The 67,101-nt window shown below is 39.0% G+C and overlaps 4 protein-coding genes, 1 long non-coding RNA gene and 5 other non-coding genes across 12 annotated transcripts in view; 2 read left to right on the plus strand and 8 right to left on the minus strand.

The window, feature by feature from the left end:
- Nucleotides 1-754, minus strand: part of arfgap3 (ADP-ribosylation factor GTPase activating protein 3) — a 7,661-nt gene extending 6,907 nt beyond the window's left edge. The window contains exon 1 of one of the 2 annotated variants that reach the window (XM_053344220.1): nt 583-754. In XM_053344220.1, the coding sequence (XP_053200195.1) occupies nt 583-651 (69 nt within the window). In that variant the 5' untranslated portion in view covers nt 652-754. The remainder of the gene's footprint in view (nt 1-582) is intronic. The other variant, XM_053344221.1, reaches the window with a different exon arrangement.
- A 1,442-nt stretch (nt 755-2,196) lies between these two features.
- pacsin2 (protein kinase C and casein kinase substrate in neurons 2) lies at nt 2,197-27,543 on the minus strand. Of its 2 annotated transcripts, XM_053344190.1 has the most exons (11): nt 27,418-27,543; nt 15,317-15,408; nt 14,963-15,119; nt 14,618-14,853; nt 12,488-12,643; nt 12,210-12,385; nt 11,947-12,067; nt 8,878-9,008; nt 5,611-5,754; nt 4,204-4,385; nt 2,197-4,106 (listed from the first exon to the last, which is right to left on the minus strand). In XM_053344190.1, exons 2-11 carry the CDS (start codon nt 15,371-15,373, stop codon nt 3,994-3,996), a joined length of 1,473 nt encoding a protein of 490 aa, XP_053200165.1. In that variant the 5' UTR covers nt 15,374-15,408; nt 27,418-27,543; the 3' UTR covers nt 2,197-3,993. The 2 variants fall into 2 exon arrangements, with proteins under 2 accessions (XP_053200165.1, XP_053200166.1); XM_053344191.1 differs by lacking the exon at nt 5,611-5,754 and having other exon boundaries at nt 2,365-4,106.
- A 3,898-nt stretch (nt 27,544-31,441) lies between these two features.
- ttll1 (tubulin tyrosine ligase-like family, member 1) lies at nt 31,442-40,662 on the minus strand. The gene is made up of 9 exons (XM_053313982.1): nt 40,550-40,662; nt 39,648-39,856; nt 39,311-39,491; nt 38,903-39,040; nt 38,693-38,801; nt 38,353-38,496; nt 37,772-37,858; nt 36,124-36,287; nt 31,442-31,724 (listed from the first exon to the last, which is right to left on the minus strand). Exons 1-9 carry the CDS (start codon nt 40,660-40,662, stop codon nt 31,595-31,597), a joined length of 1,275 nt encoding a protein of 424 aa, XP_053169957.1. The 3' UTR covers nt 31,442-31,594.
- On the plus strand, nt 31,987-32,073 carry trnay-gua (transfer RNA tyrosine (anticodon GUA)). Its single transcript is given in 2 exon segments — nt 31,987-32,023; nt 32,038-32,073. It is a non-coding gene; the product is annotated as a tRNA-Tyr (tRNA).
- On the minus strand, nt 33,194-33,280 carry trnay-gua (transfer RNA tyrosine (anticodon GUA)). Its single transcript is given in 2 exon segments — nt 33,194-33,229; nt 33,244-33,280. It is a non-coding gene; the product is annotated as a tRNA-Tyr (tRNA).
- Nucleotides 33,843-33,929, minus strand: trnay-gua (transfer RNA tyrosine (anticodon GUA)). The gene is given in 2 exon segments: nt 33,843-33,878; nt 33,893-33,929. It is a non-coding gene; the product is annotated as a tRNA-Tyr (tRNA).
- Nucleotides 35,144-35,230, minus strand: trnay-gua (transfer RNA tyrosine (anticodon GUA)). Its single transcript is given in 2 exon segments — nt 35,144-35,179; nt 35,194-35,230. It is a non-coding gene; the product is annotated as a tRNA-Tyr (tRNA).
- Nucleotides 35,886-35,972, minus strand: trnay-gua (transfer RNA tyrosine (anticodon GUA)). The gene is given in 2 exon segments: nt 35,886-35,921; nt 35,936-35,972. It is a non-coding gene; the product is annotated as a tRNA-Tyr (tRNA).
- A 3,515-nt stretch (nt 40,663-44,177) lies between the features above and the next one.
- On the plus strand, nt 44,178-45,694 carry LOC128353365 (uncharacterized). The gene is made up of 4 exons (XR_008320858.1): nt 44,178-44,189; nt 44,465-44,617; nt 44,703-44,808; nt 45,100-45,694. It is a non-coding gene; the product is annotated as an uncharacterized LOC128353365 (long non-coding RNA).
- A 42-nt stretch (nt 45,695-45,736) lies between these two features.
- Nucleotides 45,737-48,809, minus strand: mcat (malonyl CoA:ACP acyltransferase (mitochondrial)). The gene is made up of 5 exons (XM_053313993.1): nt 48,273-48,809; nt 47,489-47,576; nt 47,180-47,397; nt 46,804-46,941; nt 45,737-46,193 (listed from the first exon to the last, which is right to left on the minus strand). Exons 1-5 carry the CDS (start codon nt 48,678-48,680, stop codon nt 45,921-45,923), a joined length of 1,125 nt encoding a protein of 374 aa, XP_053169968.1. The 5' UTR covers nt 48,681-48,809; the 3' UTR covers nt 45,737-45,920.
- Between the last annotated feature and the right edge of the window lie 18,292 nt (nt 48,810-67,101).

A 67,101-nucleotide genomic window follows, 5' to 3' on the forward strand; every position in this document is an offset into this window, starting at 1 on the left:
ACATATAATGAAGTTTGATCTGGCAATACAAACAGAAAGGGCTAATTCATAAGTCCAAAGTCAATAAAAGAGACGTGGAAGTTGGTTAAGAGGAGGATATCAGTCCCATTATAATAACAGCTGTGAAACCGAGGGTCTAAAGTGCATGCTTCCAGTGAAACGCTAGCAGCTGGCTCAACTCAAACAGCTGTTGTTGAAATGTTTGACTTGTAAGATTAACTGATACAATGATGTCGAGCAGCTCCAGAAAATTTACACAAAACATTATTACTTATTACTTAAAAAAAAGCCTAAAACAAACAAAGCTAACATTAACATCAGCTGTCAAAATGAAGCTTGTTAGCTTGCCAGGCTGTCAGTTTTTAGTCTTTTTTGTTTGTCTTTTAAAAAGCTATAAAGGGAACATTTATCAGCCTCTGGAGAGAGTTTTTTCAATTTTACACGTTTCACATAATTTCATTAATCAAGCTCGTAAAGTTAAAGCTAGCCTTGACGTTTCTCAAAGTGCGACGTGTCATATGTTTACTTCAACGCACTTCCTCGTTAAAGAGTAGCTGTTTTCTCGTTTATTTAAACTCTCACCTTGTTAGTAGGAACGGAGCGTAGTCGCTTAAAAATGGCAGAAATATCTTGCTTATTGGGCTCTGACATTATTATTCCTGTTGCTGATACCTGTTAGACAAAGAAAGGTGATGAAAAGCGGCGCTGTGTTTGGTTTTTCCTCTGCCCACGACCTGAAATACGACACGTCAGTAGGCTAACATCATGGCCGGGCTCTGATTGGCTGCAACCGACCCGTGGTTGTGTTATTGTAGCGAGGTATTCTGGGTAATGTAGTTGACCGTGATATCTGTTGCTCCAGCTTAGTTTACATGTATTTTTGTGAAGAACAGAGTTGGGAAGGTTATTTTGGAAATGTAATAAGTTACAGATTACTAGTGATCCTATCTAAAATGTAATAAGTAATATAACTATTTCAATTACTTGATCAAAGTAATGTAGTTTATTACATTTTATTACATTTTATTACTTTTTGATTACTTTTCTAATTTTCTAACAAATGTTTTCAGCTGCTAGGGTAGGGTTAGGGTTAGTGTGGTAAGTGTACCCATTAAACTCACCAAAATCGAAGTCCAGGTGTTTTTTCATGGATACTGACATTATTTATAAGAGAGATAATTTCTTATAAAGTTAGATTTATCTCTAATTTGAAAATGTATTCATTACTTCATATAGATTTTGGAATATGAAATAAATATAATTTATGAAAAAAGTCAAAAGTCTGGCATGAGCTTAAGCCCATGTGTGTTTCAAATAAGGCCATGTCATGATTTACTTACAAAATATTGATTTCAAATAATAAAAACAGCAATATATATATAGTGAGTAACATGTTAAATATTTAAAAAATGAGGAAAAAAAACCTCCTGAACAAAATCTTAAAGGTCTGACTTCAGATGTAACCCCCTTTGTAATCATCAATATTTTCACAAGTAACTGAGCTTCACATATTTTGCATGCTTAGGTTTATCTGCAAGGAACTGACAACAACCATCAAATTATTATTAAAGGATAGGTTCACAATTTTTCAAGTCTGTCTTAAAACAAGAGTCAGGTGCCCATATGAACACTAAAAGAGGTTTTCCTTGCTGTAATCATTCCTCCTGTTCATACTGGCAATTAAAAGATCCTCTTCAAAGTTCATCTAAATCTTATATGAGGTTCCAGAAGTCTGAGTTGGTCATAACATTTAGTATTTTTAGCATCAAATGTCACTATTTGTTTTTCCTCTGGGTGTTTCTCTGTTGAGCTGCCATAGTAACAAAAAGAGGGACTTTGGCACAAAATAAGACAGTAACGTTGAACAATATGTACTTGATTTGACTCATTTGGACAGCTGAAGACTCACATTATCTTTGGCCCTCATCATCACAGAGGGGATTTTATAATGCCAGTATGAACATGAAGAAAGATTATGGAAAGAAAACACCAATTTAATGTTCATCTGGGCATCTGACTGTTGTTTATAAGAGAGACCTGAAAAGCTGTGAATGTGTCTGTTAAAATCTTAATAACTTTATTTAAAGATAGATTTTAAACTCTTATTCGAGCCAGTAAATGATAAATAATAAGAAAAGTTAAACATGTGAAGTGTAAGTACTCTATTCCTGTTACAGCAAAGACAAAGGCAAAACATTTTTCCAATAAATTCATTTATTATGTCGTGGGACAACATTTACAAACCTTACTGTGCAAGTACAGCCGTTGCTGTGTCCGATGACAGCGTGCCCTGAAAACATGACAAAACATCTCCTTTCTCACTATTAGAAGAGACAACTCAGTGAAGGCATCAAATAGCAGATCTTGTTTTGTTGATTTCATTGATAAACTATGCAATTAATTAATTTGGAGCTTGCACAAGTGCAAAGCCTGCAGTTCATCTCTCCAAACAGGCAAGCTGACAAAATACTTGATGATCAAATCACATGTAGAATCAGGTATAACGATTTATGGCAACATTTTTTTTTTTTATAGCAATTATTCACATAGTATTTGTTGATTAATTAAAATGTGTATGGCCTTCTGGAAAAGAGAAAAATAATCATATGTACAAATATAACAAAATAACAGATTCAAGGGATATTTGTCATAAAACATTCAATTTTTGTACAAACTGATTCTCAGTCACAGCATTCTAACAAGAGAAGAAGAAAAGCCCTTGTTGCATCATAAATTAACAATCATCAATTGTCCACCTAAAAATCATCTGCATCTCAACGCTTAATTTGTTCTTTATATGTTTAATCTTGGCTATTTACACGCATGTATAACAACACCATACTTGACTGTGAGTTTTATTGCTTGACTTGTAATAAACAAACACTAAAATACTCTCCCATCCCATAACTTGATGTATGAAAAACAAGCGAGAGACTTAAAAACACAGAGCTTCAAGTGAGAAAAGTTTTCTGAAAAATGTTCAGTGTTGCATGGAAAAAAAAAAAAGTATTACAATCTACAATCAACAGAGAGTAGAGATATTTTTATATAAGGCTTTGAGGACAGTTATTTGTGGGGGGGGGGGGGGGGGGGCAGGTCAGTGGTTGCAAAGATCCAACATCGGCACGAGTGAACAATTAATAAGTGAGAAAATACAATCAGTGAGTGTACATTCAATTGCAGTGACTAGAGGAAATCTGGCCCACTGTGAGCTAAATGAAGGCTACGTCAGGATAAGGCTCTACTGGTTTTAATCATTCCTTATTGAATAACCACAACAGTTATGAACTGAATGGAAAAAAACAACAAAAAAAAAAACAAAAAACAAAAAAAACAACCCTGAAAAGGAATGATTGAACAATATAGTTTAAAATCAAAGTTCAATCTGACTAATTTCATCCAGAGGATAAGCTGATAAACATTTATGGACTCAATTCTAACAGCTTCAGAAATAGTTTCAAACCTAAAATAGATAATTATGGTTATAAAGAGGGTAATCTCCCTTAATGAATCCATAGTGGCTTGCATGTTAAGGCTGCATGTAACAAGACAATTTGTCACTGTCATCCCAGTGTTTCTTTAAACTATATATAAATTCACACATACATTTTTAGTGAGTCTTATCTAATATATAGTTGATTATCTATTTTTGTAACAGCATAAATTGGACTGTAAGACGACTGTTGCTTTGAGTAACAAATCTTACACTGACAGCAATTTTTCTCTCACCTGGGATCATCTAGAAACTTTCAGTTCCACTTTTTGCACTTTAGTTTCTATGAGGGTCAAAATGTGTAGCAAGCAACAGTATCTCAAGTGGTCTTTTTTAATAGAATATACATCCGCTCTTATCTGTCCTTATCCCCCACTCAGTCCAGTCTTCACAAACAGGGAGAAAAAGGTAAGTAAGGCAGAGTCTTCTTGTTTCCAGCCACACTGTCATTTCTTAACACGCCACTTTCTTCTTCACATTCATTCATTCGTCATAATTTATTACTGCATATCTTCCACATAGTTAGCAGGATAGAGGCCTGTTTTTCCATCCTTGAGCCGGCCTTTGCACCAGCCCTGATCATCTTCTTCGCCAATTTTGGTGAACTCATCCCCTGGAGAAGCAAGAGGAAAAGGGTGAATATTTGGATCCCAGACATTTAAAAAGCTTTCCTCTCTTTTCTCTTTCATACTACTCCTGTATGTGTGTACCTGCTTTGAAGCTCAGCTCATCCTGCTCCTGTCCTTCGTAATCATAGAGGGCTTTGACAGCGACCGATACTACCGGAGAAGTTGGCTCGTCCTCGAATGGATTCCCGTCACCGTTGGCTGAGAAAGGGTTAGCGCCCGTGTCTTCGTCTGACCAGTCGGCAGTCTTCTCCATACTGCTAGCACTGGACGGACAGACAGAAAAAAAAGAGCCGTTTAGAGAACGCATTTTCATGTTAATCTCGGATCCTTCAGGAACATCAGCGGAGACAATCCAGCATGCCAGGCGAAAGCGAGAACAAAAGATCCAAGTTAGAAAAGCCAGAAAAATAAAAGTACAATCAAAACACACGAAAAGCATCTCCGAATCCACTGACGGCTTTGTGATTCATCCTGAAAAACATTCCCTCAAGCAGTTCAGTCTTAAGTGAGAAGGGAAACATGCTTACTTATTGCATCAATGCTACAAGCAAGAATGATAAATGAAGTTGCTTTGATGCCACTTTGAGCAAGAACTTTATGTTAAGAGTGCACAACGCTGCTGAGGGGGAAAAGCAATGCAACAAAAACGACATGACAACATATCCAAAAAGGGCACAGGAACAATACAGCGACAGGCAAGACAAAAAAAAAAAAAAAATCATTGTTGGGAATGCATGATTGGAGTTTTTAACCTCAATGGCCAACAGAGGGAGCCACCTAAACACCCAAGAAAACTCAAGACAGACACAAAGTTGAAAAACAGTGAATGCACACTGGCACGTATAAATGATTTACAGTCAGACCTGTTCAGTGGCTTTTGTTAATAATGTACTATTGAAACTGTAGTTCTCCTGCCTTTTTTTTTTCTTCAGCCCTTAAGTAAATATTTGAGTTGATTTAAGCCAACAATAAAAGTATTGAAAGGCTGATAACTTAATTACAACACTGTACTGAAAGCTACTACAAACATTATTCAGGGTTCTTTTGGAATTATACAACCAATTAATTGTCTGATAACTGCACTTAAACTAAAAAAAAGGACTAATTTATATGTTATACATGTGTATGAGTGTGTCAATATTCAGGTCTGACTGTAAGACAGAAACAGATGATGGATTTCCCAGAGCGGAGACATGCTCCCCCAAGCTCATGACGTGTGATGTTCTACCACTGTTAGGGAGTGGCACACGTTGGCTTTGTGTGCCATTGAGTGACCATGCAGAGCAACCTGCTACCTGAGGGAGTAGAGAAGGATGCAGAGAAGGAGGGGAGCAAAATAACTGACATCCAAGACAAAGGAAGGCGAGAGAGACCAGGCAACGAAGGCACGACGGGCGATCCATGAGACAAAAGACAAAAAAACAAAAAAAAAACAAAAGAAAAGAAAGAGGCGGAAAGTGCGCCGAACGTTATCTTCTGTTCACCAACGTTTTAACTTCCTCTTTTTTCACACTGATGTGGTTGACTGTGGTCTGCTGCTCCACTGCCGTCTCTTCCTCGTGCTCTTCCTCGTCTTCGTCGTCTTCGAAAGGGTTCGAGCCCACCGGCGCCGTATTAGTAGGCACAGTCAGGCTGATAATGTGGGACACAGTGAGAGATGGGTTGTTGACATGTACACACACACATACACACACACACATATATATATGATGACACAGCTGTGACATGAATGAGCTGCGGACAAATTGATGAAACCGAACAAAGGTTTTTTATATTTCATATTCTGACCTATTAAAAAAAGAATATACTCCGATGAAACACTCAATCAGCCATTTGCATAACTTCTCCCCAAACAGTGAGTGTCCAGTTATATCTTAGCAACCGTAACTAGGCATTGCAGGGCCCCTGAAATATTCATAACACTATAACACAAGAACAACGGTGTTTCTTTATTTCTGTCTTCAACAAGGTTTATCAGCTGATAAGGATGTTGACTTTATAGCTGGGTTGGTCTCAGTCTTTTAGCATTAGGTCATGTATGTAGCCATTAAGCTAGTACTTAAGACTTCTTGTTTTAACCCTCACATACTGTTCAGGGTCAAATTCGACCCATTTTTACATTTGAAAGCAGTAAATACACTCTAAATACTTCTTACTTTTAGCCTGAAATTTGATGACTCCTTAAAAACATTTGAGTGTTTTTGACCCATATTTATTAAACAAAAATATAGTTAATGTTTTTTCTCCATAAACGAAAAGTGTAAAAACTGACTAATAAACTCTCCCATGAAGGATTAATCTTGCTTATTATCTGTGACTGATGATGTATTTGTAAATAATTTGTTGTGAAGAAATTCGGTAGAGACTACGACTAATGAGGGGTACTGTAAAGAGTCTGAATATGAATAGTATGTAAGGGTTAAGACCAATCAGTTGGTGATGATGTGCAGTTTTCAGCACAGTCAACAGATGGAGTTAATGTTAAGCTAAATTAGTTGAGATACTACAACTGATAAAATCAACTAGTAATGGGAAGGTGTTTTTGTCTGTCTCTGTGTGAGATGAAGGTTACTGTTACTTAATACGTGGTAGGTTAACCTGCTGCCTTTATTTCTGTAAAATGCATGTGTGGAAACAGGAAGCTCGACAGGCACGGCAACAGTACGACCTGTTAATGACTGCTTTGTTACAAGTGATATATAAAACAACAGTGTTAATTCTTTTATTTCTCTGTACTAATAATGGCTGATAATGAGTTTCAACAAGTTATTACAATTAAGTAAAAAAAAAAAAACACAGTTAAAAGACACCATGACAACACGAACATCTGTTTTGCACATAGACGTTTGTAGTGAAACCCGCAGCTGTTGCACATCCTTATTACAACAAAGCTATGAAAACATGAAAGCATCACTCATCTAATAAACACATCAGACAGTTTATTGTCAGCGCTGGGTTGTGTGAACGCAGGCTATTGTTTTTAGTAAGTCACGTGAACCCTTTTTTTTTTTTTGTCGCTTTCCACATCAAGGAACAAAAACCTTGTGCTAGCCCTCCACCTGTACGGCAGGAAACACAAAGTTTCTACTCCCTGTTTACAGAATTATTGGACCACGAACAGCAAGTAGCTATCATGCGGCTCCTGGGAGTATGAAGCGAAAAGTAATGTGAACGCCTTTGTTTGAACAGTCATGCCACGCTCACAGAGTTAAGCCTGAGGAGTTATTACACCAAACACTCCTCTAATGGGAGTCTGGCAAAATGTAACTTTCGATGGTTTCAGATAAACAAATAAAACCCGACCTCCTAGGTATGAGTCTAGTCTTTTTCTTTTAAAGACTATTAACATCTTATCTGGCGTGTGTTCGATTAAGCTGCAGAAATATCAAAAAGGGCAAAGATAAGTTCATACGAATGAGCGCTACAAGCTACTGACACTATAATCAAGATAAGTCGTAAGCTTTTGGTGAGGTCAGTACTCTGTAACTACATAATGATACACATCTAAGCCCAAATTGCTTCGTAGTATTTACACACACTTTACACCAGTTACACCCACACATATAGGAAATGACAGGAAAACAATGTGCTGTAAATGGTGGCTTGCTGGTGTGTGTGTGTGGGGGGGGAGGCAGTCAGCTCTCGCTAGTTAAGAGGTCAAATGCTTCCCGTGCCTGACATTCCCTTTGTTGACTCCTCTACACACTCCTCTGGCGCTTTTGTGATTTCTGCATGCGCACGCACACACACACACACACACACACACGCGCGCGCACACAACTTTCTACTGATGTCTTGATATGAGCAGGCAGCAGGTGTTTGGACACTGAATTCAAGGAACTCCATTACCAAGCTGCAAAGGAATGTGAAGAGTTAAGGCTGAGTGTTTTTCCTCAATCACAGACAGAGAGACGAGGAAAATCACATGCATCTCCACTTAAATCCTCATAAATATAACACAAACAGACGCTCACATCTTTACATAATGTAATGATGATGATCTATGTGCGCTGAATGTATGGTGTCTTTCTACCGTGATGAGGTAATCATGAGTCCTCATCTTAATCAGCTGTTTGTTGTCGTTTCCATGAGCTACTGTTATTTCCTATTGCTGTTGCTACAACATCCATGACTGAAAGTTCCTATCTTATCTCAGTGTGAAAAGATTACACCATGTTATTAAAAACTTCCAATCAAACAGCTATAAACTTGGACAGAGTAGTTTTATTACATTACCTATCATTAGGAAGTTCAATTAGAGATTGTGTATCTAAGATCAATATTGGAAGTCTTCCAAGCTTTTTCTCTCTTGTCTATGAATCATATTCCTGTGCTTTAAAATGATTGAGAACTGGATAAAGTGCAGGTGTGTCATTTAAACACTAATCTGTCCTTCCTTTAACTTTCCAGCACCAATATTCATGCATTGAATGTCTCTGTGTGTGAGAGTAATATTTCCACATTACTTTTTTGGCACACGTTCAACTATGTACCAGTGGACTCAAGTCTCCTGAGAACGACTTCTTTCCCAACAGTCTGTAAGAAAATGTTTACTGTTGTTGGGGAAACAGCCGTACCACTACACGTCACACCCGGAGAATCCCTTATGCAACGCTTTACAAGCATTCCTTAAGGGGGAAGATGCCATGTGTGGTGCACTCGCTTATCCCTGATGCTTAAGTCTGATTAGGGAGAAAGAGTGTGTGTGTTTGTTAGAGACAGAAAAAGTGAGTCAGTGAGTGATCAAATATCTACCTGCTGCTGGTCTTGGCAGGCTGAACAGGCTGGTCTGACACAGTTTGACTGATGCCTGTCAGTGTGACACCCTCTGATGGCTTCTTCTTTTCTCGTCTGCTCAGGGTCCGGTTCAGGTCTACGGACCAGTCCTAGTGGACACACACATTCGTGTCAAATATTGCACCTCTGACTTGAGTCAGGCTTGCTTGCTTGCTGGAGTGGTTGAGCTTGGTTCAAAGCGTCACAGCCAGTAGTGAGAGAACATCTCATAGATATGCACACAGCAAAGAAAAACACACACTTCAACACAGTTTGAAATCAGTGAAACATTTTTCAGGCTGTGACACTGACTCTGGATTTTGAAACTATACATAGTTGTGGGGGGAAAAATCATTTCTCAGATGCGAACGTGAACAATTTTGCATCGATTCATAAATGTCAGAAATTGATTTTCTAAATGTTGGTTAATAACGTGAAATCGACAGAACGAAAAAAGGCTGAACTCAACTGTGAGGGCACTAACGCACTCAGACAGTCTACAGCATGCACTCACGAGAGTTATTTTATAGTTATACTTGTTTTGATTAAATGACTAAAGAATTACCTTTGTGAGACAAACTTGAAGTATATTGTGACTACTTTCTATGCCGTCAGTCAGAGACTAAAGTTAGCGGAGCAGCAGACTCGAGCAGTAACCAACCCACTGACCAACACACTGTGGTATTTCACGACTTTAACCAACTCTGAGGTGAAGAAAATAACTCAATCTGTTTCACCTCAGAAATCCTGCTCCTGCTAACCGTGTTGGTCAGCGATGGCTTTCCCCACAACTAACGGTGCAGCAGAGAGGCGGCTCTCCACTGCTGGAAACGTGACGTTAACAACACAGCAGACCACCTCAGTTTGTTATTCTCATACAGGCAGGAGACTGTAACATGCTTTTGGATGAATTAATACATTAATTACTGCAGTTAATCTGCAGTCTAGTTTGGTACACAGTATACTGGAGCAAAAGATTGAAAATTGTGCACCCCTTTTCTTTTAATTCAATTGGAAACAGATTGAATTGTGAGATTTCCATAGCTTTCCACCCTTACATGTGTGTTTATCCTCTACAATGCAAGTCTGTTAAAATGAACTCATGTACAGCATCCATCACCTGTTGAAAGAAACACAGCACCAGAAAACCTCCCCTCCACCAGAGGCTAACCAGGGACAGTAGAAAGATGGTCCCATCAAATGACAGCAACACTGTCATAGAAAAGGCCATTATTTTTGTCGATAATGGATATAGTGTAGCTATTTTCTTCCATTTCATTTTATAACCAGGCCTACATTTTTAATAATTAATTAAAAGCTTATTTGAATGTAAGTGGAAATTTCCAGCAACAATCACAACATGGCTGCTTGCTGTCAATCTTGCTTTAAGTCTCTAATAAATGAACATGATTCAGACAGCAGCCATAATGCCCCTCTTAAATTACACATGATGACCTCAGAGCTTTCTCCCCAGTGCTCATCTGACCCCTCTGATGTACCAGACCTCTCAGACTTTTAAAAGATCAAAGGTTTGTACTCATGTCTGGCTACTGACCTCTGAGACCCTGTGACATTGATGGGCCGTGGTGGCATCATGTGACACACTACAGGGTTCACATGGGTAGGAATAATGACTAATGGGGAGGCCAATGAGGGATCAGAGTTCAGAGGTTAGAAAGAACTTAAAGTGAGAGCTGTGGTAAAAGTAGTATAGAGTATTTCTGGTAATTCTGTTACCAAGGAATAGACACTATATATAAACATCCTGTGTGAACCACAGGCCTGTTTTTTTTTAAATTATTTGCGGCCAGATGTATCAAAGATAAAAACAAAACCACCTCAAACACAAACACACACAAATGGAAGCAGTAAGGAGTGAGAGTTATAGTGTGAGAAGGACCCTCGCCCTCCCATGGCTGCTGTGACAGAACAGCTCTCTCATGCACAACTCACTAAAATGGACCTTCTCGTAAAGGAGCGAGGATGGGACCAGTCCACATTCTGTCAGACACGGGGAAAAGGGAAGCAGGTGTGGAACAAGGTTAATGCGAAAAATGACAGTCCGATCTTAAAAACTGTAGATACTAGAAGCTGCAGAAATGTTAGCTTGTGAATGTAGCCGTGACTGTTATCATCAAAGTATTTTAGGGGATTTCTACAGCTTCTATAAAGAGCTACATGGACAAAGCAAAAGTGTTGTTCATTTAAGTTTCTTGTTGATGTGTATGCTGCTGGACCAAAAAGCAAGACAGATAGTGTTGCTATTTTGGAGTATTGTTTTGGCCGGTGTAAGAAAAACAGTCTGGTAATGATGGAAGTGAAAGAAGACGCCCTGCTGGAACACCTTTCCCTGCAAAAGCATTTAACAGCGCTATAAATTGTAGCATTGCAAGCGCATGCAGCTTCTCTTTACCTCCCTTCCCTATTTTCTTATTTCACTTTCTGTCGGGAAGATGACATAAACTTCATCCTTCTCGTTGCCACTCTGACCGCTGAGGATAGATTTACTCCCATCCCTGCTGCCAAACAGCATACATCAGTGACAACCCCCCTCCCCAAATCTAGGCTATAACTCCTGCTTGTGTTAAGTATAACATGGCAAAGCTATCCTTGGCGGGGTTTTTTTTTTTTCCAGCATCATTTTTCAGCATTATTTTCAATTTTCCAGGTTCTCTTGGCTGGTTGTTGTCACATTTGGGCCTGGGAGAACTTCAGTGGTCCTTAAGTGGAGATGGTAAGTACTCTAGATATAAGGAAGAACTGTAATTCATTCATAATTACCTCACTAAATAATATATATGGACTATTACTGTATATATTCAAGTCAACAACAACATAAATCTTCCCTTAAGAGTCCCTTGGACAAAAATAAAGCGAGGCACCATAACTTGATGTGCATCTGTTGGTGGATCAATGACATGAAAACATTTGGGAAACATTTTGGGAGCCTCTTGAGAACCCCTCTAGATGATCTGGCTCCATTTTTCCACATCAAAACTTCAGCATTCCCTCTCTTTTCTTAGTATAAATAGAGTAGTAGTATAGTACCTCAAATTGGGGCCAGTTCATTGGCATGCCAGGGCCGTGATTGGAACGGAACCACTTTAGGTCCTCCTCAGCATCAGTAGCAGTGACTGTGTCTTCCAGCGTGTGGTAAACTGTCTGGAATCTACGGAGACAACACAAGAAGCCATTTATTTTCTTTGCAGTTCAGGAAATCTCTGGCATCGCTCACAGAAACGGTAATCAGCTGCAATACCCACAACTATCCCTTTGTCCTTGAATTTATTGAAAACTGGATAATGTCTGACCTGTGATTGGTTGAGAGGTCCAGGTGCTGTTTAACCTCTAGCAACAGCTCTCTGAAAAAGCGAATGCGTTTGTCTTCAAATTGCTGCCACTGCTCAAACACCTGCTCCATGTTCTCCATGTACTGAGGGGTCAACTTGTCGAGCTCTTCAAGGGATTTTTCATATTTTTCCTTAGTCTGGATGAAAGAAAGGAAAGGATGGAGCGACAATTAAAACACACTTAAAAACGATCTTTTAGTAAAATCACCACACTCCTCCTCATTTTTTAAAAGCCTTACCTTCTGCACCTCCTGCTGACACTTCTCCACCTTTTCTTGGAGCTTCTTTTGGGTGTCAGGGTTGTTGTTGCTCTCCAGCTTGCTGTTGGTCTCCCTGCTGGCTGCCAGCTTCTCCTCTTTGCAAGCAGAGTGGTACGACTTCTTCATTATCTCCATCTGTAGAGACACCAAGAAAATCAAATACAAGTTAAACTAAGAGCAGGCTAACTGATGTGCAGGTTAAATAATGTATTGTTATAAATAATTGATGTCTCAAAATGATTAAAACATGGAGTGTTTAATCAGTTTTAGAAAAGATCTACAGTAATGCTAATTGAGGTGCCTCTTGCATTGTAGTGTATGTCATACCCAATCTGTTTAAAATTCTTGAACATTCAGTGAGATAATAAGTAAGCTATCCTTACTGAGGCCCCTTTCTTCAACAGTGATTTCAGTGTTACGGCAACACAAAAAAACCACAGGAGTCTCACTTTACAGGCAGCTGACTTAAGGTGAAATTACACCTTCCAAGCCCAATGTCACTGATAGCAGAAACATTGATATTTAGAATGATACTGAGACAGTTTCTATATTTAAAGTGGATTGATTTCATGTAGCTGATACGTACACTTAATAGTCCCCTACAGTCTGTTACAAAAAGAGTTTATGAAAACATTGTCTATGAATAAGAAGTTCAGTATTATCATATTTTTGGAGAACCCATCTTCTCACAAAATGTGCATGAATTTTACTGCCTCCTTGCCATTATGTAAGAACTCTTTAAGGAAATGTCATTCATCTTAAAATCTTATAAATAGCACTAATAGCACATGCTTCATTGCTGTAAATAAAAACAAGGCTAAGTTTGTGTCATTTGTTATTTTTGGGATGATTCCAACCAACATCCCACGCAAAGAAGCTTGATCATTTAAGCTTCCAGACACATAATCCAGATGACTCTTAATAGACAGTAACAAACATGTGAGGAGGATGAGGAGAAAACACTCATCATGCTTATGAGTTTTACATGTGATGTGTTTATGGTAAGAGGAATAAACCACTCCTCTATTACTTTGTTTATATTTAAAGCCCAGCAGATAAGAAAAGAGGAAGCAAACTCATGTGTGTGTCCTGGGCAGTGCCCAGTGTATCTTGGGCCGAGGCCAGAGCAGCCTTGTCCCTATTGAACAAATCATGTGGCCAAGTAGGGGACACTTAACATACAAGGAGAACAGCATGTCCTCCTGCCTAACTTGACATAAGAGGCACCAGACAAAATGTTAATCCCCTAAAACACACAGGGGCTCATGAAGACAAGTCTGGGCAAACACTGCACCCAGTTTATAAAGAGTGTATGAGTCTCTATTGACCTACTGTCCATGTCAGTCATGACAGCTACCCATTTTCTGGTCCAGTTAATTAGCCTCATTTCCTCCCTGCCCTCCACCACTTGTACCCGTCTGTGTATTAGATCAATAAATCACTATTGTTACAACACTGTATTGTTCAGTCCCTGCTTAATGACATGGCCAGGATGCCGCCACCCCCTCCCCTTGTGACATCACACACACAGGGAATGAGGGCAAGGATCCTCGAGGTTGAGAAAGGGTGAGCAGCTTTGAACACACGCGTATTTTAAACGCATGTACACAAATGGAAAGGAATGTGTGTTCTGCCTTGAAAAGAGGCCGCTAAAATAAAATGTGCAGTAGGAAATACATTGACCCGACTCTGAACTAAGAGAGGTGTCCTTCGGCCTAAAAGCGCTCACAGTTTCCTTCCTGTCAACTGACAGTCAAAGAGCTGGAGGATATCTGGCTGCCACCTTGGCACACTGAGGCTGGTATTTGGTTTCTCATACAGAGCAACACTAAGAGGTTATAATAGTTCTTCTGCTCTGGTGTTTAGCGAGCAGGTAGCCATGGAGAGAAAAGAAAACAATGGTGAGTCAGTAGTATGTGATCATGTGAACTGAAGGGTAAAATGAATAGTCATGGCTGCAATCAACGAGAAAAATAACTCGCTTGTGGTGACTGTTTATAGCCTGTAGCAATATTGATGGAAATTGCTTTTAAAGGTGTTACTATTTGAAATTCATTATACTAGTTGAGTATTTTCCATTGTGTTCCTGTAGTAGTCTGAAATCCACACCTCTTTGAGTTTCTTGGCCCAGGGTTTCTGAGCTTTGCGGAATCCATCGTCAGCCTCTTTAGTCTCTTTGAAGCCGCCGATCATCTGTTTGTGGTAGGCGTCCCTCTGCCAGTTCTTCAGCTTCTCGTAGTCTTCCCCCATCAGAGCTGATTTCACCTCCATATGTAGCTCGCTCACCTTCTCCGCCTCCGTGCACAGAGCTGACCACGCTCGCTCCAAGGTCCCGTACTGAGGTCCTGAGGACAGGAAAGTGAAATTAAATAATGTTGTGTATTTCCAATTTTCAGCCAGTATTTTACAAGAGCTACACACAATTCGTTGTACAGCTTGGGTTTTCTTGCCTACCTTTCTCTATGAGCTGCCGCCAGCGCTTGCTCCACTCTGTCAGCTGTTGAGCGTAGGCCTTTTCGATGCGTGCCCGCTCATGAAGACAGCTCATGAGATCGTTGCAGAGTCGGTTGCCATCGTCTACCCGTTTCACCGTACGCTTGTAGTTACCGACCTGAGAACCGACAACAGAGACACAGACAGAAAAGATAGAGAAAGGTTAGTTATGGTCAAGAAGACTGCAGAAGATGCACTTAGCAGATGTATCCTGTTGTACTATGACATTATTGTACAGTTTATAGTGACATGAAGATTCACTATTGAAGAATATATATAAGAGCAGGCAGCATTTAAGGAATTCATGCTGCTCACCTCCCAGAAGCTATCACTGGAGACATCGATCATGGAGTCATCGTAGGAGCCCGACATCGCTGCTGCCCTCAGTTACACTCAGTGTGTAGGGCCTGCCAAAAAACATAAGAAAAGCCCAGTTAATCAATAAGCTTAATTAAATATGATTAATACAACCTCTCTTCTCAACTTCTACATCTGGAAACAACATTTCATTTAGCCAGAAAGTGTTATTTATCATATTGTCTTAGCAGGAAAACTGTTTTCAGTAAAATAATAAATTATTTGACAATTAATGTATTTATAAAAGAGAAAATGAATCAGCTATAATAAAAACACATCTATTAATTGATTCATTTATTCATCTAGTAAGTAAAATAAACATGCTCTTTATAGCTTTACAGAAGGTGATGAATTTCTAACTTCTGTATAATATTGAATAAATAAAATGTATAATGGTAATTTTACATTTCTTTTGAAAGCGGCTCACTTTTCAATAATGGGAAGTTTTAAGAGATCAAGAAGTCACATAAAGATCTGGTGTCTTAGAGGCAGGTTTCATTATTTGTGATAGCATGCAAATTAATTAATTAATTGAAAAAAAAAGTAAATACTGCTGTGTTAAAGTTGCAGATTTCTTGAAAACTTCTTTTATTACATCTTCTTTTCACATCTTTTATTGCAAAACTTAGAAAAAACCCCAACAGATTTGAAATGAACTACAAACTGATGTACTACGGTGCTTAACCTTTCCCCTAGCTTTGATCCAGTTTGGCTCAAAGCTGGGGGGAAGATAAGGTGACATTCAAGAAAAGCTCCAACGTGAAAAACTGTGCAACAAAGAGGAAGGGAAACGCATCGTTGAATCAGTCCGTTAAACATTGTGTCTCTGTGAAACCAACAGCTGAAACACAGTCACACAATCGAGCTGTCACAACAGCATTCGTCACAAACTGCTGCCGTGAAGGAGACGCAGATAAGAGGGGGAATATTGTGAGAAAGAAAGAATGAGTTCAGAGGACTACAGAGAGAGAGGAGAGGAGAGGAGAAAGGGAAAGTGTGTGATTTGGTTTGATAATCCAGGCAACAGGTGGGCGTTTTACCTCCATTTCTATAACCTCGCCCCCCTCCACACACGACACACTGAACCCACAGCGGTTTCTTGCAGCATACGGATTTCTCTTTCTGAGTATGACTGACTTTTAGAGAGAGAGAGAGAGAGAGAGAAAAAAAGAAAGTGTCAAGAAGCACTCAGCGGGCTGCTTCCGTTTCCTCCCCGACTGCTACCACAGACAGTCCTCTGTTAATACCCCCTCCCCTTCTCTCCTCATGTCCATCACTCTAAAACTCAACAGCTACCCCCCTGAACAGTCCCTCTTTATTCATCCCCCTTCATTCCTCTCCTCCATCCATCCTCTTCCTTCCCCGCTCACTTTCTCATTCCTTGTCTCTTTCTCTCCATCAGCTGGCAGCCTCTGCTTCTTCTTCTTCTTCTGTTCAGATCTGGTGTCTCGTAACCGTATATGTCGAGATTGTGACAGGCAGACACATCTCCGATTCACTTCAAGTGGCTGCTTGAGATTGAAATTGACTTTCTAGCTCGATTTTATATCTGAGAAAACGATGACTGATGATGAATACACAGAAGAAATGTGTGTGTTCAATAGAGCTTAAACAATTAACCCTTACATACTGTTCAGGGGTTAAAATTGACCCATTTTTAAATTTGAGAGCTGCAAAAAACTATACACATTTATTTTAGGGGGACTTTTCCTACTGTGACCCTGGAGAACAGCATATCGTGGACCATAAAATAGTGATTGTGAATGTCTTTTCTATAGATAAACTCTATGTTTGCTCTCTGACAGCTTCATTAAGAATAAATCAAACATTTATTAATGAGTGATGGGGAAATGTGTGAATGTGAATCGGTGTAGAGACTAATTATGAGTCAGAATATGAGCAGTACGTAAAGGGTTAATGTATCAGTTACTCAAGAGAAAATGTATGATTTTACACAACTCAACATTTGTGAAAGCCAAATAATAGAACAATTAACTGTCTGGATAAGTGATAAATGAAGTGATGATGAACAGAATCACGAGTTGATAGAGGTTTTTCTGCTATACGTAATAATCCATTCAAAGGAGCTTTTGCGTTTATGTTACATGTGACATGAATGAATGGTTTATTTCAGTCATACATTATACAAAAATAAAATAAAATATAATGACTAGGCTGGAATAGGCTGAAAATCTAGGCTTATTTTTGCCAATCCTTTACAATCCTGGAAATAAACCAGACTATCGGCATTACTACAACTCTACATTTTAATCATTTTACATCATAATCCTTCATTATTTACACTTAAAAGGCTTCAAGGTTTTCCTAACTATGTATGAGTCATGACTGCAGCTGGTTCATCAAGTTTATGTTCATATTTTTTAGCTTTTAGTGGCATTCATCATTGGGGGGAATGTATTTCCTATAATTAACAACTTACACATGGTAGATATTTTATTTTATTATGCTGAGTCCTGTATTTTTTTTAAATTTACTATATTCAAACTTGACTACTTTTCAGCCAACAAAAAGGAGTAAATATAAAAATGTCTCAGTGTTTCCCACCAGACTTTGATCCCCACCACTAGTGTGCTGAAATAAAGGAAATAAAACTTAAAGAAAACCAAATGTAACTTAATAAACATGCTTTTTAAATTCTAAATAATACTTTCATGGTGTATGAGTGGCACATTATGAGAATACTGCTCTGTTTTGAACCTGTTATGTTGTGACCTTGTTGTGTATTGTATTAGTATTATGAGCAGTATATTTAGAGTGGGTCACATCTGACAGGCTGGTTGCTTAGCTGCAGGTGTCCTGTGTATTAATAGTAACAATTAAATTAAGGTTAAAAGGAGCACCCACATTATTCTCTCTTCCTCATCTTTTCCTTTTACTTCTTATCTGATTGTTAGTCAGTTGCACTTTAAATAATATCCCACTAAATTCCCATCCATAAATCGGAGCGTTCCACTTGATTGGATCACACAAGCTGGGTTTTAGTGCCAAGTGTGAACAGAGCCTCTTTCAGCGGAGAGACAGCGAGGATGAGGCGACAGAGAGTGTGTGTGTGTGTCTGTGTGTGTGTGTGTGTTGGTCAATGGTCAGTGGCCCGTGCCCTCCAGGCCAACACTGGGACAGAGGCTGGTATTGTGGTCAGTGCAGGAATGGGGGGAGGCACATGAACAATCTTTCCTTTAACTGTGTTTGTGGTTTACAATCAGGTCAGTCAAACACACAAACAGATGTTGTCTGTCATCGTTTCTAGATAAAAGTTGTTTTTTTTAAACTCTACTTCCTCATGAATGGCAGATGTAATCTTGTATGTAGCATCTCGTATGAGAGTGATGCATGAAAATATGACGATGCAGTAGTTGACTCATATCTTTGTACAGTTCATGTGGAGATAACATAGTTTCACTGAGCTGCAAGTTTTTATCATTTGAACTCCACGCTCCTTACAATATTTAAGACAATTATAGTAATTTGATAATTATTTGATCCCCAGAAAATATATTAGGAGTGAGTTTTATAATAGTTTTTGAATTTAATTTAAGCAAAAATGCCCAAAATTGACTGTTTTCAGCTGCTCAAATGCAATGATGTGCTGCCATTTGTCAAATATTATAGTTAATATTTTAGTTAGTTAATATTTTGGGGGATTAGGACATTTGAAGAAGTCCCCTTCAGTTATTTGGATATTGTAATTGTGCATTTTGAACTATTTTGTGCCACTTTAAAGAAACTCCTACTCAGATAACCTTACAGATTGTTAGATACAGCCCTAATATTGTTATATAACACAATATTATGACGTTATTATAATTACCGCAATGTATTCTTAATATTCCCAAGCTCTACTTATACGTCATTTAAACAAGAATCTCGTGTTGCAAACAAGCCATCAAGTTTGTTTTCCGTCTGCTGTCAGATTTGAAGTAATCATGATTCCAGAAAGCAGGTTCAACAAACTCTGAGTCAAAAGTTTGAACTCAGTTGATTACTTAACCCCTGAGATGAGAAACTCAAGTTTTCAGAGTCCAGAACAGCTGATCAGTCGGGTCAATCAACTCTGAGTTGAACAAGTGCGTAATGAATGGAAAAAAAAAGCTCTGATAGTACTACGATTCACCATGGCAACGGGTAAATAAAAGGTGGGATCACTATTTTAATTGAGTGGATGTAGACTCTCATATTTTATGTTCTATTCTAGTCAAGCTTTTTATTCTCTTTCCATTTTTCTAGTACTTTGTTTTACTTTTATAATTGGGTTTTATGTTTTTTATGCATCTAATTCTTACAGTTACATGGTTGTTTTTCTGTAAAGCATGCCTCTGGGTATGAAATGCGCTATATAAATAAAGCTGCCTTGCCTTGCCTTGCCCTGCCTTGCCTAGAGATATGAATGCATGTGAATGTGGCCGGTGCATATTTATCTCTAAGCTCTGATACTACGGTTCACCATGGCAACGGGTAAATAAAAGGACGTGCCTCTATTTTAATCTGGTGGATGTAGAGATATGAATGCATGTGTGGAAGGGGAACTTTTTTCTTAAAAAAAAAAAAAAAAAGAGCATGACTCAGAGCAGGCAAGTGTCAATAAGTTAATATAGTGACATCTTATCCAGTGTTAATCATTCATTCATCATTTAACAGACTTACATTTCCTTAATGATGATGAAATGCAATCTGACTGCAGCCTAGCCTACGTTACATTTTAAATACATTTGTTCAGCTTTCATCTGACAAGTGGGAAAACACAGGAGGAGGAGATGAAAATATAATGAAAGATTTTGGAAAGATACGGAAAATAAAGAAAAGTTTTTAAGGTGTTTTTTTTCTTCTCTAAGACACAAAGTGTGATCCAGTAATAATGTGTTTAGTGATTTTTAAATATTAGATGTGTATTTGCATATTGGCTCAACAGTCAATCAGTCCAACCCATCAAATCAACAGTGATTAGGATTCATTGATGCCACGTGTCTAAAGTTCCATACTGAAACTGACACCTGTCTTGCATACTAAGAGGACATGCAGATGTGTTATTCTGAGCTGCAATATTTGAATGTCAACACAATGTTCACAGAAATGACTGAAGCGTAACTTTACACACCAATATCAGAGCAGGTTTGACTTCTGACAGACAGTAAACCTCCGCTGATGATACGAGCTTTGATACGGACTGAATGAAAGAGGAAATGAGATGGCATGTCTGGCTGTGTGAGTGGGAGGAGAGAGACAGGTGAAACTCGAGGGTTTATTTATCCTTACATGCTGTTCAGGGTCTAATTTGACCCAGTTTTACATTTGAGAGAAGAAAATGTACCTTAAAAACATTTCTTTTCTCCAGATATTTGAAGACTTTTCCTAATGTGACCCAAAATGTATTTTAAAAATTGGAAATAATTCATTAAAAAAATAAAAATGTTTGACTCATATTTATTAAAAAATACTATATTAAATACATTTAATATAATGTCTCCTGTGTTATGTAACATTGGACAGATATATAGTGTGATTGTAAATGCCCCCCCCCCCCCCCCCCAATCAACAAAAAGTGTAAAAATTCATTCCCAATTTATTAATGACTGATTAGGTTTTCATAAATGATTTGTGGTTCAGAAATGATGTATAGAGACTATTGTGAACAGTATGTAAGGGTCAATGAAAACCTGCTTAGCTTCAGTCGGTTACCATGGCAACAGACCCAAAGAGTTTCTCCTCTCATCTCAGGGTAAACAAACTCAAAGTTTTCAACTAAATCCGCCTTTCTGGAGAGCACTACAAGCACTTTGACCACACACACACACACACACACACACACACACACACACACACACACACACACACACACACACACACAAACACACACACACACACAGTGTATACAAACTGGGCAAGAGTCCAGCTTTTTGGTTTGCCCCCACTTTTATGTTGTCATATTTTCTGTTGTGAATTTTTAAACATTTTTAGGTGGAGACTTTAAAATAAGCCTGCCTCTCCCTGGACCGTTTATTATCCGTCATTATTTGTGTAAATTTTAACTTGTGCAAACTAAACTAAACTAAACTGTCTGTCTGCCTCAAATTAATATCAACGTGCTGTGTGGTCCGCCAAATTCTCAAGTGATTACCGATGAGAAACGGATCGATTAATCAGATTCAACTTGAAGTGTGTGTGTGTTGTGAGAGAAAGACTTTAGCTTTATCCAGAGCAGGGTTGACCTCTTGTCCATGTGCCTTTTCCTCCCCTAGCAGCTGTCCATATTCCTCGTTCCTGCATCACTGCTGCAGCACAAGAGAGCGACACACAAGGGACACATGCAGCGAGCCACAAATATCTGCTCTAAACATGGAAACCAGCCTCCATGTGTGTAGTCTAATGACTCATTTATTAGTATGCATGCTCCTTGTTTGGTAGGACTGAGATGACTGACAGATCATCAAATATCATATAGCTTTTAACCACATGTATGGGTCAGTGACTAATAAGGGTTGGCAAGATTTCAAGCAATTCAAAAATATCTTATAATACTGTTAAAAATCATCAGGTTTGTTCCACATTTTAGTTCACATTTATTTTCCTGTATATAATCAGATTATTCTTTAAAAATACTGGTTACACCAATTGACACTGGGTTACATCATGTCAATAACCGTTATATCAATTAAAGGATATTTTTAGGATTATTTTTCATGTTTTAAAGGAGATAGAAACAATCTTTAGTGTTATGGATATCTTCAAATAACGATACAGCTCATGTCTAGAAAGGATTTTTGACGACACAGATGAATGGAAATTAACTTAAGCTACAATAAAACAATGTATTAGGGGATTCCTTCATGACAAAAGCTTGTTTTTCCAGGTCTGATGTAATCAACGTGAAACAGGAACAAACATCTGCACACCCTTGGCTCTGTAGGACACGGGGACTGCGTTAAACAATTGAACGTGGCTTGACCCAGAACTGTAAACAATACTGTTGACTAAGCTGAGGTCTGAAGTCCACTCGGGCTGCGTCGCTCTACGGGAGAACGCTGGAAAATTCAACAGTGTGTGTGTGCTGCTATGCACAAAGCAACAAAAAAAAAAGTGTTGGGTGACTATATTACTCGTTTGCACATCAAGTGAAAAGCAAATACAAATGCGTGATTGCGTCAAGACTGCAGAAGCACTTTAGTGAATTCCCCCCCCTTCTCTAACTTGGCTGAATAGGGGTTTACAGGCTTAGAGATTATGCAATCAAACACCACAATTATATTCAGTAAAGGCTGATAAGTAAATGCACTAAGCATGCTGGAATCTGCTTGCTGACAGCAGCCTTAAGATAGAAGTGAAACATGCATTCCTCAGCGCTGCCATGCCTAAACTGAACCTTGGCACGTTGAGCGAGTTCCCACACTGCCACTATTTATCTTTGCCTAATTTACAAAAACAATAATTTGTGTGATCTACCTTGTGTGGATCAGCCTGAGTTGGAGGTTAAAGGAGAGAGAGAGAGAGAGAGAGAGAGAGACAGAGAGAGAGAGAGAGCTAAACAAAATGACAGCGGTGTTGGTTATTTTTGGTGAATGATGATTCATGATGAAGGAGAGCCAGAGGGTGACACAGACGACCAGGTTAGTTATTAAAAGCACATGAATGGATACTGTACTGTACGGCTGGAAGCGAGACGGCCTGAGTCACGTCTGAGCTACAGCCACATGAGATGACAGTGACCTTTAACAGTGGGCGCAACATTAGAGAGGGATGAAGACGACTAAAAGGAAGCAGACCAGCTGTGTAAAATGTTTGGAAAAGATGGCGTGACGAAAAGAGAAGAGGCCTATTATATATTTCCCACCATCCACAACACAAAAGGATCCACATACACACAAAAACACACAGGTGACAGGCACATGCACGCCTGCCCTAGAGCTGCTTGTTTAAAATTTAATCAGAGTGCCAGCACACAAACCAGGCTGTGACTGATCAGTGTGTGTCTGTGGGATATTTTAAAATTTCACCACATCAACAATAGGGTTGGATACTCTGGGAATTTTCAATGTTGGAAACTTTCCATGGGAATTAACCGGAATAAACTGGAAATTTACAAAACTGCTATAACAGGGAACTTAAATTTGTTAGAAAAATCACAAATAAATCAGTCAAAAAAAATTGTATTGTATAGAGTTGATATAGTTTGTATGTATTAGCGCAAATTTCCAGTTAATTTCCCCGTTTATCCCCATTAATTCCCATGGAAAGCTTCCAACTTGTAATATTTCTAAAATTCCCGAGCTTAACCTCCCAGAAATTTACCAGAAAAGTATTGGGCATTTTCCTCCCATTTGCAACCCTAGTCAAGAACAAACTCTTATCAAATGTTCAGAGAGAACAAGGACGTCGCCAGTCGCCACATTAATGTCAGACACAATCTCGACGATTCATTCTGCCTCCGTCCGGCCGACCTCACTAATCAGTAACTGCAGGAGAGAGGAAATGTGTGAACAGTCAGAAGTTATCCTGAGGGTTACAGTGTCACACAATGAAACCTCACAGCCTTGTTTACTGGATCAACACAAGCAAGAAAACCCACGTAGACTTCAGGTTTTGTCCAGATGAGAACGCGTGACCTCCTTCTCTGGGGTTTTAAATGGAAGAAGAGGAACTGACTTGTTGCTTTATTGGAAACAGGGTTTAGTTAGTTTTTAGTTAGTTAGCTAGTCTTGTGTGTTATGCGGTAGCCGGCATCGTAAAACAATAATAACCCTGGTAGGAAAGCAGTTATAGGCCTGAACTGATAAGCCAGGTGTGTGTCTGCTGATTATAATTAATCAATGAATCAAAAGCGATAACAAAATGAACCATTAAATGACTACTTACACAATTAGTTGTTGTAAAATGCTTAACATGTGTGACACCTTACAGCTTTTCTTTGGCTTATGTGAAAGTACATTACACATATTTGGATGTCAGATAGTTGGAGGTAGGCTAAAAACAACGTGGGTTTAAAAGGAACTGTAAAGGGTATCAATCAATCAATCATTTAATTGATAAAATGATCAGCAGATGTATTGATTATCTCCAGCTGCAGCCCTACTGACCGCTACTTGATATTCAGGAGGAAAATCACTGAAACAATCGGCACAAATGCTAATCATGGGGGTTGCAGGAAAAAGAGTGATTACATAACACAAGCAAGCTGAAAAAATACTACTTTGCCAAAGTCTTAATCACATAAAAATTGCTTATCTGACCTAAGGCAATTTTTTCCCCCATCAGGAGCTACTTCTCTGTTTCCATTTCCTTCTTTTGTTGCATAAAACGTTTGCAATATCTCGCAGGCGGGGAGTGCAGCTGAGCTCATCTATCCCTTCAATATTGCGGTTTCACAGCAAGACGTTGCTAAATCCTGACTGAGCTATGGAGTATGGAGAGAAAAAAAAAAGAAGAAAAGAAAAATACTAATACTCATTCTTCTGCTTCTTTCTGTCAAATGCAAAAAGTCACAAGTTTCCATGGCAACCGCAGGTCATGACCTTGATTTTCTTTTCTCTCTGTCAGTCAATCACCTCTGCCCTCCTTCCTCATGTGAGCTCAACAGCTGCACAGGACTGCTGATCTTAAGAGGGATGCAGCCCTTTTTGGTTACTGGTCTATCTGATGTGTGTATACTACAGTTAAGAGTCTCCAAAAACACCACACAATGAAACCACCGGTCCATCAACACCAGGTCAACTGTAGCCTCGACATAAATGGCCGGTCCTCCTGCTCAGAAACATCCCACCCCTCCTCTCTTTTTGCTCTGTGGTCAAGGGAAAAACAATGACATTTGTTCCACACTTTCAGGCATTTTCCACAGGACAGGCCAGCAGCGTGTATGTGAACATAATGGAGGGAAACTCAGTATTACATGACGGGGTAGGGGAGATCCTGATGTCACCGACGGGCGCACTTTTTCCTGTGGAAGCCCCTCTCCTGCACGCTGAGCAGTGTGTGTCTCATGTGATGGATTTTTAAAGGAGCAGAGCTTTCAGGAAAATGCCATAAGCACAATTCATGTGCTTCACCCTTTGGCCTTCAGAGGGTGTGTTATGTGTGCGCAGTATGTAAACAATAGTAAACCCTCTCACAAAAGACAGTTGAAATGTGAATCTTTGTGGAGTTACTTTACTGTTTTTAAATAGATCATTATTATTTTCATCATGGCTTAAGCTCCATCTTCTATTCTCAATTACTTCATTACTTGTTTGTCAATTAAATGTCATAAAGCAAAGAAAAAAGCTCATTATAATTTCCTAGAGCTCAAGATGACATCTTCAAATGTCTTGTTTTGTCTTACCAACCATCCAAAGTACAAAGATATACATTTTTCAACTAATAAAACACATAAAAGCAGCAAATATGAACATCTAAGACGCTGGTACCATCAAATATTTGGCATTTCTGTTTGAAAACCGACTCAAATGAGTGAATGCTTATCAAAATAATCTGATTCATTCATTCAACTCACTGAATAATTGTTTCAACTCTAATTTTGTCAGAAAATTCTTGAAATGCCCAGTTGACACGCTCTATTTATTCGTCTCTTTCAACAAACAGCCCAAAACTCAAAAGTTATTCAGATTACTGTCATAGGAGAATAGAAAAAACAGCCAAATATGAGGTGAGAGGTGAGAACCAGTTTAAACATGATTTCATTTGTCTTTCTGTCAATCAATAAATAGAGGGATCATTAACACTCTGTTGTGAATACTGTGATAGCACACAGTCATTATAGGACGTGTAGATAAACAGTCTTTATGCTGTCTAAGATCTATCAATTACTGCTTTGAGGAGGGGGAGGCTCCTTCACACTCATTTAGACATATGTTGGCAAGGCTGCAGGATTTAGATGATTAAATCCTGTTTGACAATAGCTCATATCTCTTTAACTGCTGCTTGTGTTCCAATAAAGATCCCTCTAAATAGAAAGCAGTGCCTTCAAACCTAAACTAGAATACCCACTCTAAGTTTAGCTCTTGTTCTGTGACGGAGAAATCAGTTCACATGGCCCCCCTAAGTTAAAAAAAAAAGAAAAGAAGAAGGAACCAGACCTTCCGCTATTGCTTTACCCAGGCAACACAAGTGGTAGTAACAAACACAAACCACTCAAAACACTACATCTCTGTCTAACTAACCCAGCTGCATGACAGTGATGACTGATAACTTCCACTGATTCATGGTAGTATCATGAGTTTAGTTTGCTCACACACACACACACACACACACACACACACACACACACACACACACACACACCTACTTCAAGTGATCAAACTGGTGCTGACACCCACATAACATGTCTTTCTCTTAATGCTTCTTATATTAAATGTTCAGCACAGGAGTCAAGAGGACTGTGAAGTTGGCAGCTAACTGACACTGCGCAAATTAAAACCAGTGACTTGACCGGAGAGCATTAGCAGGCAGCCAGGCAGGCAGGAGCAGCTGCTTGTGAGCCAGATCTCACATTAGAAAATGAATAAAATGATGTCATGTTGTGAGCAGAGCATAATGCAGGATGATATGACACACACACTCACACACCAGGAGGTTATCTTTTCTAGCGAAGCCCGCCCCGCCCTTTTTTATCACTGCAGGCAATGAAGCACTAGTTTCTTCCTGCGAAAAACTACACAGTTCCAAGTGAAACATCTTGAAGGCAACTACATGAATTAACCTGCCCCATATTAAAACCTAACATTAATTACTGTGACATTATGCAAACTATGACTTGACTTGACAGGGTTAGCGCTGCGTCTTTGGACCCTTCAATATCCTTTAACTATCCAAGTTACACGATTACTCGATTAACTTGGAGAGTTAAACTTCACTCTTACATATCAGCACTGCCTTTATAGTAGTTTATGCTTGCTAAATACTTTTTTTAATTTATAAAAAACACCATAATTGATGACCAACCTCCTCCCATCGGGAAAGGACCTTAACTTTATCGTTAGCACCTTAGCTCTAATGTTAGCCCCAGCATTTAAAAAAAAGTTCAAATGTACCACGTACGCGTTTCAAAGTGGACTTACCTGAAAACGGGTTTATTCCTCTTCAGAGTTTTATGTTGAACTGGAGAGTTAGTTCTCTTGGTGGTGCCAATTTGCAAGTCTTTTCCCCGTTTTTCTGCTCAGCAGCGGCACCACCGACCGACCGACTGACACTACTGTCAGTTGATGTCAGCGCTGCAATCCACATCCGGTCCAAGAGTTTCAAAACAAGACAGCTGCAGTTCTGAGCGGTGGGAGGTATCACTGCACTACGTTTACTCTAATGCTGTACTGGAGGACAGTTTTAAGGTACTTGGATAAGACTTGAGTATTTCAGTTTTCTACTTTACAAACTTCCTATTTTATATATGTACTCCACTAAATTCCAGAAGGAAACTTTTTACTTTTTACTTCATTAAGTGTATCCGACAGCTATAGCTTCTAGAGACTTTACTAAAAAACTAAAATGTGTACATAAAATATGATGCAGTGTAATGAATACTGTAAACCAACCAACTATATATAGAAATTATACTGTTGCCTTTTGTAACATACGTATTATCCCATAGTGAAATGACATAGTGACAAAGGTGATTTTGACTGAGCACTGGTAACTTTTACAATAGCTAAAGTACATTGTATGCACTCAAGTATTTGTGCGCAGTGGTTTTGCTACTTGTACTTAATTGAAGTATCAGGACACTTTTATTCCACTGTGCCTTGGTACAGAACTGCCAAACATTATATGAAATAATTAAAATTAGCTACACGTAGCTCAGTGATACATCCAAAATCTTCTTATATGTGAATGTAAATTAAATTGCCCAATATTTAGTCCCAATGTTATGATAGTTATTTTGTTTAATTGACTCTTGATGCTTTGGCAATATTGTTGTGACATGCATACCAATAATGCAAACTTGAATTTACATGTATGTGAATGTATCTGTCATAATATACAAACAATGTAACATGTATGTATTATAACTCTGATAGGACCATTGTTACATATTACACATATTACTTTTGACTGTCAAAGTAAATTTAGCTGATAATGTCTCACTTTTCTTGAGTGAGAACATTTTGAATGCAGGACATGCAATATACATGAATCAGTAACAATAAATACTTGGAAATGTCTGAAAAAATCCTGTTGTTGAAGATAAAATGACATTTAACTTATATTGTCTAAACATAAGTCAACTCTTTATTTTGAAATCACTACACTTCCGGTCCTGCGCTGTGTGAAACTGTCTAACTTCGCGAACTACGATGAGGCGCGCCTGTCTGACGTCACATCCCCTAAAAAGTTCCACTGGATACTTTGCCCTGAGGCCCCCTGTTGGTTTTCAATATGAGATCTGGGGCCCTTCTGGAGAGGTTTGCAGGGGTCGGTGAGCAAAATGAGGAAAGGTTTGTTTTCACTTTAACTGCCTGTCAACCCATCTACACACACAATGGACTGTTCTATAATTCCAGTTATGTAAGTGTCATGTAAATGCTTTAAAAATTCAATCTGGGGGGATAGACATAGGAAGTTAAGGGGTTATTAATGTCCCAGTCTGCATAAAAGTTGAACAAAGTAGCAGTGTGGGCACATGGTTAACTGGTAAATGAAGTGTTGTAATTATTGCAATTCATGTATTTTCCCATGCACCAATATCCAGCAAATGATAATGACAGTATGCAAACACATAGTGAAAGATAAAGACAAAAAGTACTGTTTTAGAAAGAGGAAGTACAAAACTGTCTCATATTTCTCTCAATGACACATTACAGAACAAGTTTGTGGCTCCCCCCCCCCCTCCCCTGCATTTACAAACTTGTTCTGTAATGCAAAGTTGTACAAACCTGTCTACAAATCAGAAAAAGACCCTTCAGTTTTTTGTAATTAACACAGAAATATCACAGAATCCTGCAAATAAACTGATGTTGTTTAGTTAAAGGGCCATTCCACCACAATTTCTCTTTTAGACCCCTGCTTGAAAAAGAATATGATCTATTTGTCAAGGCAGCACCAATATGGATATTTTATTGACAGGAAGACACAAATTAAAACGAAACAATGACATTCTTGTACAGAAAGGTCTCATTAATGTCAAGCTAAAAACAGACAAAGCTTTTCACGTCATGTACACAAAATATGGTTTATGACCACGATAAAGAAAAACAGCGATAAGAAACTAGCCCCACATCGATCCAGAGTCTTAATTGGCATGGGCCAGCTATAATACCTCAGTTTATTTAATCTCTCAGTAAATGTGAGGAAGTACCGTATGTGGCGAACAGTCTGCTTCAGATCAGGTGGCTTATACAGTATTCTGCATATCGTAAGCTGCTCCAGGGGCAACAGCGGTGTGATGGTGGAGGTGGGGCTGTCAAACTTTCATGGTCAAGTAATGGTGCCATGCAGAGACCTACTTTGTTGCCGTGCCTTTTTGAAGGATTGACCTCTGATTAATCTAAACTCCAGACAGATTAGGTCCGTCGTCATCAAAGGCTACCGGCCCCCCACTTACCACAGTGAAGTGACAGGAGACAAAAACGAGTTAAATTGAAATTTTATAAAGCACATAAATCGATAAGGAGCAAATTAAGAGGCCTGTTACAGAATTTTGCTTCTGCGTGTTATTTTTAAATAAAGAATTGGCAAACATTTGGCATACAAAAGCAGCATTTAGTTTGAAATGGGATTCTACATCAGAGTAGGGCTGAAAGATATTGTTTCATACTTTATGAACGTGTAATAGTCACATTAAAAAAGGTAAATTAGGTGCACTCCATACTGCAAATCATTTTAATGCTGGATTGAAAAAAATATATAAATTCATTTTAAAGACAGTCTAGTCCATCTGATGAATATTATCATTTAGCTGGATTCAATGTTTTCCCTTCACCTTTAATCACCTTCTTCTCACCCACTCACAGACTTGTCCTATTCATTTAGAGTAAGCAAAGTGATTATTAAGATTAAATTAAAGTGTCAAATTGAAGGGAAAAAAACAAAATGGATTACTTGAGTGATCAACTACGGAAGTCAAAAACTGACTTTAAATGGTGAGTACATAACTTACATTATTGCAATTTATACAGTAAAAAAAGAAACTATCTCTTTTTTTCCTTTCAAATATCGTTCAGCCCTACTTTGGTGTATTACAAAAGGTGAATGAATAATCATTATCAGTGCTTCAATCTTTCAGTAGTTGCAGGACATAAACACCTGCTAAGCTAAGTATGCATACATTCCCAACAAATATAACTTCTTAAGAAAGATTTGAGATGCACAGCGGATCTCAACTCAAACTGCAACATGGCAAATATGTTTCATATTTAAGCACAAATAAAGTCATAAAGTGCAATAGGGTTCTGCACTGAGTACAATCAATCTGAATTAATCCCTCCCCCATCCCCTGAATATACATACTGATAACTAATATATAAAAACATTATTAAATTCTAGTTTGGGGTCTCTACACATTTAGTGTTATTATTTCTATATAATCGCTTGCCTATCAGTACATTATGTCTTTATACTCTGGTTACATTTCTTGTCCCTTTTAATATGTTCTTTACGTACAGTTTATCTTGTTAGCACCGATGTGGCAGGTCAAGTTAAAAGTGTCACTCGGTCATCATGCATAGTTCAGTTTGTTTTAATCCTTTCTTTTTCACCTTGGATTTTTTGTATTTCCACTATTGTTACGATTACTATTTGCCATTTTCCCATTTGCGACTCCAACTGCACACCAAGCCAGAGCAGAGAGCTCTGTCTAGGAATTTCCTCTTCCAAATTTGATTTATTTTTTATCTTCTGGCTTGAGGCTTTTAGGGAGTTTACTTGTCTTCAAAGAGAACTTGGCCTGGGTTAGGACCTGTTGTTGAGACATCATAAGTGATGTTAGGCTTTAAGAACAAACTTGAGTTCCCTTTACTTAACTCTTTCAACACAATTTTCTACATTTTTAGCTATTCATTCATAAAAACTCTCCAGCCCTTAAAATTCCCCAAATATGACAATGTTGTTTTTTCTCCTCTCAGTAGGGTTGGTGACCCCTGTGCCGGCGTCAGTGAAATTTGGAGGGATGGAGCAGTCCTCCAACAGTTAGTTGGGGTAAAAAATAGAGAGTCTACTGTAGGTGGTCCTTTTTTTATTCCCAGTGCCCCACTGGTGGAGCCTGTGGTAATGTACAGGAAGTCATTAAGAGTCAGCAATATCACCTCACTTCCAGGTTGCGGCAGCGGGGCGAATGCCTGCGCTCCCCTTGGTGCCCTTTGACCCCAGGGCCTGGCCTGAGCGGCTCCGCAGGTCACGCTCCGCATTCTCGCTCTGCGCCTGCTCTTCATCGTACCTGGTGACACACGCAGAAGGAAACCAGATCAGATGAGTAACGTAGTGAGGTGGGGGAATTCTTGTTGCCCTCTTTGTTTGCTTTGAAGTGGAACAAATAGGGGATTTACTCAAACAATACCCTGCCCCCCCTTAGCAAGGCCTACGCACTCACTACCCTCACTCTTGTGTTTAAACCATGCAGAATGGGGCACCTATTGTCAGATCACTGAATGCAAAGCATGACCGATAGCTCAGTGGTCTGTTAAAGCCTACTAACCTCCCCTTCGATAGCTCAGTTGGTAGAGCGGAGGACTGTAGTGGACATACCAGGCATCCTTAGGTCGCTGGTTCAAATCCGGCTCGAAGGAGGATATTTTTCTCTTTATTACTTCAACACAATAATATGTGTGAGCAACTAGAACAAAATTGAGTTTGATTAGGGTCTAGTTCCTTTAAATATGTGAAAAAAATGGGGAAAATATAGGGAAATAGTGACTACTCAGGTAGAAAAACCTTCAGCACCTGCTCATAACATCACAGTAGCAAACTTTCAACCAATAAACTTAAAGAAAGTCGGTGTATTAATACATTTGGAGGAAAGCAACAAATTATTGTTAAAGCATTAAAGGATTAATACAACTCTTTTGAGCACCAATGAACAAGGATAAGGTGAGGTTTCTTAGGCAGGAGGGTTGATCCCCCTGTGCCAAGCAGATGTTGAACAGTTTGTTTTAACAGATGCAACTTTTTCAAACTGGATTTGCACAGTGAGTTATGACCTCAGCCGCTGCAACAACAGACCTCTTCTGCTTTCATTCAGCCAAAGATAACTGACATGTTTTCTGTCATTATCAGGCTTTTTTTTGGTGCTATTCTTTAACACTGAAAATACAGTGTAAAAATGTGTAAAGTCTTTCCTGTGTTTATTTAAAGCTAAAAGTAAACACAGGAAAGACTTACACAGCATTGGTCCGTTGTGCAGGACAAGTTATCACCTACAGATTACACTACCGACTGAGTGCACTTTGTTCCTCAGCACAGCATTATGTCACATATTTAAAATGTACTCCTTGAACCAGCTTCTGCCTCTACAGTCCGCTCTACCAAGTTAGATATTGAAGGCAAACATGTTGTAAAAAAGCACTGGTGGTAGCATGCATCTCTGTTACTATTACTAATACTCTACCTCACCTCAAATGACACGAGACCACGGCCTGCTGGAGTGTCACTGATAACAGAAACACTAATTTCATGATGAACTGCAGAGACTTGATTAGTAACAGCTGACCAATACATGATTCACATAATAAAGGTCACTAACAAACCTGCTAACAAAAGGTTTGGATCAGTGAATGACGTGGGATACTGTCACTGTATCAGGAGCGTTGTGTAATACCAACTGCACTTTTTTGGCAGTTAGGAGCCAATTTGGTATCACAAATGGTCAAATAATCTACCCCCCCCGCCCCCATCCCAGTTAAAAGTCACTCCTTCGAGCCGGATTTGAACCAGCGACCTAAGGATGCCTGGTATTCCCACTACAGTCCTCCGCTCTACCAACTGAGCTATCGAAGGGAGTTGAAATACTACTAATACAACAATGTCCGTGTGTTTACTGTAAGCAAGAATGACTTTGTAGAATTTCTAAAATTAAAATAAATACAAGGTAAATAATGGTATATACCTGGTGTGCGTCATCTACTGTTAACCTGATAAATAATCTCATTATATAAACTTTATTTTGCCCAAACACTGGTCCTGTGCAGTGTAGCTGAGTCATTGACTGCCATACAGGCTGCAGATAAAGGGGCCAGTATACTCAGTATGTTAGATGGTTGAATAGCTTCAGAAACTCCCTTGCTGCATACACACCTTTCCGAGGTCAGATTAGGGGGACAGGAAATGTGCCAAGCAATTTCTGTAACTGTGTGAAACTGACAACATTCACACCCACTAAACGTCATGTTTGGTTGATTGGCCAGCTGTGCAGAGGCGAGAAAGTCATCACACCTTTATGTTTAGCTCTCTATTTGCATCCCTGATGAACTACCACTTTTCGTGTGAACAGCCTGGTGCAGCATGATGAAGCACTTCTTTTGTACAATAATTACCTTCCATCTTTCCAGTTAAAAGCCACTCCTTCGAGCCGGATTTGAACCAGCGACCTAAGGATGCCTGATATACCCACTACAGTCCTCCGCTCTACCAACTGAGCTATCGAAGGTTGTTAAAACACATGGCTACTGGGGGAAACATGCTTTTGTCTTTACTGTAAGCTCATAATGTAAGTTATTGCTATGAATAGAAACACTAAAATAAAAACCACCATGCTCCTGCGCTCTACCAACTGAGCTGATATTAAAGGCCGGTCCTTCCAAAGATATAAAAAATATTTGATATGGGGATATAGTGACTGCTTCAGTAGAATAAAATGTACAGGACCTACTCATAACATCTCAACAGCATACTGATAGAAAACATATCGAACAATAAGTGGAGCAGAGTCAGCTTTAACCAGACTTTGCACCAACAAAATGAAAGAAAATTGGTATCAAAATATTTTTCCCAATTAATACATCTGGAGAAATGCAACTTTTCAGTGAACAAGGATAAGGTGAGGCTGCTTAGAAAGAGTTCAGGGTGAAGGGTCCATCCCCCTGTGCCGAGCAGATGTTGGACAGTTTGTTTTAACAGATGCAGTTTTTTCAAACTGGATTTGCACAGTGAGTTATGATCTTTGCCGCTGCAACAACAGACCTCTTCTGCTTTAATTCAGCCAAAGATAACTGACATGTTTTCTGTCATTAGCAGGTTTTTGTTGTTTTTTTGGTGCTGTTCTTTAACACTGAATATAAAGTGTAACAGTGTGAAACCTGAAGTGAATCCTCCAGTCTTTCCTGTGTTGATTTAAAGGTATAACATGCATTGCTATGGTACGTTGTACAGGACAGATTACACTATAGGCCAGGGTGTACTCAGCACACTATTACATCACATATTTAAAATGTACTCCTTCTAGCTGGATTTGAACCAGTGACCTAAGGATGCAGTCCACTCTAGCAACTGAGATACCAATGGTAAACATCATATGAAAAAGCACTGGTGGTAGCATGCATCTCTGTTACTCTACCTCAAACGACATGAGACTAGGACCCACTGGTGTGTTACTGATCACAGTCATTTCATAATGACTTTGATGACTGCATTGAGTGGAAACAGCTCACTTAGACTTCAAAGCCAGTACCAGCCCTGATAACACTGACCCTTTCACTGTATCAGGAGAGTTATGCAATACCAACCTATATCATGTCTGCTTTGCTGTATTACAAAGGCTGCAATTAAGAGCTTACTGTTCTGTAGAAGTTTTTTAGTGGTTATGAGCAATTGAAATTAAGGTGTTGAGCAAATTATTTTTCCCTCTTTCCAGTTAAAAGTCACTCCTTCGAGCCGGATTTGAACCAGCGACCTAAGGATGCCTGGTATTCCCACTACAGTCCTCCGCTCTACCAACTGAGCTATCGAAGGGAGTTGATGTAGAAGAAGGGCTAATACAACCAGGTAGGAGTGACTTTCCAGAGTTACAATTAAATAAAAATGAATACAATTAATATTACGGTATATACCTGCTGTGCATAATCAAATAATATCATGACATATGAGCCAATCCAGCTTAACTGGTTGTAAATGTACAATATTTCACTGCTCATTTGTCCCTCAGTTACAGTTAAAAGTCACTCTTTCTAGTCTATCTACTTAATGTCTGAAAATGTTTACTCTAGATTTCATGTGCTGACTTTAGTCTTATGGATAACATGGGTAGGTATGTTAACAAGCTATTCTCCTCATACAGACTTTCAGTTTAAAGTCAGTCCTTTGAGCCAGATGTTAAGCAGCGACCTTAGAAGAGCAGTTATAACCACTGCAGTTCTCTAGCCTACACTCTGTGCAATCAAATGGCACAACAAACAGGTTATATATAGAAAACACTAATAAAATGTATCACAAATACTATCATGTATCCAAAAGGTTGGAGTTGGCATCAAAACATCCATCTGTGTAAGCTAACAGGCTGCCAATCCTATTAAATACACGACAGCATGAACAACTACAGCCAAAGAGTCTCATTCTTGTAGCCATTATTAGACACAACACATTAATAATTCATACACTTAAAAGCCACTCCTTCGAGCCGGATTTGAACCAGCGACCTAAGGATGCCTGGTACTACCACTACAGTCCTCCGCTCTACCAACTGAGCTATCGAAGGGCTTAAAACAGCTAGTTGGAGGATAACAACTCAAACTTTGTAACTAGAGAGGGCAAACTTTTACTTTTGGCTGATATTTTTAGTATCTGTGTGACCCCCCCTGCCCTCTTGCTGGTACTCTCGTGTGACGGCAGATTTAAGTGTCACTCACAGAACTTGATAGTTGCCCAGGGCCTCTCGGGGTGGGCTGCGGTTCCAGCGGCAGTCTGGGATGTCCCCGTTGGGCGTGACAATGTTGAGGGTATCGTTGATGAGGTTGTACTTCAGGATGCGGTCGTTGGCCGTGCTGGAGGTCAACGAGGGAGAGGCATTGACCTGAGGGTCAAATAGAGAGAATGACATTTACATTTGCAATGAGATACACGTGGAGATTCAGTTTCAAACTTTAAATAAGCAAGTCACAGCTCCTGGGTGGAGCACATGAATGCACTGAGCTTTGTTCATTTTCCTCCTAACCCCATACAGTAGCTTTTATCAAGCAGGAAATTCTGGTGCTAATGTGCTTTAATAGCTATGCACATGAACACATAAACACATATAACCACAAGATACACACTGGAAACTTATATGGGTGTCCAGAGAGAGATATATCGCCAAACACACACTTTAGTAGATGGCGTAAACAGCGCTACATGCTAATGAGAAATGGAAACTTGTGTACATCAAACCATGACAGTGGAAGTTTCAGGAATAAAGAGAATAAGATACTGTTCATGACAAGGTTTGTGGCACACTTTGCTTTGGTCCCTCACCAAGGAGTGATAATGCCCTAAAACCAACTTCACGTCAACCAAAATAGATCAGATTGGTGTCTGTGAACAGAAATAGTTCAGAAGTAGCCTGGAAACCCAGCAAGTTATTGTGCAGCTGTCAAAATGAGTGCAGTGAAATATGACAAGCATGATATACAGAAACACAAAGATGACAAGTGCAACCTATTTAAAATGACATATCATCTTCAATCATTAAGATTAGCCAGTAAATAGCCTGTATCAGCCTGCAATAACAATAATAATATAATATAATATATATATATATATATATATATATATATATATATATATATATATATATATATATATATATATATATATATATATATAATAATTGTATTTGTGTAGCAACAGACAAAGCAAAGGGAGAACAATACAAAAAGGAACAAAGCCGACATTAATAGGATCGACTGTAGAAGACAATGAGTCACAATGACTTGATAAAAAGATTAAAAGACAATAAAAAAGGACAATAAACAATAAAAAGACAAGATCACATAAAAGCAGATCTGTAAAAATAAGCTTTAAGAGGTGATTTCAAAGAAGTTACCGATCCAACAAGCCTTATTTCTTACACTGTATTCTTTACACTACACAGTTTGAAAACAGTTTCATGTTTTTTCCACTCAGTGCACTGAGAGTGTTAAAGACACACCTTCAGCACTACAAAGAGAGGCAAACGTCCAAATGCTCAATCACAAATATCAACCTCTGGGGCATTTAAAGTTGCTTCACACTCGAGGGAAAGGAACGTGAACTCACCGTGCAAGTATGTGAAGCATCTCTGGGCTTAGTGAAATATGTGTCTTCAAGCACGAGGCTAAGAAATACACCTTTTTTCTACACAGCAGCTCTAGGCTCATTGTCAATTAAATCCTTTTTATGTGCATACCTGCCTGAAAATGTTGGAACGTGACCATGTGGTTGGGTAATTTTATGAATGTGTTGACAACTGTATTGTATATATACAATAATGTTCGAACGTAATGATTTTATTTGGGAGTGTAACCTTATTTTATGACTTACCTCGATAAGCCATGGCTTGAGCTTGTCATCAATGATGATGTCATACCCGTAACACTCGAAACAGTGCTTGTCATTGTTCATCACAGGCTGAGAGAAAGAGGAAACAGAGAGAATGAAATATGAAGGTGAATTCTGATGTGCTCGGGAATGTTTTCAACTGAGCAGCCATTGATTAAGTAAGGAAGGATGTTAGTAAGTCTACCAGTAATGATAACTATTAACAACACAGCTCCAGTCTATCATCGCTTTGTATCAAGGCCTTAGAGGGGAAGTGAATCAGACATCACTTAAAAGAAAAGGGAAGCGTGACTTTGGTTGAGTGCTAAAAACAAAAGACATCACCACATTGCAGTGGTTATGCAGCTGTGTGTTTAAAAGTGTTATACTAACCCACTACTAAAAACAAACAGGAACAATGTAATCTCAATTGCCGCTCACTGCAAGACTGCAACATGTGGTTTAGTGGTTTCTGTGCTGTATGTGGCTGCACCCCTAAGGATGTGACTGAGTGCAGATTTCAAACATTATTGTATAAGCACATTATATAAAGTAAAAAAAGCTTCATGATCATGTTCACTTACAGCCACAGCCTTCAGAGACTGCACCACGATCCAGTGGATCTGATCGAACAGTCGGCCGGTCACCTCCTTTCCTCTGGTGCTCTCTAGGTACAAACGGAGGTTACTGACCGTCCACTTGCCTCCGTGAACGTGGTTGTAGTCATCCTGCGTTAAAGGCACACAGTCTAACTATAGATGTTGGCAGCAGAAGTTATACAATGTTGGGAAACTAAAGAAACTTTAAAAAAACATATCCTATTTCTATTTAATATCCAATATAACTTAAAACTTATTCATTCTAAATATTTGGTGTACTGTATAAATTCCCACTATTCATTCCAGACATAATACACAGACTTACCCCGTGTTTTTGGATGGCCACATTAGTGAGGTGAACAAACATGTTGTCCAGCTCACTTGTGCTGGGTGTGTACTTCACTGTGCAGAACCTACAGAAACCCAGCTTGTACCTACAAATAAAAACACAAGAGGATCCTCAAAAAGTTCAGCAACATCAATAAATCAAAGCAACGCTACAAAAGCTATAACCTCCATATATTCAGGGGCTTACATGTAGCATTTGAGTGGCCGGTACGTGGTCACCAGGACGTAGAGTCGCAGGTCAAACTTCTTCCCTCCTATCAGCAGAGGATTGTCAATGTACAGGGAGATGACGTAGGCCTCCTTGCCCTGAGCGGCAGCTACAAACCTGGGGGCAAAAATCAAGAGGATGAGCATCAAAAAACAAAACTAATGTTAAAAAGAATCATTCTGTGGACATTTTTGGGTGCTAACCTTGCAATCAAATACTCAAAAGAGTAGATTCTCCTCATATGAGATCATTTATTGATTGTTACACAGTTTTCTTTTTTTCACACTACTGTACTAAATGAGTTGTTTGCCATCAAGGCTCTTCAGTCCATTCTTATATAAAAGGAGAAAGACAAAATGAGTTGTGATGACTTCTTTGTAAACTTACGTTGAGGTGCGGCTGTCTCTGGACCATTTTTTGATCTGGGACAGTTTGTTGATGAGGAAGATGCCCTTGCCTTGGGCTTTCCCGCAGGGCTTCATGATCCAGGTGCTGGACGGATTCTTGCGAAACTCCTCCACAAACAGATTATAATCGGCAGGAAGCATGAATGTCACAGGGACAAAATCTGCACAACACAAAGAGAATACTTCATACATAATCAGCTTTATTAGAGAAATATTTTGATGTTTTGTGTGTCTACCACAATGGAAAAAAGGAGGCTGACGGATAAATATGTTTGCATTTCTACTCACATCCCTCCCCTCAGCCCTCTAATAGATACCTAAATAGATGTATTTTCCATTCTCGTCCTTCTCTGCCAGCGGGCTGCTTTCTTTCTCCAGCTCCTTGCGGTAGCGTTTGATGTTCTTAATCATCAGGTCCTTCCTGGTCAGCTCATAATGGTTGGGGAAGTGGTTAACCATCTGGTCATCTGACAGGCGGTAGCCGGTGTCCACGCTGAACACGTTCCTGATGGTCTGGATGCTCATCCTACATGTGGGTACAAATAAACCTGCATTATGGTGACATGTAGCCTAAAAATAAGCATGGTGGTATAGCAAAAATCAATATGCAGACCATTTCCAGTAAGTATTGTATTAAGGAACAAACTTTAGGTACTTTTTGAGGCTGCCACGATTTGTTGATTGACAGAAGATCTACAGCTATTTTGATAATTGAAAAATTATTTTAGAATATTTATAAGAAAATATGACAAAAATGAGCTTGTTTTAGCAGTTGTTCTGATTTATTGCTAGTCAACTGAATATCTTTGGGTTTTTCTTACTGTTGTGCAAACAAAATAGGACATTTAAAGAAATTATAACGGAAATGTTCACTACTTTCTGACATTTTATAGACAAAGCAGTTAATTGGTTAATTGAGAAAATAAGATTAATCGACAATGAGAATAATTATTTGTTGCAACTCTTGGTACTTGCACTTTGCATGTATCCTGTTTTATAGGTCTAGATTTCAGAGAGAAATTTTGTACTTTTTACTGCACTACATGTGTCTGACAGCTATATTTCCTAGTTGCTTTCATACTCAACCTTAACTAATATGGAATATTTTTTATGTTGTAGTATTGGTACTATAATCTAACTACTTGTCTATTTGGGTGATGCTTGCAGAGAATATTGTCTGAGGACTAAAAATGATTTTAATGTAGATGCAAATATGTACCAGTAGAAATTCCAGTCGTCGTTTTCTGTGACTTGAACCCATTCCCTCTTCTCAAAGTTGTTGATGAGCACTGATTTCTCAATATCAGTCACCCACTTCACCTTACCGGCCATGGTGCCTCCCACTAGGGTGGAGCACAACACAACATAACAGGTAAACAGACAGTAAAACACACAGATATGATTCATGACAGTGCACTGTAAAGACAATAGACTATATGCACAAAAACTGCAACCTGTCAGTATGAACCAAAGCATTTGTGCATCGCTTCTGTGGCTGATATCAAGTCACCAACCTGCAAATCAATTTCAGGAAATAGCCAGTCATCAGCATCAGCTAGCCGGGGCTGGCTCTGTTAGCAGGTTGCTGAATCCTCCCTGGTCTGCTGCTGCAGAGGCTGGGCGGACATCACCCAGTCAGTGATGCAATCTCATCTGCTGTGCTTTAGATAAACTCTCAACGGGAGAACAGGCTGTCAGCATCACCGATAGCTTCTCCTAACGACGGACAACCGCCTCCATGTTGGCAGATTAATAGCTAACGAGCCACATTTATTGATCCAGGCGTCGTGAAGCTGGACACTGTGACGAAACGCGACCACCACGGCCAAAGTCTTTTGCTATTAAAAAAGGAAATAAAATACTTAACGAAACATATAACTCTACTGTGCCACTTAATTGTAATTTTTTTAGGTGGGAAATGATTGCAAAAAATGTCAAAAACCTGAAACGACGTCGTTTTGGGCTTGGCTTATCCGGGAGAATAACCTAGCAACGGAGGACGCAGTGACGTCAGCACGATGATTAATACCTCAGTTGACCAGCAGGGGTCAGTGTTGGTCAGTGTTGTTCCATGTATGGAAGTTCAACTACACTAACTAAAATACACACATAGGTGGTTGTGGTCCTGCATGTCAAAGATGAGTAATTAATAGCAAAATATGTGCAAAATGTGGTTTCATTGTGAATAAAATGCTGTTTTACATTAACATACAGCACATTCATTAATCTTTTCTTCTTTTTTTTCACAATTTTCATCCAAACCAGAAAAAACTGCCCCAACCACATTTCACAAAGTTGAAAGAAAATGAATGCAATTTTTCTTTATTTAAGCACATATTGACAACCCAGATGTCTACCTGTGAGTCTGCTCTTCTAAAAGTCCAGGTGTAATATTTTGAAACAGCCCTAAACAAAAAGATCATATACTGTAGTGTGACACCACATTATGTTTTTTGAACAGGCAATTGTTTGGAGACCTTTTACTTATTTACTAATACAGTAAATATTGAGTTCCAAGAAAGTATCTGCTGATAATAATATTTCTAGAGATATTAAAAAGCACATTTTAGGTTTTGGATAGGTTTGAAAGACATATTGAGACTTACAGTTTTCTAAATGCCTTTTAAAATCTTAAAATAAAGAATGCAATGAGCTAAGAACCCAGAACTGAGCCACTTGAAGCACCAAACACAGTGTTTACATTGTGTTATTTTAAAAAAGAGTAATAGAAAGAAAACACTTTACCGGACACATGTTAGCTTCTATACAAAAATATTAAATAACATGTAGACCTACCTGTTAACTTTTAGAACCATATCAATTAATCAGTTATTAGTAACATGAGTTTAGTGTCATAAATCAGTTGTAAGTTATGACATTTTCAGGTTATTAATTGCATTTGTGTCATGATGGTTGTCTTGTACTACCATATGGACACTTTTCATTGAGACACTATTAAGACAAGAATGTAGTCTCAGTGTATATGATGGTGTATATGGAATCCCATTATTACAATCTTATTACATAGGGTATATATTCTTTTTTTGGTTTACCTAAAATTAACAAATAAAAAAAAACATTATTCTGTATTTTGGTTGCCAGCCGTGCATGTAATCAATCCAAAATGTTTTGACACTATCACAGGTGTACATGTGTTGTACAGTGTTACTGGATCAACAATATAAAACTGTCTTCATAAAATTATTACAGCTTTATTACTATTTGCAATATATTTTTAATACAATACATTTCACCCTCCAGGCTAAACCAAACTATCATTAAAATTTAAGTACATATCTTTCTGCCTTTCTGCCATATAATATTAAAAAGAGGGATAGATAAATATTGTATGTAGTTCTGTATGTTGTTTTTTGTTTACTTTATGGAATATGTATTACTTTAAACAGAACAGACTAAATCAATTCATAAATAAATAAAACTATATCTTCTGTTCAAATTGGTTTCCCACATTTTGTGATTGTGTCCCTGGTGGTCACCCTCAGCAGCAGCAAGACAAAGGCCACACCTTTTCCTGCTGCTCCAGTCATATTTCAGGCAGTTACCTGTGAGCAACGAGATTAAAGGACGCTGCTGTGAGTGCAGGAAAATACTTACAAATATTTCTTTAATTAATTTCCCAAACCTTCAAATAACAATGTCTTTATGTGTATTACAGGGCGGCGTCCACTTTAATCTACACAAAAGGTAAATTTTACTTTCATTTTTACCTGTTTACTACCTACAATCCTATTCGATTTATATCTAACATGAGTTTAAGACAATAGAAAAAGACTGCATAAAGCTTATATGGATGTGTAGTTAGTCTTCTTTCAAAATGAATGATTGTCTATAGGCTTAATGTGTAATCTTATATGAGTGATCTTCAAAACGACCTTTGTTTGCTTTGGGTGAGAGGGATGACTTCATCTCTTTGTTATGACAATATGGCAAGGTGTTGGAGGCTTTTACATGATTAATACTCAAAAAACTGTGGACTGGGTATTATTTTGCAACCTGAGCTTTGATGATATCGTTACATTGAGGACTATAATTCAATTTATATCTTGCTTTCAAATTGCCATAAACATAAAGCTGAATTACTGTAATAAAACAAAAAAAATCCTTTTAAATTCTTTACTAGCTGTACTCAGGATTATTAAGTGAACATATTTAAAACTAGTAAGCAGATTGTTTCAAGTCATCACTGTTTTATTTCATCATTGTGAGGACAAAAAGCAGTTTGCTTAATTTGAGTTATGGAAATGAGGAATTTGCATGCAGTCACATGAGTGTAGATCCAACAGAAACTGGTTTTGAGGGCAGGTGCACATAGGAGGATACACACACCTGTTCAGGACTGATTGTTAGGATAAAACCCATTATTAAGAATTATGATGATAAAACATGTCTGTGGTTATGAACTAATTGAACATTACATCAACTTTAGGGATGAAACACACTTTTGTGGCGACATATAGTAAGCAGATTACAACTGTTGGACTTAATCCAACTGATGATGTCATCTCTTCAAACCTAGGAGAGCCAGTTTTATCAGCATGGATATTCACTCCGGTAACAGCCGCCACCTATCCTGGTCACATGACCTAGTGTTTACACAACCTGTTTATAAATGGTGGGAGTCACGCAAGGACAACACTTTCAAACAGTGGAGCCATTACCTGTCTTGTGTGGCTTATGGTGTTTTTCCCATCACAAATACCAAAATGATTCATTTGCATATCTGTTCCCTGTTCAGAAAACAAGATGGTAGAACAAACAAGACAGCCAAGTCGTGTCGTTTCCCTCCAGGCTGGACCTAGTGAGGTGGACACTGGAAGCCTGTATGACATGAATCTCAGGTACAGGCCCCTCCCCGCTTCACTGTTCTAGTTCATAATAAAAACATAAAGCTCAGACAGGTTACACCTCAGGCAATACACCATGTACCAGGAATAGACAATAAAAAAAGGTTTTTGTTTTCAGAATCATGATGTCACAAAAATAAACACTGTATACCTCCATTTTTCATAAACTCTCACAACACAATGGCTGACACTGTGTAAACCTTGTGTTTACACAGTGAGAAAAACAAATGTTAGTAACTGAACAAGAGTCCTGCCTCTTCTTCCTTTAGGATCAATAGCAGGGCTGCACGGGTCTTTGGTCGCCAGTTGGCTCTAATCGGAGACCAGCTGGACCAGGAGTGGGCCAGTCGACAGCTCAACTTGTTACCGATCCCTCTGCACATACTGAGACCTGCTCAGGCACTGACCAGGAACATCTATCGGTAAAGCGAAATCAATTAACCTTTTCATGTTATTAACTTTAACTAAGCATTTAGGAAATTGTGACCTGGTATTGCTCTTTCACAGAGAGATCCACAGTCAGTTATGGAGCTTCCAGGGCTTGTCTGCTGCAGTGAAGGCCTGGATAGCAAGCACTGCGCCTGGGCAGGGGATCCTCAGATGTGAGACCTGGGTAACACTGGCATTATATTTGTCATAATAACACACACACACTTGAGAACAACAATTCAATAATGGTTCATTTTACATGTCCTTTAATTTTATAACTACTATTCAACCAACTTTCCCGCCATTTTTCTTATCATTTGTACCAAATTGTACCACCCACACTGCTGTAATTACCTGAAAATCACCCCAGGAAATAAATGTAAAATCAACAAAAAATAAAGAACCTGTAAAAGTTTTTTCAATAATACTTATCTCCTTTCAGTCCAAGTCTGATTCATGATGTTTCATTTCACAGGTGTCCAATTTTAAAGCGGCAACTTGCACTGGCTGGACTAGAGGAGCACTGGTGACTGTGGCACTGGTGGCTGCAGTGACCGTTTTCAGTGTATTATGGAAGGAAGGGAAAGCCTAAGTGGCCATGAGCAGGTCTTTCGGCCATTAAATATTTAACAAAAATATGTTTGCAAACAAGTGAGAATAATTGCGAAGTGATTTGTTTCTGCTGTTTACTTTGACTTCACTGTTTATGTTAATTTAATAAGTGGTATTGAATTTAACACACAACTTCTTGGCAACCAGAGAGGGGGGGGGGGGGGAGTAAAAGTATACTTGTGGGTAACTGGGAATGTCTTGCTGAAGGAGTTGGTCAGTGTTTTGTAGCATTAAAATGTTGGTTCACGGTTGTATTAATGTCAAAGTGCTTGTTTCCCATGACTGGACTGTTGCTGGTCTGCAGTCTTTTGTATTCAGATTAGTTTCTTACTGGTTTAAGAGGCCATAATTTTTTTACAAATGATATGTAGACTGGTTTAATATAAAATGAAGGGAGCTGGACTTTCTGTTTCAAATTTGAAAATGCTTTTTTCACGTAATGCAAATAAACTTCATAATGACAACATTTTTTGCAGGTCTCATTAATTTAAAAAAAAAAAAAATCATTTATTCAGTTATACAGTAATACACAAACAAGACCATCAAGAAGCAACCACAGGAGCTCGAATATTTAAGAGGTCTTGCGAGTCGGGTTGTTTGAGATAAAATGAGCACAGAGACTCATTTAACTTCCTCTGGTTGGCTTTTTTCATAACTGAGTCCACGTCTCGGCATCATCAGTCATCAGTCCTCATGAGCCGTGACTTCCACATGCGCGTACGAGTTGAAGGCCTTCCTGTTGCACTTCTGAAGCGTGGCACCGAGCTGTTTTCCAGGGCCGACCTCATAGGTGTGAGGGAATTTTTCACCCTGCACCCTCTCGAAGATCTCGTGTAGAGTCTGCTCCCACTTGACCGGTGACACCAGCTGCTTCACCAGCTGTCGACGCATGTGGCTGTTGTTCATGTAGCGTTTGCCGTCCACATTGGAGTATACGCTGATCTCAGGACGACGAACCTGTAGAAGAGAAAGAAAGAGAAATCTCAGTGTTAGATGAAGTACTTAATTATTCAAGCTGTGAAGTTTTTCCAAGAATTGTGTGTAGTCTTTTTTTTTATTATATAGTTATTGATGAGGTTAGGTGAGATGTTTGATTTCATAGGTTGATGATAGTTTTGTTTAAAGCATGCTGAAGCTGTTCTAGCAGTTATGAGTGTCATTTTTGCCATAAATTGTATAGAGGATAGATAAATCTCATCTCTGTTTTACAGGTAAATTAGCGCTCATTTCAGATTGAACATTACTTTTCAGCAATGGTCACCAAAGTGGGTGGGTGAAGGATTGTTGCATTGTCAATATATTAAAAAGTTTTGTCAATGTCTGCATTTCTTAAATTTTAAAACATGACAAAGCAGAACAAAGAAGCAATAGACGTTGAAATTAACACATTAAAGTCCATGTTAAATGATACTTTTATGCTGTGGCTCACAGTGGTAGGTTGTCATAGTTACGCAACATGCTTTCCAGGTTCGCAGCAGTAAGAAATAGCAGAAAAAGTTTGAGAATCACAGTTTTAGGGAACAACCACACTCACAATTCAGACACAACGTATGCACAGCTGACCTACCTCCACCTGATGGAGAACCTCTCTGAGGGGTTCAGTGGCTGATTTCATCAGTTCAGTGTGGAAGGCTCCGCTAACTGGGAGAGGTTTGGTCCTCATGAACTGGAGCTGCCTCGAGTTCTTCTGGAGGAAATCCAGCGCCTGGGGAAACAACACAGCACACAGCAATTGTCATGACTGAGACTTGAAGATTAATTGTAAAATTGTAAGACTTTTTTCATGACACACATATACAGAGTTATATCACTGTAATCGAGATAAAAGAACAAGGTCATGGAGTGCTTTAACATCTCAATTGATACTTTTAGAGCTGTATTATCCAAAAAATCCTTTCTTAGGCTGACAGTTGGTTTCTTCCATGACAGAAAAGACCCCATACCTGTTGGTGTCCTGCAATGACCCTGCCATCAGGGAACAGATAGTTGGCCACAGAGCAGACTGGCTCCTCAATCCCAACACTCTTGCAGTACTCTTTAGCCTGCAAACAGGCATATTTGTACTGGGCCTGCGGTCTACCAATTACTGACAGCATTCCACTGGGAACCAGCTCTGACGCTTTCTGCATGGCCTCTGCACGCACCTTCACCGCATACAAAGCTAGAGAACACAGCAGGGGTAAATACACAATATTGATTTGATATTGCAGCCACAGTGTAACAGTGCAACAGTTTTGTTTTGCCTCGCTTACCTTCAGCAAAGTTCATGGCACCAGAAAAGACCAATGCAGCAAATTCTCCAACGCTGAAACCTGCAGCAGCAACACATGTCTCAATGGCCTGTGGACACAAGTTTAAAACATTAAAAAAATTAAAATACAAACACACACACACACAAACTACTGCCAAAAGAATAAATATGAGGTCTTAATTGCTGAAAAACACATGTCACAATCACTTTACAGAAACAATTTAACATCCAACACATTCAGTATGATCATCTTGTTTTAAATAAGATGCACTGTTATAGAAATATAGAAAAGTTAAACTACCTGGTTCCATTAAGTTCCTGACATTAGCTCCACCTTGACCAAGTATAAGATTAAAATGCCACTTACTAAAAATAATAACCACATTATATTGAATCAAGACAAAGATGACTTTTGCCTTTCCTGGTTTAATTAATTGTCCAGAAAATGTAAAAAAATAAGGAAGAAGTCTAAAAGAATACATTTAAGATATGTTTTTTATTCCGTTAATCATCATGTGATCCAGAAACAAAGTCCAGAAACAAAAGATATTCAACCTATAATTACATTAAACATTGAAAAAAAAGAAAAGTAAATCATTTTATTTAAGACTGGAGACACATGTAGAGCATTTTGCAGGTTGTATGACTTGAATAATTAAAGGATACGTTCACAATTTTTCAAGGACACCTGACTAATTGTTTTGAAAAAGACTTGAAAAATTGTGAACCTATCCTTTAATCTATAAATAAAGGAGTTATAATAATCCTATAGTATGAATGTTTACCTTGGGGTTTTCGTGGTTCAGCCTCTCCACAGCAGCCAGAGAGGTGACAAACACAGCCGGCTGACAGTGAACCGTCTTCTGCAGCTCCTCCTCAGGTCCCTGCAGGCACAGAGACAGCAGGTCGTACCCGAGGACCCTCTGGGCTACTGTGAACATTTCTTTAACGTTAGGGTACTTTAAAAGTCCCCGACCCATGCCCACAAACTGGCTGCCCTGGCCGGGAAAGAGGAGAACGGTGCGGTCGCTTGGGTCCTTTCTGGGTCTCCGCACCGCCGCCGGCTCGCTGTCCAGCGGAGCAGCCGGCTGAGGAGCTCCATTCCCCGGCTGGTCGGTGGACAATCTCCGGCATAGATACCTGACCTTCCTTCTGGGGGCTGCTGCCAGTCTGACAACCACAGATGCAGACATTAGGTAACTCTTCTTGACTTGTCTTAACGGTTAAAACAGACCCATAATGTGATAGAAATATATTTAATTTAGGAAACGTTTTACTTTAGTTTAAAACAGATCTACTACTGCCCGGCATGACATATGAAGGGAGGCACCATGTTGTTTAAACTTGTCGGCACATTTCAGTGTTTTCCTTCCGGGTCATTTTTTGGCTCTTACCTGCTGCAGCACCACCTACAGGTCAAAATCATGGATGTACCTATATGAGCTTGATTGGGTGGGATACAGGCTACCACAGTTGTAAAACGTACAAAAATTGTAATTGCAATTTCTTCTTATTAAATTATTATTTTTCTATTGTTATCTAACCAATGAGGAAAGTGGAGAGGACAACTGTAGACAAAATAGTAAAAAATTGCTCCCACAAAAAGTAGTGTCAAGTCCCAATTTATACACTTTATACACATTTAGGCTTTTATTTGTCCAATGGAGAGCCCCTGTCCATAAGGGACCCAGCTATTAGTTTACTTAGGTGAAAGAAAGGTTCTCTGGGCAAATATATCAAACCAAGGACTGTCTGCCAAAAAAACAGACCAGTCTACCCAAAGACTAACGATCAAATGAAAGCTACTTCAGTGTTCCTTTTTAAGATTGTGTTTTTGGGCATTTTTTACCTTTATTTGTCCACTGTGGAGAGAGAGGCAGGAACACAACAAAAGTCCAATATTGGACTCAAAAGGAACATTGTGATCCTAGACACACAGCCTAATTACTCAGCTACCAGAAAGATCCATATTGGGGCTTTTTACCAGTTATTTCGACAAAAAAGGTTATTGTCAGTGAGCGTTGGGGCTATGGCTTGGTATTTAACATTTAGTTGAATACCAGGCTTATTTTTCAGTAAGTTAACAATTCCCTGAACATTTTGTTGTGACATTGTGTGACCCACCCTTACTACATCCTCACATTCACTTTAAGTTAACAAATTAAATTAGAGACATTAAAACTGAAAAATACAAATAATGCACTGTAATTAAAGGAAATTCAAATATGTTCATAATAACAGGAGAGCTTCCATGATGGCACCACAACAGCTCCCAGCATATGATGCCATCTAGTGGCTATTTTAGTATACATACATCTAATGCCAAATGTTGAGTATTATGTAGATGAGTGGTTACTTTAATGAGAGTTTTTGCTTGTTGTTAAAGGTTCATTATGCAGCGAGTGTTCAACAAACTAATTTAGTAATTTAATCAATCATTTGACAGCAAATTACAGCAGTTTGCCTCATTTTGTTTTTCAAATTTGTCTCAGATTATTTAAATTACTTTATGATAATGCTTGGCTTTACAACACTTGTGAATGTTTGATTTAGTTCTGTTCTGGTAGTGAAATCCTTAATCACACTCATATTTCTTTGAGGGTTCATCTTCTTTTATAATCAGCGGGAACTGTCTGGCAAGCCTTTGTTGCAATTCTTTATGCTCCAAAGAACTGAACAATAACTAGACAGAGACAAATGAGGAAAAAACTTCTTTCTCTATGATTAATGTATAGTTCAACTTCAGAGCAGTCACTGTGCAGACTCTATTTATTATCTTTATCTTTATGTTTTTTTTATTCTTTCCATTTGGAATCCAGTTGACCCTATCTCCAGCTTCACATTGCCTTTCTTGTTTCTTGATTAAGTTAGGGTGATTGTCTCCTCACAGGGGTGTTTCGGACACCAGTGAGCTGAGGGGTGACAATGAGCTGTGTTTGGCCCTATTGTCCCCCATGTTGTCTGATTAGAGTCCTGCACTCTGCACAAAACACTCACAGTTAGGTGTCACATTGAGGGATCCTCTTGCCAACTTTGAATTTGAACAAACATTGACAACCTCTATAGTCTTTAAAACTATGGAACACTGATTTGACAGATTATGATCAAGTTTCTTTATTTGTTTATTGGCTGTGTGATTTCTTTGATAATTTGATAGTTTATTAGTTATGTTTACCTCCCACTGGGCTGCTAATGAACAGGCAGGGATCAGTGACATATACTGACAGGACATTGATACTGTAAAAAAAAAAAAAAAAAAAAAAAAATCCAATCTATTGTTATCACTTTTAGATGGAATCTTGGGCTTTTTCATTTTGACCCATATGTGCAGATAGCGACTTTAATGATTAGAGAGAAAACCTGCAGTCTTACCACCCACTGATGGAGCAATCTGGCCATCCTGTCACCTTCAAGAAGAATTTAAAGTCAGATTTCCAAAACATACTTTTAATGATTTCCTTCAGTTTATGGCCTCAATCGTTTTTTAACATGAGACTGGCAATACAGATGGTCTGTTTGTTTTAGTTAGTCCCTCCTTGAATGATTCAGAGTTATTTGGGCCTCCGTCAGTGCCAATAAAGAGTTTAATGCATTGATGTTTGGTGCAGTACATCATCAACACTAAACACTATCTAAATGTTGGTAATGTTATGGTGTTCATAATGTACATCAGAAATCATTGCATTACATTATCATTCACCTTGATTGTAATAAGTGTATGACCAAAGTTTCAGAGCTTTGTAGAATTATGTGAAACCGTGTGTTATTAATGAAATTATTATTATTATTTTATCCAGCTGGTGCTGTCTCGTAATTCTTTGTGAGCCACATATCAAGTAAATATTTGTCACACACAGTATACGCTGAAATGAAACCAGTCCACAACTTTTCCCGTTGTAATTATTGAACACCACTAGATGTCAGAATGTACCCACTTATGACAAAGTCAGATAAGTTGAACACCAAGAAAACCTGAATTTAGGCTGCAAAACTCTTGCAGACTTCAAAATGACTTCAGGTAAACAGACAAACATCCAGAGATAAGAAATAATCTGTTTTATCCGTCTATGATAGCTGCTTTGAAAATACCTGTGTTACTTCAGGATAAATCTCTCATTTACCTGGATGTCACTGGCTACAGCCTCTCCTTCCCTGTAAATTGGTTGTCAGCCAGTGTGACCCAGGCTAATAGTGATTCATTATTGCTCACACCCTGCGAGTGTTCACAGAGCTTCATCTGGGCTGTAGGGGAAAGGGAAAAGGGGTGGGGGGGTTGTGTCAATCTCCCAGTGTCTAATGGGGACAGGCAGGCTAACACACAGCACAGACAACCCTAGTCAGACTTGTCTCACTGCACGATACTTTGCAGAGAGCATCAAAACTGCTCTGGTATCACTTTAATGGAACTGAACTATGTGTGGATACAGCTCCTTCTTTTAGGCTGAGGAAAGTATTGATGACTGCAGCCGAAAAGGTACACTGAAGACATTATCAGTGAAGCATAACAGTTTCATATTTATTTCACCCTTGTACAAGCCTATTTGCAAATATGCGGCAAAAAGTCAATAGTCTATTACTTTGCTGTGCTACACAGCAAGCCGGATTGTAAAAAGTGAACTATAGCTAGTGAATTATGGGGGACCATAAGACAAAGGACTGAGGGAGGAGAAATGACAAAGAGGTAAAGATGGTGGTATCTATCTATCTATCTATCTATCTATCTGTCTGTCTGTCTGCCTGTCTGCCTGTCTGTCTGCCTGCCTGTCTGTCTGTCTGTCTGTCTGTCTGTCTGTCTAATTAACATTATTAAATCTGTTAGTTTTATATTTGACTATTAGCTGTGGCTGGCCTGCATTAGATGCATGAACATGTGTCTGGAGTGTGCCTGCGCTATGTTTGTGTGACTGTTTAAACTCTGACTGATCCCAACACAGATTTTTTCTGTGATTCTCCTCCAGACCAGTACATATTTCACACTGCTTAATTAGGATGAATTCACATCCACTTGCATCATAACAAGACTTAATATGCAATCACAATACCTCTGAAATTCACACAAAGTTCACACATTCAAGATTCTCGAGATTCAAGAAATGTTATTGTCACTTACACAGCAACACAGCAGATGGCAACACTGAAGGCAGTGAAATTTGGCCTCTAGTTCCAATTAGAGTGTATAATAAAATGACAGAGAAGAGGAAGATAACAAAGATCTTAACTTGCATTACATCTGAACTTTCACAGTATATCAGTTGTTACTTTTGCATTTTGCTGCATAGTGCTTCAGTGTATACCCAGTATTTGAAAATCCTAATCAATATCCCAAGTGTCTATTTGTCTCCAACCAAGTTTGTTTGGTAGATAATAAAAATCTATTGAATATTGAAATTACTGCAGTTAAAATATTATTGTCAGTAGCAGCTGAGTCAGAGCACAGTGTGGAGAAGACATTATGAGATTAATCTCCTAGTTTAGTCATAATTGTAATTGCTACCCGAGAGACAAGAGAAAGAGAGGGGGACAGGGGCACCAGAACTGAATTATACTTTCTGCCATATCAATATTTGATCTTTTCAGATTAAACTACTTGTGACGCATTGGCAAACCATTTTCATGCTCTTCACATCGTGACTCATGAGCGGCAAGCGCCACTGTCGTCAAAGAGAAATACTGTAGCCCATTTCATCAGAGGATGCTTTCATTTTGTCTCTTTACACATGAATTGAGTGCTCCATATAAATTGGATTAAATGCACAATTTCACCAGGGCTTTCAGGGGACTCTCACCAAAAGACCAGGTACCTTTTTCAGTCACATATTGATTTTTCCCTTTGGTAATGACTGATAAACTTCTGACAACAATCTCACACTGACACTGCAAGGCATGTGTGATGTAGTAGATTTCAGGTCTTTTCCCTGCCATTCATTTTCAGTGTGTAGTTGAAGGTGTGTGGGATGAGGGTTTGACTGAAACAACACATTTGCCTGTTGCTCACACACATCCACACACAAGCAGGGCCTATACATGGAAACCCTGACATTTTCACAAACACCAATGTGTAGTGATTGGAGGTAAATTCAATCATATGAGAGTGGCTGCTGGAAGTAAGAAACCTCCTTGAGTCCTTAGAAGGTTGCCAACCCCTCCAGATTCACAGGAAAACCACAGTTATCAGTTTTTCCCTCCCTCCCTCCTTCACGCACGCACACACACACACAAACCCACACACAAACCTACACACAACGACCAGACCCACTGGAGTTTAAAGGACTGACATCAATTCAATAAGTCCAGTCTGACAGGGACAGCGCAATACACCACAACACAGCTGCTCTCTCTATCTCTTTGCTAACCCATTTCCCCTCCTGGCTTCCTCCCTTTCCTTTAAATGGTAACTCAGCAAAGCAGAGTGATGACAATTTTGTTTTAGCCGGATGAATCTGTTGTATGTGATGACCCAAATCTGTATTAGATTTTTCTCACTGCTATCAAAAAATGGTATGCGAGTCAGGAAATGGTGCTTGTGTCAGGGAATCGCTCACAATCATTTTCTGCTGGAATTGAGTTACATGTTACTTTTTTTTTTTTAACCTTTTCAGCAATTCATGTCATCTTGAATAGATGAACTGGGACGATAATGGAATTGCTCTCCTTCCTGCACAAAAAAGTGATGCTTAAGAGATCACAGATGCAATTGTTGACTGGTCAGCTGGATCTCCATGAAGCTGTTATAGGACCAGGAGGACCATGCATTGACCATCTCTATGTGGGTCATTTAGCTCAGTTGGGGCCAAAGTCGCCTGTCACCATCAATATGTCAAATCAGCTGTGGCATGACATGATAGGCTCCAGGGCTGAAGCCACAGAGATCTCCCCGGTGAAAACGGAAAGCAACATTAATGAGCTTGGAGGCCACAAAGCACTCTGACTAAATGTGATCATCACCTGGATCATGATGAACCTTATCTGGTGTATCAAAATTCACTTTATGTGGACTACAGCAAAAGCCTGTATGTGGTTTGTTCTCTAGGAAACAAATTGGCCCCTGGCTTCCCTTCATTTCATCTACAGGAGGGGAGCATAGGTCTCTTTAGGGCTCAGATGGATGTTCTTTCTCTGCCAATATGACACCCAAAGGGCCTCTGTCACGTGATAGTGCATATTATGTTGGGGCAAGTATAAGATATGGATTGCTGGATGGAGTTGCACAATCCCTCACCGACCCCTACAAGTCCTCTGTGTGTGTGCCTGCGTGTGTGTTTGCCAGTATCTGTTCCTATTGGGAGTGATAAAAACACAGAACAACAGATTCTGAGTGTGACGCACATAATTTGCTTGATAGATTACCTGATAGCCATGACCTGGAAAAACAGTGGCTGAATACAAAGGGCATTTTAAAGATACAAGAGGGTTGCTTGGGTTATCTTTTAAAGCTGTGTGTATTGGTAGATAAATCACAACACCCCTCTGCTGGTTCTTCTGCTCTTCCTTCCTGGTGACCCCAGCATTAATTAACATTCCTGGAGCTGCACACATCAGAATAATTTCAGCCAGTGACAATTCTGTGAAATTATATGAATATTTTCTTATCTTAGCTGCAGGGAGGATTTGAATGATATAAATCCCCATTGCCAGAAAAATGATTGGAGCTTTTCCCTGATTTATAAGGTGTACAGTCCACTAGTACAGTAATCCTGTAATCTGGGCAGTCAGCAGCACTGCAAAGGTCCTTACTATGGTATGTGGAACAGAGATTCACTTAGACCAACACAAAAACACTGCACTGCCATTAAGGCTACAGCAGTCACCAGCAATACTAGCAGCACCACCACCCACATGTCATGTGTCATCATATCTCACCTCGCATTGCCTCATTTAATCCCAGCAAGTCTTTGTCTTTAGATGAAATCATTTGGCTGCAATGAGAGCTCAGTAGCAAAATAGGGTTGTTTTCTGTGGGACTTCAACACTGTTCTCCAATATCTGATTATTCTTTTCATTTCATTTTTTTATTGGTATCATGCACCTTCCCAGGTCTATATTTAAATTCTGAGGCTCTGCTAGAATACCTTTTTATATGATTTTCAGCTCAAAGCTAGGCCGTTTTAACTCCTGTCTCTTTAAGGTCCCCCTTCTGATGAGCCCACTTTGTTCTGATTGGTTGACATCTGGAAGCTGCCCTCTGCTGCATCTGGAGGCTACAATAGTAGCAAACAATAGCACTTGGATTTTACACCTTTTTCTCGTTCTTTGCTCGTAATGGAAACTTCTCAAATATATTAATTATACATCGAGCAGTGTAGACCCGTTTGTGGGCATATGTGAACAATCTGATGTCATGACTAGGAGGAAGTAGAGGTAACATTACAAATGAGGAGGAGATTGAAGCCCTGGCTTTGACTTTGTTTGACTATGTTTTTTGAAAATCACAAAAAGCATGATATGTCAGCTTTAACTTTGTTTTGCCTGATTAGCATTAGTTTAAAAAAAAAAAAAAAAGGAAATGGACTTTTGGTCTTGTTTATATTTTGTAGCTATCATTCATATCACTGTAGCTATCATTATACCATTCTAACTAATTTAATCTTCACCACATGCTGGGATAGTTCAAAGAAGTAGAACATTATAAAATACAAACCTTATTTAATAATAAAAGGTTTAAAAGGCCAATAAACATGCAGGAGAAATGGGCAGCATAATTAAATCATGAAACTCATTACAATAATATGCGTTATTATTGCTGTGTTTATAGTGTTACGAGCATGACCTGTTAAAATTACCAGTTTTATAAGTGTTCTACATCTTTCAGCCTCGACATCTTGTTTGCATAAGCTGCTGGGGCAAATGAACTGATATTCCTGCCAGTAACCAGGCTGTCCTCTCCTACTCCCTAGGTTAGCAGGAACAATTTAACATTAGAGGGTTGGAAAGAGACACAGCGATGTTGCTGGGATACCAGAGGGCTGAATACACTGATTGCATCTTATGCTCTAAGATGTACACTGAATCGGATTATGGTGGCTGTTTGTACCTTATTAGTCTGACATTTCTACAGGAGCAGGACGGTGTCCCCAAATGACTCGGAGACTTGGCTGCATTTAAATGTCAGACTACAAGGGCTAATGATTTTTATGTCTTGACATGTTTTAATACGCTTATGGAAGTGGAATAAAAGCCAGTCAAGAAAATAAGAGATTGTGGAACGAGCGGAGAAACTGATAAGAGACCTTCTTTTTATCTCTCTGGTTCCTTTCAAGAAGAGGAGACACAGCAAACTCTTCAAGCGAAGCCCTGACTGGGTGCATTTGATGATAGCAATTGTATAATGAGACTATCCTGAAGCTTGGCTGAGTTCTTGATGTGAAAAAAAATCACAGGTTTCACGTGGGCGAGACAGAACAACTCTATGTTTGAAGTCTTTGTTGTGGTCCTCCTCTTTTTATATTCAAATATTAATAACTTTGCAATGACCTAAATCTAATGAATGTCACATCAAGTTGAAGGAGGGTCTTTTATTCTGAGCCCTGTGCTTCCACAAAGGACCAATGCTCACAACAAACACAACTATATCTGAACATCAGCCCAAATGAATGAAATGGTAACAGTTCTTTTACATCTTTTAAATATGCTCATATGGAGGAGAGACAATAACACAAACTTAACCCTCCCTGCATTAATGTAATGGCTATAATGTGGGATGTAATATGGCAACTATCTGTATTGACTCATGCTGCTTTAGGAGTGTAGTAGGCTTGCAATGAGAGGTTCTTTAACCACAGCAGAAGCTATAATCAGCCATCGATCCACGGACAGAGGAGTTCTTGGTATCTGTATTCAGTCAAGCCTTTTCGATTTTGATAAAACAATGATGTATGGGGGTTAAGCAGTAGGGGAAACGAGCTGAGATAATTGTTTTGTTGGTGTTCCCTCTCTGACCACACTGTGCCCTCAGTGAAGGTTATGCCTTATTGAGCGTTTGGCAGCACTTGTGACCATAACCATGCAGTTACATGAAAAAGTGTTATTGATCAAAGCTCTTTGTGGCCTTTGGATAGTATATTCTACAAAATTCAGAAACAGGCAATAAACACACAGAGAAGGAGAGTCTTTTAGGATTCCGAGGTGGATCAAAAAGTAATCTCTTAGCTATAGGGAATGATTTCTTTTGTGTGTTTTCAAGTGTACATTTAGGAAGTCTTTTGTAAATGTGGCTAGTAAAGTGTCATTATCATGCTGCTGGCGGCCAGGATACTGGGGATTCAATCAAGAAGTGGTAATGGTGAAAGAGACACAATGACCATGTGGATGTAGATAGTTGTGTTGGGTGATGGCAAATTTTAAACATTAACTCTTTTCCATATCAGCTGGTATACAGTATGTGTTTATTTTGAGTCTCAAGATGACCTTAAAAAAATAACCCATCCTTCCTTTCTTATAAATGAAAAGTTAATTTAATTCATTAATTCAAATGCCATTGCCTCTTTTGGCCAAAGCAGCAATTGTTCAGCAAAGTTATACGGCCTCACTTTAAACTTTAAAATTCTTTGTTCAAAACTAGAAAAAAACATTTTATACCGCTATCAGATGGTGATAGTTCATGGTTGGCACCTTATCCCTTAGACCACTGGGCACTACCAAAATCGAGTAAATCACACATTGCGTCAAATGCTTTCATTAGCCTGACTTTCCCATTTTTGACTCTGTGTTGGCACTATGTCTTTTGCATGTTTAATATGTTTCTTTTTTCTTACCTACTTTTTAATTATACATCACCAACCTGTCAAATGGCAGGCTTTAAACCTGCTTTAACTGATATACCACCACTCAGGGGCAGCAGAAACAAGTTGTGAACTTGATATGGTGAACTTGTTGGCTAAAAGTTACTTATTTACATGTCCAGATGTTACAGAGCAACATGATTATTCATTTGGAATCAGGTTTCAGTCCATTTGGTGAATTTAGGTCCAGTATTCACTCTCCTTTATTTCTGTTTTTGGTCTTTCTCTGAGAACAACACTGTGAGAGTTGGGTGATAATTCTCTGTAGGTTCATAACCACTATGATGCATCTGATGCCATTGTCATTTGATATATTGTTATTGTTAAAAATATTGATTATAGTATAAAAGTAATAAAAGTACCACCATATCCCTGTCTCTATATAAATATAGACATAGTTTCTATCTATCTAGATTAATAGCTATAAATAGCTACATAGATTGATGGTTAGATAGATAGAGATTACCCAAAATTGACTTCCTTTGAATGTCCTCGCTGCCATACTGACAGATTCAAGACTCTTCACCGTGAGTGATATACAAGATTTGGCCAGCGCCTCAGCCAGTTGTTTGCAATCTGTCGGGGTCCTGTGAATAATGGTTATGGGGTGTTAAAGGTCAACACAGTCCGGCCTTACCTGCATGGAGTGGGGCTATTCTAAACCTCATTAAGTGGAAATCACAGAGCTCCTCTCAGACCAGACGCATTCTCATCTGTATGCCAGGAGACACTAATTCAGACATCAATGTGGCTGGCACTCTGCTTTGTCTGCTTGGCTAAAACTGACCCAAATAAAACGGAAATGAAACCCATATCACTACAGCTGCTTTGTCCGGGGTGATTTTCCACATGGTGTCAGTCAATAAAATAATTTGTGAGTGCAAATAGCTTCAAATGCTACATTTTTAATATTTTAATCAATATTCATATGCCTGATGCAAGTCAACATTAAGCTGAGGGCTTATCTTTAAAAAAAACATTCATAGAAGTATAGAGGGAAATTAAAAGTATATAACAGATTTTGTTGTAAAAGATTTTTTAGTTAAACTTGCAAACCCACTCATGCAATTACAATAATGGAGCCCGTTGGGGAGGCTGCATTATAATGCATCACATTTAATACTTACTAATGAGAGTACAGCTTTGGTATACCTTGGTGATAGATGGAATCTCATCAGCAAGCATTAAACTTGGGGCACTGCAATGCAGTGGCTAATTCATGCACTTTATTCCAGCAAGAATGTCCATTTCCATCAATGACACATTGTTCAGTGCTGAAGCACATTTCCACTGAGGCTGCTGCGCGTAGCTTCATTAAAAATGGATGTTAATCAGAATGAGCTGAGAGTATATTGTGATCAAAGTTAAGTCCCAATTGAAACAGAGTTCACTTTGTCTTGTCTGTAATTTGAGCTGGACATTCATGTATCTTCGTTACAGCTGCTGTAGCTTCCTCTCAGCATCATGATCAAGTTTTATAAGTTGATAAATGTGCCTCTTATTTACAAACAAGTGAATCATGTTTAATCAACATTGATTCAATTTTCTCGACTGAAGGGAATAAATTAGCTTTTGCTAACTCAAATTCTGCAGGTAGTGTGGAACAAATCCCCAAGTTTTAATTAAAGGTTGATCGCTTGCTACAAGTCCCTGCTGTTTTTTGTTTTCAACAATGTACTTCATTTGATCAGTATGAGTGCTGTAATGTAAGTAATCGTGGCCGAACATAAATCCTTATTGCAGATGGTCCGAACTGTGCTGTCAGATAGACTTTTATTTACTTTACCACCTCCTGGATTGACAGTGAGCACCTGCAAAGGGCAGGACCAGCGCCTGCTAAGCTGATGTGTGTTTACATGCTTGACTGACTCGGAGAGAAGCCCGCAACTGGCGAAATGAGGCTGTGGAGCCTGGTGCCAATCACAGACACTTTAGCTGTCTTGCTAAATCCCTTGAAGAAGAGAGAGAGTCAAATATGGAGACAAATTCATCACTTTTGCATATGGTCACTATCGCCCAGGTGCTATCTCATTACTGTAAGTATTACTCAATCTTCTTCTAGAAGGGGGGCAGGGGGAAGACTGTGGTTGAATTGCAGCTGTGTCTCAACCTCTCTCTTCAGCCCTTTGGTGAGGTTGCCAGTGGTAATTTCTTTTCTCATCGATTGGGACAGCAAACCCTCTCAAACACTGACAAATGGTGATCAGCTGGATTGAGACAGAGGTGTTTTATTATGAGGATATTGACTTCTATCTAAATTCACTTAAGTACCACAGGTAGGTCATCTGTGTGCGTACTGCGTAGGCAAGGTAACGATCAGAGCAAGTTGTAGCACACGGTATCGGATGCTTGCATCTGTGCGGCACCTACACAGAGAACTCCCGCCATCACACAGACGTCAAGAGCATCAGGTATGTGGGTCAATGCCACTTTCCTTTCGGCGCACCCTCAGAGGAGGTGGAGGAGGAAGGTTCAGCGTTTGGTCACAGAGCTGTTTCCCTTCCTTCTTTCTCTCAATCGGCAGATAAAAGGGCGATGCGGTGCCAAGCAAACAGCCCCCAGCCCACTGGCTACAGACTAGATGACAGAGAACAAATCAAACAGAAAGACGAGTGCTCCCTCGGGGGTTCAGGCTCCATCAGTGATAGCAGTGATCCCAGGCAGTTTTTTTTTTCATCCCCTTCCCCAGCCTTTTCTGTTACCCAGCTTGGCACTAATCCTATTGTTAAAGGTGACTGCCGGGAACACTGAGACGCTCTGAGCTGAAGTACGGAGCTCTGTGTTTTTTGGATGATGACACAAATTTACTTTTACAGAACCAGGCAGATGATCGGTCATTGGAGTTTTTCCTCACCCCTCTTACTCCGGCCGTCATTCTATCTCTGTGTTTGTTGCTGTTTCTTTCGAGGCAATTGTCTCACTCATTGGCCTCAAAGCTATTGTGCACCAAGCATGAGAGATACATTGAACTGTTCATTCTTTTTGAGGCTTTGAGTTTTTTAGCAAGAGAAAGTTCAAATTGTTGATTTCTCTTTAAGATCCCGGAAATAAGGAGAAATGTATTTTCTGCTGAGAAAAGAAAAGAGCGGCATAAATAAAATGAAAGGCTGCGCAAATACCCAAAGGAGAAAGAGAGAATGCATAACCAACAACTTTTAAGAACAAAACAGCAGTGAGCAGCAAGGGTTTTTTTAAAGGCAGATGATGGAAGATGCTTTTTTGGCATTTCCATCACCTCATGATGACATTTCCAATCCACCCATTAACGTCTTTTCACGAAGTGAGTGAGTCACTATCACAGAGATATGACAAAATATATTTTATTTCTTCCAGTTGTGGATTTTTTACAGTTTGACATTTTTGACAAACTACACTGCATTGAAAAGTCCTCTGCCCTCTATAAACTTAGTTCATCCCCTCTCTTTCAGTGTCTTTCACAAGTTCTTAATTTCTGTTTGAACTATGACTTGCTTGAATCTTTTATACGTTTTCATTTTCTGTCATCATCCCTTCTTTCTCGATCTCATAGTCGATTATGTGCAGCCTTCAACATCAAATGACTACAAGAAGGATCACGTACGTTTTCTATTTCCAATCTAATCCTTTTTTTAAAAAAAGAAAAAAGAAAAAGACATTTTTATTATCTTGCCTCTGCTCTATAGCATGAGATTGAAAAGCCATTAATGAGAACATACACAGGCCATACTGGGAACACAGAATTAAGCCATTAGAGATTAATGAGTTTTTGGGGGGAAGCGTATGGAGGCAGATAAACGCTGGGCGACCGGGCCAGACTGTCGGCTGGGAGACGAATCGGGTGAGGGCTGTTTTCGCCAACGCTGTCACGCTCCACCGACCACGTTGGAGTGTTTTGGCTGCTTCAGATTAATTGTCAGTCATAAATTAAATTCTGCAGTGTTGAAACAGGACAGCCAGGACAGGAGCTTTCAGTGACATGGTTATACATGAGTATAGGAGAGGACATGTTTGATTTATCTGGCTTGAGCCGCTCCAAAGAATAACTGAAAACTCGACATCCTCTGTGATCCTTGGGGATCACTGGTTTCCAATTATCATACAAAAGTATCAGGCCAATAAATCAGCATTTATTCATTTTCAGTCTGATTATGTGGCTAATCAATAGATTTTCAACGTTATACTGCTGATGCTAAAAGTGTATGATGATTAATTAGCATCAAATGGATTTCAAATGGAGATTAAATACTGGATTATGCCCTGAATAACAAATGCAGCTGCAGAATTGGACGCTTTAGAGGTAAACTTTTGCTTCTTACATTGTTTAAAAAATGAAAATGTGGAGAAAAAAAGTCTTGTAGTTGCTAGCTGTTCAACAACAGAAAAAGAAAACATGACATGTCATATTCTACAGGGAATATCAGGGATGGTCTTTGGAAAGTAAAAATCTCTTTACTTTTATTAGCTAGGGCACAGGCATATAAATATTAATATTCAACCAAGAGCTTATGCTTTATTAATGAAACTGAGCTTCTTGTGAAATTAAATGGGCATAATGGGATACCGTTCATTACCTCATGCTGAATAGATGAAAGCCATAAACTTCACCAGGAGATAAAGGTTGCACTTTCATAAAGATAGGATCGTGACAGGAATCAATTTTACTGAGGTGTTTATGTTTTGACTGTATCTAGTTGGAGTTAGTATAGGAGAGTGTTTGTACTGATCAGGGCCAGTACAAAATGAAACAGGGTATTTAATATCTTAAAGCTGCACCAATAAATATTTTACATTAAGTACAGATCAAGTGACATGGATTGCTTGAGGAACCCTCAGAAAATTATCGACTCTGAAGCTCCCCTCAGCTCTACAGTGTCAAAAGATCTTTCAGCTCATTGTTTTGGTTTGACTCATTTGGTTCAGTCTCAATGCTCTCATCAACCCTCTTTTCCAGCTGCAGCACAGAGATATTTTCAATGAGACAGCTTAGATAAACTCACCATCAGCACAGAGCGTTTATCTTGGTAAAGAGTCTGATTTATTGTGCAGGAGCCTGTTGCAACAAAAACAATGCTAAAAGTGAATATTGGACTTGAGTTTTTTAGGTGGACACACACACAACTCAGTTCAACTGTGTGTTGCTTGTTGCACTGCACCCTTGTGGCTAATATGGTAACACACCTAGGATTAGATAAAAAAGGATGTAGCAACACTATTTGATGGCGTCTTACATGTTAGACTTGTATTCATTCCCTCAAAGATAATGCAGAATACAGTTTGCACATTATCAATGGCATAATTTGCTTATCCTAGCTGATCCATAGTTAATCTTCATGTGAAAAACATAGTTTAGATATACTTCAACCCCAAGAATGAATAAATGAATGTTTTTTTAATGACTGAAATAAGTAGATTTGGACCAATTTATTATTTCGCCTGCAATTCAATATTTCCACCCAGATCTTTAAAGTGGACATGTGTGTCTTATGTGTCTTTGTATTATTTTTACACTGTTATAATGTTGGATATCTTTGTCAAACATGTGAAAATGCTCTTGCAAGAAAAAAGCCCAGACTTAAGCCTGCTCTGAGTGCTTCCTTTGCAATGTTACCTCTACTTCCTCCTTGTGATGACATCACAATATATGGATATGACATCCACCAACAGCTATCAGATCAGTAGCTTTGTCGCTGAGGTTGTTCCATGTGTTGTTTGCGTTGTCCCCTCAAATCGGATTCTGGCTCAAACATATATGAATGTATTTAGGAAGTTCCCATTTTGAGTAAAGAGCGAAAAAAATAAGTGAAATCCGACTATTGTTTGTCAATGTAGCCTCTGGACATGCTGTTTGCTGCTTCCACAAGCTAACCAATCAGAAGAAAGTGGGTTCATCGGAATGGGGGCCTTCAACCAATCACATTTTGATTTATAGTGGGTGGGACCAAATATCATTCACCTATAGCACTTCCTGAAGGCCAGAGCTACCTTGCACGTAGCTTAGCTCACTGCACCTACTGAAGTTAGGTTGTTAGCATCATGCTAAGCAAGGATTAGTGTCCTGTCAGCCAGTCCACCTGGAAACCTATTTGCAAATAGTGGTGCATTTATTAGCTCCAAGCAGCAGACCAAATGCATTGGGAGACAAATGTGTTTTTCTTTCATTTGTACATGAATTATAACAGCACATACTGCATGACTGTAGTTTTGTTTGTTTGAGAGGGAGAGCAAGCCGCAAGCCGTGAACAGCTGTTTCACTGCCTCCCCCTGCTGATTTTGACAGAGAATCGTTCATAAATTCAAAATATATTTAGCACTCTGCACTCTGCAATTTTTTAACAGCCTCCTCAGTCAATTCATCCTGAATGGTGCCTGGCCTGAGAGAGAGTTAAAGAGAGGTCAAGACTATTTTGATGTTCATTGACAAGAATGATATGTGTTCTGGGTGGCTAGTTTTATATTTTCAGTTGTTGTCTTTATATATCGTTCATTTCTCTCTGTCTGCCATTGTCCTGATATAGTTTTGTGTTATCTAAATCAAGCGTGAGGACAGATTGCAAAGACTTCTGAGACAAAGTTGTGATTAAGGTCACTGTAAATAAACTTGACTTGACTTGTTTCATTAGGTGCACTGCAGACAGCTGGATACAGTAGTTAGCTGGATACAGATTTAAATGGCGGTCATGGCCCCACAGATGTTCAATGTGTGTTCGTGCGTGTATGTTTGTGTGTGTGTGTGTGTGTGTGTGTGTGTGTGTGAGCTCTTTGTCCTGTGTCTGATGTGACTTGCGGCATAGCAGGGTACATTCTGTGAATCACACTGTCAAGACATTTTGTTCCTGCATTTTGTCCTCATGCACTATCTCAATGATGAATGAAATGCGTGGACAGTGCTAAAAGTACATTTCTGGCCTTGATTCTGGAATATGTTTTTATGGAGGGGGAGGGGGAGGGGTGTATTATTATCTTATATCTATATATTTTTGAGTGATTTCAGAGTGTCTTCTGAGACACAGTTATTTTCTCTCTTTCTCTTACAGCCATAAATTCAATCTCTATCTCCTCCAAGACATGTTGCACAAATTGAATACTTGCTTTAAAAAAAAAGGTGTGGAAAAATGACTTTTCTGCTATTTCCTTCTGTTCTCATCTGTGCAGATACTTTGTGGTGTTTGTGGGTGTCAGAGAACGATAGGATGGAGAGACAGAACCAATGGAGCTGTGGTTAACAAAAAAAAGAAGAAGGAGAAGAAGAAAAAAAAAAAGAAATGCTGAGGCTGACTTCGACAGGCTGATTTCATTTGGTTTCATCAGACTCTCACCGCAGACAGGCCAAGTCACTGCTGTCTTCTTATTGGGCTGCCGGTGGACATGTACTCAACAAACAGGGTTAGTGGGGCTTAACGATGACTCCATTCCTGGTTTTGTAGGCTCAGATTGACAGAGGCTAGTTTAAATTGAGTAAAAATAAAAAGGGAGCTGTTGTATATAATATAAAGATCACATTTTACTCCTTTATATATATGGCTGAACTGTTTCCTGGATCTCCTTTTGTGCTTTCAACACAACAGAAAATCAACACCATGAACAGCCCATCGAGTGTCGTCATGATTTTTGTTCATCATTTTTTCATCATTTGTCATATCGCATTTAATCAAATGAAGGAAATGATATCATTGGAGAAGCTCCTTGTGGATGGCACTAGAGCATATCCCATACTTAGAGGAGGGCCGAGGGGGGTGCAAATGGATGAAATGTATTATTAATGAGTGGTATATGAGAAGGGAGCAGTTGAATGGTATATCGTTATCAGTGGGGGGTATGAGTCATACTAATTACTGGCCATCACTGGGGTTGATGCTGAAATCCCCAACAGTGCAACATGATGCTTAACATGTGGAAATGCAGTGATAGCTAAGCTCTGTCACATAGGGAGCTCCACCACAGCAATTGGGGTTGGGCAGCATGAAAGAACAATAAGCTAAAGTGGTGGGTAATTATTAAAACAATAACACAGATAAGCTTTCAGTGGTTGGAAAAAATTGAATCAGGGAAGACTTCTATTCCCTTTTTGTTGATGTTCTGAATATATTGTTGTTGATGCTGTTTGGCCGGGTCTGCACTGATCCTTCTAAAATGCCTTCACTTTGTTCATCTGCTTGTTCTCTTCCAAAAATCAATGCCTTTCTTTTTGCCTTAATTTAGAGTTTCAATATGGACATATCTGTCTGAGGCAGATGCACCAAACAGCCTAAAGGCACCTCACTTACCAAGTAATCTATTATTTTGCTGCTGATCAATGTGCTGAGTAAAAGGTATAATTGCTCACCCATTTCACCATTTTTTTTCAACTTAGCACCTCTTTGATGACTTTCAAAACATGCTTTCAGTTGCTGGGCATAAAGCATTCAAGGAATTTAGTGTACTTAGTCTCAATAGTATATGAAAACATTTTTTAAATTTCAATTTAACTGAGACAAACCACATTCTCTGGTGAAGAGCCTGTGATGTGATTGAAAGGAAATAGGAATGAGAAGTCTGTGCTGAGACAAATAAGAAACCTTAACACCAACAATGTCATTACCACTAGAGAAACTCAATGTGCTGATGACACTTGTGTGATAGGATGGAACGCTCCAGAAGAGCTACTAAAGAGATCTTGTGGTGAGATTGTTTTCCTGACTTTTAATCCAGCTTTTGAGAGGAAAATGTGCAAATGCAGTGCCATGCATCATTTAGAGAACTTGAGTTGACTTGAACTTGCCCTTGAGGACTTAACGATTGGCTTGGATTTAAAAACAGCTCTGGTGAGAAGATGTATTCCTTTTCCCAACAATGTTAACCACTGATGACTAACGCTATT

The sequence above is a fragment of the Scomber japonicus genome, chromosome 23 (assembly GCF_027409825.1).
Source record: "Scomber japonicus isolate fScoJap1 chromosome 23, fScoJap1.pri, whole genome shotgun sequence".
NCBI lineage: Eukaryota > Metazoa > Chordata > Actinopteri > Scombriformes > Scombridae > Scomber > Scomber japonicus.

Coding starts and splice junctions, on each gene's coding strand:
- mcat (XM_053313993.1), bottom strand. CDS start 48,680: ATGTCTGCATCTGTGGTTGTCAGACTGGCAGCAGCCCCCAGAAGGAAG. Junction 46,942..47,179: donor TCATTGCAGGACACCAACAG/GTATGGGGTCTT, acceptor TTGTTTCCCCAG/GCGCTGGATTTCCTCCAGAA. Junction 46,194..46,803: donor AGGTTCTCCATCAGGTGGAG/GTAGGTCAGCTG, acceptor TCTCTTCTACAG/GTTCGTCGTCCTGAGATCAG.
- ttll1 (XM_053313982.1), bottom strand. CDS start 40,662: ATGGCCGGTAAGGTGAAGTGGGTGACTGATATTGAGAAATCAGTGCTC. Junction 38,497..38,692: donor TGGCCATCCAAAAACACGGG/GTAAGTCTGTGT, acceptor CCTTTAACGCAG/GATGACTACAACCACGTTCA. Junction 36,288..37,771: donor TCAAGCCATGGCTTATCGAG/GTAAGTCATAAA, acceptor TTTGACCCTCAG/GTCAATGCCTCTCCCTCGTT.
- pacsin2 (XM_053344190.1), bottom strand. CDS start 15,373: ATGTCGGGCTCCTACGATGACTCCATGATCGATGTCTCCAGTGATAGC. Junction 12,068..12,209: donor GACCTCTCAACCAATCACAG/GTCAGACATTAT, acceptor TTGTCTCCGTAG/ATTCCAGACAGTTTACCACA. Junction 4,107..4,203: donor TGAGCTGAGCTTCAAAGCAG/GTACACACATAC, acceptor TTGCTTCTCCAG/GGGATGAGTTCACCAAAATT.